At 39.7% G+C, this 72089-nt stretch overlaps 2 protein-coding genes across 2 annotated transcripts; one reads left to right on the top strand and one right to left on the bottom strand.

Moving 5' to 3' along the window:
* Window positions 1-8774: 8774 nt before the first annotated feature.
* Window positions 8775-20837, top strand: LOC117408839 (transcription factor atoh8-like). Its single transcript, XM_034014184.3, has 3 exons — window positions 8775-9472; window positions 13529-13720; window positions 20035-20837. Exons 1-3 carry the CDS (start codon window positions 8882-8884, stop codon window positions 20038-20040), a joined length of 789 nt encoding a protein of 262 aa, XP_033870075.3. The 5' UTR covers window positions 8775-8881; the 3' UTR covers window positions 20041-20837.
* Window positions 20838-47939: 27102 nt separating this feature from the next.
* LOC117408868 (lactosylceramide alpha-2,3-sialyltransferase-like) lies at window positions 47940-71339 on the bottom strand. Its single transcript, XM_034014247.3, has 7 exons — window positions 71059-71339; window positions 57801-57920; window positions 54671-54791; window positions 50430-50770; window positions 49237-49423; window positions 48723-48881; window positions 47940-48332 (listed from the first exon to the last, which is right to left on the bottom strand). The coding sequence occupies exons 2-7, from the start codon at window positions 57836-57838 to the stop codon at window positions 48075-48077; spliced, it is 1104 nt and encodes a 367-aa protein (XP_033870138.3). The 5' UTR covers window positions 57839-57920; window positions 71059-71339; the 3' UTR covers window positions 47940-48074.
* Window positions 71340-72089: the final 750 nt, after the last annotated feature.

The following is a 72089-nucleotide window of genomic DNA, read 5'->3' as shown; positions in this document are numbered from 1 at the left end:
GAAGAAGAAGGAAAAAAACACATAATTTACATAGTGAGACCTTTTAAGGGGAACTATGAATCGTCTCTTCAGGAAAATAAGGCAGGAGTGCCAGCTGGCAGTGTTTACTTTGGGGGTCCAGGAGAAGGTTGGCGTCAGTCGGGGCAAAGGACAAGCCAATGGAATGTAATATCTGGAGGAAGCAGCAGGGTCACTGGGGGGCTGGCACTTTGCCCAGGAACAACTGGATGCCTTTCTGTTTAAAAATAAATAAATCTCTACAGCCTTCCTTTTTATTTAAAATAGAAATAACCTGAATGAAAAAAAAAAACAGACTCCTGTCTAGTGGAGCGGGGTCTATGTCTGTTAACCCTTTGGAATCTTTTTTTCTCTCACAGCCCTGCACCTCCAGCAGAGAGCACTTATGACCCGAGCCAGATTTAAACCCAAGACAATTAGCATTTTCATGTGCGTGTTTGTGAATTTACTACTTGTTTAAGCTATAAGGGCTAAAAACCGTGATGTGAGCTTCCTGCACAAAGCTGTGGCGAAGCACCTGAATAATCCTACATTAATACGACCTCTGCTACTTCTCAAGGTAATAATAATACTGGCTGTTGCACAGTACTGGTGTCAGATAATTTGTTCCCCCAAGAATGAATATTCGTCCCTCCCTAGGAACTAATATTCTGGAATATTTGTACCCCCTTATTTGTGGGTACGAATTTTCTCAGCTGTGTTTTACCTCATTTTTTTTTTTAAATGCCATTAGTATTTTATAAATTAAAATGTGGTTCCGGTGTAGTGTTATTTTCAGCTACGCGAATGAAAAGTGGTACACTTAGAAAGCATGGAACTGCCCATTCAAATCTGGTACGTGGGGGTACAATGTAGTGTACGTCTCAGCAGCATACATTTCTCACACTTGGTTGCGGTTTGTGTGGACACTTCAATGTGAAATAGTCATGTAAAAAGTCACTATCTACTCTAAGTGCCATTCTTTTGTAAACAGTATTCATATTCATATACTATAAAGTGCTCGAATGGTAAACTTTTAGCAAGGGGAGCTGCACAGATATAATACATTTTGTGACCCCCTGCATTGACATTTTCATCAGGACAACGGGTAGTTTGATTGAATCAGTATTTTAACAACTGTATATTGTCATAGTAAGTTTGAATCTAGTATACTGCTAGGGTTACCATCTGGTTGTTTTATTTACTGTTTTGCCTGTTTCCGGTGAAAAGATTTAATGTGCCGTTTTTTTTATAAGCATCGTGAGATCGTACTGGGATGGGTGGGCCTGCACTTTTTTTTTTGCCTGTGTATCTTTTAGATGTAAAGCTTTTAAAGCAGTCATGAAGTGTATTCCGTTCCCTATTTAACATAGTTATGTATATCAATAGCGGAAGGAGTTCATGTCGGGATGCTGTAAAAACTGGAACAAGACGAAACGGCCTGGAGTAGTGTTATGAAGCGGTACATCGTCACTGATGTTAGCCGTTATGGGGGAGGGGGGGGGGGGAAGGCCTTCTCGGCTCGGATGTGCCAGTGGAAAAGGGGTAGTAGCGGGGGTAATTTTAAAAAATCATATTTTCAAAATCAAAATGTGACATCCTTCATTTAACAAAAAAAATTTCTGTATGTTTTATAAAATGTTTATACAAACATTAAAAACTCACACTGATGAAGCAACTTGTTTAAAAGGGTTTGAGGGCAGGTGCTTCTAAAACCTGTGCTCATTTTTATGGATTGTGCCCTTGGAAGTTTATTTTACTGTAAGGATTCATAAAATAAACCTTGTATTTTTCTAGTTTTGTAGTATTACACCTTCAGAAAGACGTCCTTTTATCTCATCTACATTTCCCCAGTATTTAGTTTCTTACCTGTTAATTGTACTATTATTCATATTCTGTAAATCTATATACACCTCTATTATTATTCCTTCTTAGATCATTATTTGGCATGCCTAGTAACTATTCTACCAAAGAGTGCTTCTGATTAAACAAGTGAAGGCTGATTATTGTGGAGATGTGAGGTGGCAGCTAAGTACAACTATGTTTTTAACAATAACATTGTATTTCCCTTATCTGAAATAAATACACTGGAGCAAATCTTTCCCAAACATGCCACTTACTCTGTTTATTATTACAGGAGCTGTTCTATATCTGTACATTACAGCTACTTGCTGACCAGAAGCTCACTCCCAACGTGTCATCTGTGGAATGTGGGGTGTATTTGAATGACAGGAAGGAAAGTGTTCTTTCTATGGAGTGACGAAAGCTGCAGTCAAGAGTTTCATATTTTCTCAGCTGTAGCATCCGTTCCAGTCACATGGTGCGTAATGTGCACCTGTGTAACTCCAGCCTTAATCCCCTCGAATTACACGGGACAGAGCCATGATGTCAAATGACTATCATCTCAGTTAGCATAATTATATATCACCACTGAACGATATAGCATGGGGGTACAATGCATATACATTCAGGACAGCATCAGGGTCAACATGTGGCGACGTGTGCACGCAAGCAAGAGCCAAAATCGTCTACTGTATTACCCTCTGGTTGTAGTACCAGATTTTATTTTTCATTTTTGTTTAATGCGCCATACCATCTGTGTGTCAACAGCATATAATACAGTAAGTGTAAACTGACAACCTCTCTGTCCTCAAGCAAGCACAAACCAGCAGGTAGAGGTTAAGAGGGTGAGATTATGTGCTCTTCATGGAGTGCTGTCACAATGTGGCACTCTTGGAAACAAGTTAGCGTGACCAATGACCTACATCAGTCCATGCAGTATTTATGTGGTTAATGGCAGGAACTGTGTCTCTACACTGCCAAAGCTACCTTCTTTCCCCCCTGTATGGTGCTTGTTAAAGGGACAGAGAGCCCTAGTGCTATGTCACTTCCCTTAGGGTATAAATTCCTAGTATTCCAGTCAGCCACCAGTCATGAAATTGTTTTCTACTTAATAGCTGTGTTTTGTCTTCATCATTTCTTCATATCAGGAGCTGTTCTTCAGTTCCAGTTGTCCGCCACAGACATGTTACATAGGCTAGATCGGCCATATTTATTAGATTAGAGCCGTTGCCACCTAGTGATAGGCCACTTTTCTAGCATTACGCTGGTGCTGGCACTACTATGAAGACAATGAATGCTTGTTTGTGGAATAAGGTTTTTATTCGCTGCAGGAGGGTTCTGTTTCTACCGCATGTATATTTTAATTCAGGGATTATTTTACCTGGCGGATCTTTACTTTCATTTTCAACAGGTTGTGCTTCGACGCAGATAATTCCAAACCCTGTTTATGGCCTCTTCACAACCTTCATTTTTAGAGATAAAACCTAAGATCACTCTGTCAATTTCAGAAGTACACCACTGGATTGGAATGTAAGCAAAGACACATTCAAAGCTAGTGCTGATAAGCATGTTATTCCCCTTAAGTAGAATAACCAAAATGTACCCCACATTTGATGCTTGTGGTATAAATATGTCTACGACAGGCAACTAAAACTGAGGAGCAGCTCATTAACGCACAGTCAAAGCAATACAGTATTTCACTGATTGTAATAAAAACCATGAAGAATACATGCAAACATCATAAAAAGGGAACAGAAAGAGAAAAGAAAATACTGTTTGAGGTTGCTAACACTTCAGATGGGCCACCTTAACGGTGTCTTAACATTCTTGCACAATTCTAATGCCAGAGACAGAAATAAGTGAGTTCAAATACTTACAGCCTGGAGATCACGTCAGTAGCAGCTGGTGGCCCCAAAAATTGGGGAGGCATAAAATATTGACAACGGGTCTGACTTTTTCACTACAGTTTTTACAGCTGAAACGATGCTATTCAATAAAAATGCTGCAATTTACCTGAACACTTCTGTTTGCTTACTGTACGATACACCAACAAAGCAAAGTGCTAATAACTGAACATGCAGTAGTGAAACCAGACAATAGTACCATAATATTATAATAATAATAATAATAATAATAATAATAATAATAATAATAATAATAATAATAATAATAATAATAATAAGCAGACAATACAAAATTGTTTTTTAAATCAGCAAAGCCTTTCTTGGTCCAGGGATTGTTAGCACTGTCCTTTTTTTGGGGCAGGCCGACCGTCACTTGTTATTTTTAACTGGAGCTCAAAAGACAATTTACAAAAACCTTGCTGCAGTAAAAAAAATCTAAATCGCTGTGAGATGTAATGTAACTACATTATTTGATTAAGCTGTTTTTTTTTGTTTTTCTTTAAGTTATTACCAAAAAATGGGAATAAGGGTTACCGGTATCATCATTCCTCTCTCTCTCTCTCTCTCTCTCTCTCTCTCTCTCTCTCTCTCTCTCTCTCTCTCTCTCTCTCTCTCTCTCTCTCTCTCTCTCTCTCTCCCCTGCCGCCTTCCACACACTCGTTAGAGTTCACGAAGAGGTTAAGACTAATGATTGGCCTAATGATAAACAGCTAGGGCGGATACGTGACGGGCAGATATAAGATGGATTTCTGTAGGTTTTTTTTTTCATGTGACGTCACTGAGAGGGGCATTTAGTGTCTAAAAGGCAGAGAATGTTTTGGCAGCGTGGAGAGAAAAGACATCACAGCCTGCTTCAGAGAAACGTTTAAGAAAGGTAAGAAAGACATGGAAAAACACTGTAAATCCAATGTATTTGACATAGTTATATTAGAATATGTATTCTGTCTCATTCGTTTTAATATCTATCTATCTATCTATCTATCTATCTATCTATCTATCTATCTATCTATCTATATATGTGTGTGTGTGTGTGTGTGTTTACAACATTTATAAATATCCCATTTTTTTTCTTTATTACTGATAGTAATGGAATGAATAACTAATATTTTATGTATAAATATTTGTTTTGAGAAAATAACTGAGAGTAGTATCCATTATTGCTTATCATTTTAAAGACCCTGAAAATAAATGTGTATTATGTCATTGCAATCATGTATTGTAGGGTTCCTCGGGTCATAGAATAACACGTTTTTATACATCTCTAAGCAGAATACATAGTAAAAAATACTTAACTTCTGAAAAAAGGACACCATTTCCAAGATGCTACTGTAAAAAATAGATTTTTATAGGAAGAGAGTCAAATACAGCGGAAAAAAACACCTGGTCCTGGGGGAGCATCCCACTGAAAAATGCTTGGTCCTGAAAGGGTTAATGGCTTGCACCGTGCTCCAGGATGCTGGGACTTGGTGCTGGATCAGACAGTCTACATGGGGGTCAGCAGGTGCTGTTCACATGAACCCCATGCAGCTGTACAGGTCTCTGATTGGGTGAGGACCGTTATAATCTTTTACTTGTTGTTTGTTAAAGGTCAGTGGGTGCTAATTGGCCGAGCTACACATAACTTGTAACTTTGTTATGTTTCATACCACGTTGTTGTGCTTTTTTTCCTGTATGTAGTTAAAACATTATGTATACTTTGTTTTTATTTACAGGGGCATATCTAGGAATAGATTATTACTGAGGCATATCCTATTTATGTTATGAAGGTGATAGTTATCATCTTATAAGGCCTGGAGACGACTAATGCAAACTTTGCGTTTGGTTCACTGCTACTGAAGTTAATGCTGAGACTGATGACACTGATGCTACAGCTGCAACTGGTAAAACTAGTGCTGCCACTGCTGGGACTGGTAAGACTGGTACTGACACTGTTGGACTGGTAAGAGTGGTACTGACACTGCTGGGACTGGTAATACTGGCATTGGTGCTGACACTGCTGGGACTGGTACTGATGCTGCTGGGACTGGTACTGATGCTGCTGGGACTGGTAAGACTGGTAGTGACACTGCTGGGACTGGTAAGACTGCTACTGACACTGCTGGGACTGGTAAGACTGGTGCTGACACTGCTGGGACTGGTAAGACTGGTGCTGACACTGCTGGGACTGGTAAGATTGGTGCTCACACTGCTGGGACTGGTAAAACTGGTACTGACACTGCTGGGACTGGTAAGACTGGTGCTGACACTGCTGGGACTGGTAAGACTGGTACTGACACTTCTGGAACTGGTAAGACTGGTGTTGACACTGCTGGGACTGGTAAGACTGGTGCTGACACTGTTGGACTGGTAAGAGTGGTACTGACACTGCTGGGACTGGTAATACTGGCATTGGTGCTGACACTGCTGGGACTGGTACTGATGCTGCTGGGACTGGTACTGATGCTGCTGGGACTGATAAGACTGGTAGTGACACTGCTGGGACTGGTAAGACTGCTACTGACACTGCTGGGACTGGTAAGACTGGTGCTGACACTGCTGGGACTGGTAAGACTGGTGCTGACACTGCTGGGACTGGTAAGATTGGTGCTCACACTGCTGGGACTGGTAAAACTGGTACTAACACTGCTGGGACTGGTAAGACTGGTGCTGACACTGCTGGGACTGGTGCTGACTCTGCTGGACTGGTAAGACTGGTGCTGACACTGCTGGACTGGTAAGACTGGTGCTGACACTGCTGGGACTGGTAAGACTGCTGACATTAGTGTTTAGACTGATCAGACTGCTGAGACTGTATGATGCCACGATTTGGAAGGCTTTACTTTAAATATAGAGTTTGCCAATCCTCCTATGATCTGATCTATTTAAATGCTTTAACACTTCCTCCCGGGACACATCCTTGTCTCTGTGGACATATAGCAGGGCAAGGCCATTCAGTCTATTTTCACCCATACTGCTGCAACACCAATCAAACATATCAAAAGGATGCACTCAGTTAAACTCTCTACGTCATGAACAGGGATCATAGGAATCCGTTTGCTATGGAAAAACATGAATTCTCAATGAAATTTTAGTTTTGCACAAAAATGCAAGGCTTTATTTTGTTTGTTTCACAACCAAATCAATACACTTTATCAGAAATAATCATCAACACAGACAACGTTGCTTTAAATTTACGTAAACATACTTGTTCAATAAAACTGCTTCTGATGTACAGAGGTCACATTCATGTTGAAACGTAGCTGCAGTTCAGTACTTCAGTATCCAGTGCGTCATTACTACTGAACAAACTGTTTAAAGATGCTGAAAATGATGGAAATCACCCCTAAAGATCGGGTCAATGAGTTTGGCAGTAGCCATTCAGGTGACAAAGACTAACTTGAGATAAACTAATATGAAAACTTTTTTTTTTTTTTTTTTTGGTTTTTATTATTACTACACAGACGTATTTGTAATGTTTAAAGTAAAATGGTAAGTTTGTTTATATTATTGATTGATGGCACTGGTGAGCTTGTAACTCCCTTAGAATTTAAAAGTGTACCAATAAATACTTCCTGTGTTGACTGTTATTCAATAGAACTGTTTGTATATCTTATAATTTTAGCCTTTTTATTTAAATTGCGGAATAACGCAGATTTTTATTTATTTTTTTATTGGAGAATTTTTTTTTTTTCATTGCTGAAAAGTAGCATCCCTGGTCATGAACAACAATATTAACCAAGATATGCCTGCAATGTAAGAAATCATGGAATCAGCGTCAAACCGAATGAAGCTGATATAAATAAAGCAAACTCAGCTGCCCGGTTTACACATTTTCTCAGTATTAACACGTCAGTATTAAAAACAGGACTTCCTTGATATTTTTTAAAAACTGCTGTCGCCAAAACAGTGAATTTATGGAAAACCTACAGCTATGAATCGTTATCGGGGGACGGGTAAGGCGTTGCCATTGCACAAGAAAAAACTTTATCAAAATGTATCGCAGCTAAACATCAGATTGCACAGGACTTTACTTACATCTATTTTAGTTATTTTATTCATGTGTATCTGTAATAAAACGAAATAAAACCACATTTTTAGTGGCTAAAACGAAATTTGTGAAGAATAAAACAAAAAATAAAAAATAAAAAGAATTTCACAGGGCTAGGGATCCCACACTGAAGTGCAAGTTGACATTCCAGTGATAGACCTCTGCTGGTGACAGTGGGTACTACAGCTGAGCTGTGCAGACTCGATGTTTCCTGGCACACATTCAGCTTCGTGGGCAGGAATTAGATGGGCATCGTTGTGGCCAGACAGGGTTGTCGTTTCGCTGGGGTTTGCAGAAGACTGTACAGAACATAAATGTCTTTCAATTCTTTGTGGACCAGAAAACCGATGTCTGCTTGAACCAAGTTTCATCCATTTTTGTCTATTTAATGTGTTATTATTATTATTATTATTATTATTATTATTATTATTGTTGTTGTTGTTGTTGTTGTTGTTGTTGTTGTTGTTGTTGTTGTTATACTGCACCCTACTTTAAAAAACCCTACCGATAGCAGCACAAGAATACGTGGTGTTAAAAATAATAACGTTTAAACTGCGTATGCAATTATAATATGATGCCTAGACGGTTTTTAAAAGTACCCGTGGTGCTTAAAGTGTGCCAAGAGAGCGCTGCACATTAATGCCTCACGAGATTTGTGTTCTCCGGTGTGCTGGCTGTGCACCCCTTTTGGCTGTATATGTGACGGCAGTCTCCTGTTGCAGTCGGCGTTCCCGACTAATCTCACCAACACGGGCTTCTGTGTAAGATGAAGCTAAATAAACACAGATGGATCTCCTTGAATTCACAAAAATGCTGGCAATGCGGCAGAGATTTCAAATTACACTGTGAATCCACTGGAACCACACACACACACACACACACACGCCCACTGCAGGCAAGGCAGAGGACTCTACAAGCTGCCGCCGCACAGTCTTAGAGAATAAAATTTTGATTAGAGCAACATTTTTTTTTTTTTTTTTTTTTTTTTTTTAGTTTGCTTTCAGTTTTACAAGGACTTAAAAAAAAAAAAAAAAAAACAAAGGACTCTCATATTATAAGTGAAGGGGAATGGAAACCCCTCTGTGCAACGGAGATACAAGGCATCAAGAAGATGAAAAGGAAAAGCAGAGATGCGTTGAAACATTCAAACAGCGGTAAAGGTTTTAGACAGGACCCACAAATGGATGAGCATGTGTTAAGTGGACTGACAGAAAGGACCGGGAGAAACTTGCATCACGAAACTGTACGGGAGAGAGCTGTTGCTGGCATAGATAATGTAATCGACCTCAGGAGAAACCCAAACACTATTACTAATATGAGGGCTGCAAATTTATCCGCTTTGACTGGACAGCTTGCTGCTGCCGCCGCCGCCGCTTCTGTATCAGCCGCGTCCACAACTAAAGAACAATTTCCCAGGTCGGTACAAGTCACCGAGTTTGAACATCAGCAGTCTTTGCAGTCGAGGATTGTGTTGTGTCAGCGTCCTCCAGAAATTCCGTACTCTTCAGTTTCACAGGTAGCGCACTCGTACATAAGTAATAGTAGCGACCCCACCGCATCGCCTAGGAAACGGCTGCTTGAAACTGCTGGCGTCGGCACTGAGATCAAAGCTATGCAGCAGACAAGAAGACTGCTGGCTAATGCCCGAGAGAGGACCAGAGTGCATACCATCAGTGCCGCATTTGAGGCCCTTAGGAAACAGGTATTAATATTCAGTGTGCAATGGGTATGTTACCCTTCTGTCACTCAGGGAGTTTAATTAAATTTCTGTTTGTTTTACATATTTGTGTAATTAAAATTATACAATGCAGATTAAATAGCCATTTGCTTACTATACCCCATCGCTGAAAACATAATTCTACTCCCCTATTCGTGCAGATATCATAAGTGTGTGACATCATACATCAGCTACAGTTAAGGTGATTTAACGATTAGATGCACATTAATCCACAATGAGATGAATCTGTCATTTCAACACCAGTTTTTGTTAGTAACAGTAACAGCTGTCACTGTTTCTACTTCAACACAAGATTCAGGCATTCCTATTGAAATGTATGATCAGATCGTTTACAGTGCAGTTTAAGTAGGCAGTTGTTTCCAGTATTAAACAAGCTGACACAGTAAATACAGTACCCAGGAAACAGACCTGGACTGAGTGTTAATGTAATTGTAGGTGAACCTTGGCACACCTGCGTAATTTATATTGTAATTATACCATATAATTGATTCATTACAGTTCAGTTACTCATTTATTTGTCATTCGATCATTATTCTGGTATTTTCAACTACTTTTTGTCACCCCATTTGTTATATAAGTTACATAGTATGTTTCTGTATTTGTAGCTGTGATTATTGCTTAGTTATTTAGAATAACTCGAGTAAACATGTTAATTTGTGTAATTGTGTTACTTTTTAGTACAATTGTAATTATAATTGTAATTACTGTAACATCGTTGTAACTGTAATTGAACCAAATGGCATTGTAATTGTAATTTCAGTAAACAATTCTGCTGTAATTGTAATGATAATTACAATTGACCCAGGTCTGCTAGGAAATACCTAGTGTACTGCTCTTAAAGACACAGCATCTGCATTGTGGCTGCACTTGCTTCCCACCTAAAATAACAGATATCCTTCAGTGGGATAGTTCGAAAGAGCCATATAGTACTGCGGAGCTCAGGGAACCATACAGTACCGCGGAGCTCAGAACCGTACAGTAACGCGGAGCTCAGGGAGCCATACAGTACCGCGGAGCTCAGGGAACTGTACAGTACCGCGGAGCTCAGAGCACCGTACAGTACCGCGGTGCTCAGAGCCGTACAGTACCGCGGAGCTCAGAACCGTACAGTACCGCGGAGCTCAGGGAGACGTACAGTACCGCAGAGCTCAGAGCCGTACAGTACCGCGGAGCTCAGAGCCGTACAGTACCGTGGAGCTCGGAGCCGTACAGTACCGTGGAGCTCAGGGAGCCCTACAGTATCGCGGAGCTCAGAGCCGTGCAGTACCGTGGAGCTCAGGTAGCCGTACAGTACCGCAGAGCTCAGAGCCGTACAGTACCGGAGAGCTCAGGGAGCCGTACAGTACCGCAGAGCTCAGAGCCCTACAGTACCGCGGAGCTCAGAGCCGTACAGTACCGCAGAGCTCAGGGAGCCGTACAGTAAAGCAGAGCTCAGAGCCGTACAGTACCGCAGAGCTCAGAGCCGTACAGTACCATGGAGCTCAGGTAGCCGTACAGTACCGTGGAGCTCAGGGAGCCGTACAGTAAAGCAGAGCTCAGAGCCGTACAGTACCGCAGAGCTCAGAGCCGTACAGTACCATGGAGCTCAGGTAGCCGTACAGTACCGTGGAGCTCAGGGAGCCTTACAGTACCGTGGAGCTCAGGGAGCCGTACAGTACCGCAGAGCTCAGAGCCGTACAGTACCCCAGAGCTCAGGGAACCATACAGTACTGCGGAGCTCAGGGAGCCGTACAGTACTGGGAAGCTCTGGGAGCCGTACAGTATATGGCTCAAGAGGCATCACCTGGACAGTCCTTCTCTAGAAGGTACTGTATAATGTGTAGTTAGTAAAAGGCAACGGATAGTCATGTTATCTACTAAACTAAGAACACCTGAATTATCACTTCAGTGTAATAATGTCTCCACATTATTTAGTTTTCTTCTAACTTTCTCACTGATGCTGTTTACAGTGCAGGTCACGAAAGCCGTCCAGCCAGGGAACACTGCAGATCGCTGTATTCAATAAGCACCCATAGCCACAGCTGCCTATTCATCTGATGATGTAACTGAGATTACATGACCACTTCCTATTATCAGTTTACACATTTTGCCCTTTGTTACTGACTTTTATTGGCTTTTTGTGGCCTGATGTTTTATGTATTTGTAATTTAGATGGATGGCAGACAATAAAAAAGTGTCAATGGTGTTAACAGCTAATGATATTCATTGATTAAATGCTCTAAAAGCTGATGTAAAACAAAATGGAAGTTCTTGGAATCGAGCCACTCACATATATATATAATCCTTTTGGAAACTTTCTGGAAAAGTAATGAGATAGTGAAGATTCAATATGAATCCAAAGGGTTTATGCTGAGCCAACCTTCCACTGTCCCTGCGGGACACTGAAATATTTCAACTCCCAGTGCAAAAATAAGATCTGTAAATTACAAGATGAAACAATCTAACAAGACTTAATCTTTGGTGATTTATAAAAAAGAAAAAGAAAAATGTTATTGGTGGCAACCATTGAAAGGCTGAACTGTCTGTTAATGTCACTTTCCGAAAGTGTAATGGGTGTTTTTAGGATGCTCCACATTTTCCAAGCTTTTGCTAAAGTGACAGGTCAGCATTTGGTGATAGTGTTGTGGGTATATGAATTGACTCTCAGGTTGATTCTTACTGGTGACAGTATGCTTTTCAAAACTGACCTTCAACCAAGTTTCAGGTTGTTCTGTGAAAATGTTAAGTCATAGCAGTAAAGTGAAACCTGAGTTAACCAATGTAGAAATGTGCACTCTGTCTGCTTTTCAGTACGGTTCTGGACCTTGGTTCTATCTGTCTACCTACTAAGTTTCAAAACGTTTTGTAAAAATGTACGCAAGGTATTGCTGTAACGCCATCCATTTTTAGAAGACACAGGCTACCACATAGGCAGATGACACAGTGAAGTCTATAGGGATACTCATCGGTGACCTAATAGTGTCGTACCATATGTTAAAATAAAACAGGCCATTCTTTCATGCCATCAAATCTTTCAATTACCATTATTGTTTTCTTTTTTTTACCTTTTAAAGTTGATAAAAAATGTTCCAGTTTGCTGGGTGTGACGACAAAGGGCTCTTTGTGGCCTTGATCAGAGGAGAGGGATGGGAGGAAAGTTCTGTTTCAGTTCTTATTCAATTAGTGGCCTTTGAGAGAAACTACAGTACACTTGCAATGGTACATTTTTTTTTTGTTACTGGATTTCTGTCAACTAAGACCTGGGCTGAGGAATCCATCGTAACCTATATCGTCTTGGCTACCAAAGAGTTTATCAGCTGCCATTGATCAGGTCTTAACGGAACCTGCTATATAGAAGTGAAGGATTTCTTCATGCCTAAACCAACAGCCCGACACGTTCCATTACTCAGTCATTTTTATCAGAGTTTTGCAGGAAAAGGAGTGACATTTGGTCATAAGCTTCTTTTGAATGCTAGTGACAAGTATGTGCTTCATTTGATTACGAGATTTCCATGTTGTGGTGTTTGGCATTTCTTTTGTGTACAAAGGCTTGAATATAAGATGGATTGCTTGACGGAAACCCCTAAAGTAATACTTTAGATATTTCAATATTCAGGTTACTTTTGCTAGATTTGTTTTACTGTTTTCTGTACTTTTTTGTACACAAACTCAGTCACTATTGGTTTGTTGACCATCTGACTGGTTTTCTGGGACAATGTATCAATTTGACTTTTAACAGCCTAGAAGACCAACCTAAAAACACAACTGTTTTGTTTCAGCTCTAAAGCAGATAGCCACATTTTGTTACAGCATTCTCTTGGGGAGACAGATTGAAGGACATTTATTAAAAGTGAGCCAAACTCATAAAGCACTAGCAGTATGCAAAAGTAATGTACTTACTGTACAGCATATTTAGGCTTCTTTTATTGTGTTAGGGAGCCTAACATGTATTATTCTTCTAATGCATTTCCCCCTAGGTCTTCAAATATTAAACTAGGAAGATACCTTTCCAATTTTCTTTTTTATTTTTTTATTTTGCAGGTTCCTTGTTATTCCTATGGTCAGAAATTGTCCAAGCTGGCCATTCTGAGAATAGCCTGCAACTACATCCTCTCCTTAGCCCAGCTTGCTGATCTTGACTACACTTCAGATCACAGCAACACAAGCTTCTCAGAATGTGTGGAGCTGTGCACGAGAACCCTGCAGGCAGAGGGCAGGTCCAAGAAAAGAAAGGTATGGGTTTATACACATGATGATTCAGGGTGGCTCTAAAGAAAGGTATGGGTTTATACACATGATGATTCAGGGTGGCTCTAAAGAAAGGTATGGGTTTATACACATGATGATTCAGGGTGGCTCTATAGAAAGGTATGGGTTTATACACATGATGATTCAGGGTGGCTCTATAGAAAGGTATGGGTTTATACACATGATGATTCAGGGTGGATCTAAAGAAAGGTATGGGTTTATGCACATGATGATTCAGGGTGGCTCTAAAGAAAGGTATGGGTTTATACACATGATGATTCAGGGTGGCTCTAAAGAAAGGTATGGGTTTATACACATGATGATTCAGGGTGGCTCTAAAGAAAGGTATGGGTTTATACACATGATGATTCAGGGTGGCTCTATAGAAAGGTATGGGTTTATACACATGATGATTCAGGGTGGCTCTAAAGAAAGGTATGGGTTTATACACATGATGATTCAGGGTGGCTCTAAAGAAAGGTATGGGTTTATACACATGATGATTCAGGGTGGCTCTAAAGAAAGGTATGGGTTTATACACATGATGATTCAGGGTGGCTCTAAAGAAAGGTATGGGTTTATACACATGATGATTCAGGGTGGCTCTAAAGAAAGGTATGGGTTTATACACATGATGATTCAGGGTGGCTCTATAGAAAGGTATGGGTTTATACACATGATATGCCTTCTGACTAACTCTATAGAGAACTCTGAAGCCAGGCGGATAGACTGGGATGAGCTAATTAGACGGTGCTTCAGAGAATGCTAGGAAGGTCCCTTTTTAAAAGTACTTAGTGTTGATTGTTTTTGTGGGGTGGGGTGGGAGGGATTTGAGTCTTCAAACCGGGCCTGGAGCACCCTTGGCACGGCACTGCACACAGCTGCTTCCACTGCAGAGCAGGATGGCAGGTGGAGGCACAAAATGAAGCCCAGGCATGGGCAACTCTTGACCTGGAGGGCCAGTCTGCTTTAACAGGTATGAAATATTTAACTGCTTAATGAGGACCCGGATGGAGTTCAATTAAACAGTTAAAAACATGGTTGGATGGAACAAAGATCTGGTCAGGAAGGGCCAGAGTTGCTCATTTCTGTTCCAGGATATCACAGGGGCTTGGTCCCTTTAACTGAATTCTATGGTTGTTATGTGAACTGGCACCCAGAATAAATAGTGGTGCCCCCCCCCTCACACACACACATTAACTGCTCAACATGGGCACCATTCATCAGTTCTTGCGACAACGAATAGTTTAGTTTCAGTTTTGTTGCCCATCATATGCTGGATAACTTGCAAAGATTCACTGCTGTTTATGAATAGTTATTTTTTTTATTTTATTTAAGAGGTAACTATAAGGTCATTCTCCCACATAGACCAAGCTTCCAGTCTTTTTAAACTACACAATAAAACTTGCTTTGTAATAGTGTTTGATATGAAGTGGTAGAACATGGAAATTCTTTATATTGTGATTATACATGTATGTATTTTCAAATACTGTTCATGTCTATTTTGTGGCAATGTATCGGTAAAATGTACTATAGTAACAACCGTGTTTTATTTTATACAGGCAGTATTACCGAAAACAACTTTTAGTTGACAAACCTTCGACTGAAAATCTTTCTCAAGTTCTTTGGATAAAGTACCTGCAATCAAAACATGTCAACCTCACAGCTTAAACGCTGTATCCTTATCCATGAAGTGATATAGAGTAGCAGCTCCAAAGACATGACCGACTGCATTCTTTTGGGTTATTTAACAAAGATCCACTTAAGTGAAATCTTCATCGTCTTTAGAAAGGAAACTCGATGTTCAGCCAGTTTTCCGACAAAAAAATGCCACGACGAATAAAAGAGGAGATTAATGTCTTTGTGCAGTTTTATGACAATGGGAGTTCTATAAACTTGAACTGAACTTCCTGCAGCATTCTCCTAGATCCAGATGCCATGGCTTACAATCAGTCATTGGGATTTTTAATGGATGAATGAGATCCCGTCTAGAAGAAGGTTTCATGTTAACACTGACGCTTTAACTAATAACTATAAATTACTATTGTTATTTATTTATTTGGCAGACGCGTTTATCTTACAGGTGTTACAGGGCAGTACAGGGTTACGATGAGAAATCTCTATTTAAATACAGTATAGTTTACAGGAAGTGAAAATTATACTACAAAGATGCAACAAGTTAGGATTACAACCATTTATATCTACAATTACATAATAGTAGTGCAAGGATAGTGCATTAGCTGAGGATCCAGTAATGTGGTGCTGAGGTCAGGTAAATACAGGGAAGGCGTGATCATCATAACATCTGGTTACAGACACATGTACACAATGTAATCCCACTATTATTACGGGTATGCAGTAGTCATCGCTGTTGTTGAAAACACATTTCTAACACGTTTTAATATAATATCAGGGCGAAAGGGTAAAAGAAACCGCAATTGTCAGTTTATCCTTAGGAAAATGATGGTTTCGGCATTGCAGGGTACAAGGAAGTATAAATATGAAGGGTGGTAATGTTTGCAAGGTACCCTACATTCGCTGGTCTCAGTCAGACCTGGCTTCAGTTAGTGATGTGACTGTAAAGAGGAAAGAGTAACACAAGCAGTGGGTGAATGTCACTTTTTAGTAATAACTGTTTGTTTGTAAGCAGATGATGTCACTGCTGATATGTGATGTTACAGTAGCACTGAGTTTACAGCACTGTATATAATCCAGTAGGAAGCTCTTACTGAGTACAGATGTTTGATGCTGCCACTATTATTATTATTATTATTATTATTATGATTGTTATTACTAGTAGTTAGTAGTTAAAGCAGTTACATTTGTATATGGAAGATGTATAATTAATACCATTAAACGTTGTGTACTGTAAGTATGCTACTCTGTAGTAGTATTATTAGTAGTAGTCATAGCAGTAAGCGAAAAACAGCAAATAAATCCAACTATGATACAAAAAGTAAAGCTCAGCACATACAGTAAGATTGTGCTACATACAGTAATGAATAAACTTTTACATACAAATCACATTTTACAATGTAAAGTGGAATGTAATATTACTTTGTAAAACGAATGCTGAATCAGATCATTAATCTTTGTTAAACTTTAGAAAAACACATGACCTACAGAGCAGATGTTCCCAAACATAGTCCAGCTTTCCTAAATAGATAATGTTTCTTCAGCATATAGTTTAATATTGTGAATACCTTCCTGCATTTGGTAATTCCAGGATCCAGATGTTTATGTGACTTTGTAATAAAAAATGTGTTAAATATTTGTAGGAACAGTATTTGCTATTGTTTATTATATCCAGTGTCAGTTTTGATGTTAGTTATTTCAAAAGGAAGTTAGCCCATTGGATTCCTTTCTGGCACTCTCAGAATCCAGATGTTCAAAGTTCTAAATCTGGACTTTTTTTTTTACTCTCATTTAAAATAATAATTATATAGCAAAATTCATCCATAAAATTAGCCGACTGTTGTTGCCTGTTTTTTGTCAGCCACAGATTTTTAAATTACAGATTAATTTCTTTGAGAAATAAAGTTACCATACATCGAACTTAAGACATCTGGCCACCATCCAGGCGTTCTGCCAGCTGTGTATTTAATTAATCTGGCGTTCCATTGTCCTCCCTTTAAGAGACCATATTCCTGTTTTCTATAAATTCTCATTCAGATCTGCAATGCTGTTCCATTAGGTGTTGTTCTAAACACAGATTTTGTTGTTTTAATTAACTCCTTCGTACCCAAACTATGAAAAAGAAGTGATAAAAATGATCTGACCGTAATGTAGTTTTGCATATTAATAAAAATGCAATACATTTTAATTGATCTGAGCGTGTTTTTATGTATATCAATTTAAACAAATATATATATATATATATATATATATATATATATATATATATATATATATATATAACAATGAATCAAAAGATCACTGCACCTAGGTCAGGTGTTTTTTTTTGTTTTTTTTTAATAATAATATTTAAGTTAGAAGTGTAGATTTTAGATATTTTTTAGCATAATTATTAATGTAGTATAGTATTTGTAATACATTCTAATTAGAATATCAGTAACACAGTTATCTGGCTGTCTCACTTGACAGGTTATTTTATGAAGTGATTCATTGTTGTTGATGTTTTTAAATTCCGTTTTCTAGTGGGCCCAATTATGTCATCATAGTACAAAATAGGCCTTTTACTTTTCAACCACGCTTGGTACGAAGTTGTTCTTGCATTGCACAGTATTTTCAGCACTTAAACAAAAGAAAAACTTTACTTAGAGTATACTCTTTATTTCTGATATTGCATCTCAGGGCAAGATGCTAGGGAAAGCGAGCTGGTCTGTTTTCTTTGATATTTTGTCAAGGTTTTTTTTATTGATTTCAAAATGTGTAGATTAGTCAGCTGGTGTGTTATATTTTATTCTCAATATAAATATAATTTGTACGTGCAGTGTCTTTTACACCATTGAGGCATCCCGAAACTTGCCTGTATAATGGCCAGTGTGTTATCCCAGTGTAAGCTGATTCAGTAGTTTTTTTTGTCTCGCTCTGGCAGTCCCAGACTCCAGATGTTCAGAACTCTAGTTGGGAAGTCCTGCTGGCGCCACTTAGGGCAGAGGGCAGAGGAAAGGCACGCGAGCTGGAACTCAAAGCACTCACTCACTGCAGGACTTGGCACATTCCCCAGCTCGCGCTGGCACAATCCCCAGCTCTCCCCTGGCCATCTGTTACAAAAAAAAACCCCTCATCATCACACACGATACAACACCAAGAGCAGCTGTTACAGAGGCAGGAGGGGAGGGGCAAGAGCGACTGTATAGGGAGTCTGAGTCTTGCTGAAAAAAATGAAAAAGTAGTTGTAATCCATGGCTTATTAAAAATGTTTTGAATGACAGTCCTTGAAATGTACCCCCTTGATTATTTAAAATGAATGAGCTGTAGAGTTGAGCGCATTCCTCTATGTTATTCATTTACTATATAGTTTTATGTTTAAATGATGATTATTATTATTTTAATCTGTGTGTATTTATATGAATAAACAGTCCAGAACTGCAGCTGTTCAAAGTAGGTCAGATTATGAGATACACTAATAGTTTCTAGTGAGACAGAGGAACCAAATTGATTAAATGCCCATTTCTGCACTGTTAGGGCAATTTCTGCTTTAGCGGATAATGTTTCCTATCAATTACTAGATATTTCCTCCTTTCACATTTCTACCTGCTCAACTTTATAATGGGTCTGTTGCTTTTGATCATTCTTTTTATCACTCATTATTATTTTCTAAATGTGCTTCAACGCTATCACGACTCAGTTACATAAATGCTCATAACCAGAAGCAATTTAAAGATTTAAAGGTAAGAGCTCAGTCCATTCCTTCAGAAAAAAGCTCAAACAGACTATTGCTAATCCAAACCCTGAAAAACAACTTCAGTGTTGTAGATCTGTGATAATCAGTGAAACATTTACAGCTGTATTTTTTATCCAAATGGTTATCATTTTTTAACCAAATACTCAGTCCCCAAATTGTTATACTGAATGTTTTTGTTTTTTAAATTTCAGACCTTTGGTAAGTATATAGGCTGTACAATAAACTCATCTCATTTCTGATCCTTTTACTTGTCACTGTTGATTATCTTGCAGCCTCCGTAGCTCCCCTTAACTTGCAACTTACTCCTTAAACTAATGCATAACATCTTGTTGTAAAAGCTACTACTGTCATTCAAACTCTTAAACCAGCTCTTTGAACCGCTGGTGTCTGCTGCTGGTAATTTCATTTGAACGCAATGAAGGGAAAAGAAGTCGTGAGTGACGTGCATTTTGGACTCCAGAAAATTTGCACGTCCTCCCATAAAAACTGTTGTAATAAAATAGCCATCCTCAGTCGGCCCTCTTTAGAATTGGCAGTTGCACAGAAGCAAACAGCTACCAACAACAGTAATAGGGGGTTGATTAATAGTTTGTCAAAGTTCAGCATAGAGAATAGCTTTTTGTCAACGTCAGTCATGGGTAATGAGTGGGAGAGGATGAAATGGGTGGCATTAGAATGTTCATATTACTTTGTGGAGATTAATGTGAAGTAATTGCTGTTTTTGTAAAGGCAATTTCTGCTTTAGCGGATATATATATATATATATATATATATATATATATATATATATATATATATATATATATATATATATGTGTGTGTGTGTGTGTGTGTGTGTGTGTGTGTGTGTGTGTGTGTGTGTTTTCCTACTATTCCGTCAGTGTGTGTGTGTGATATTTCTAATGTAAATTATTTATTTTATTTATAGGAGTAGCACAGAGGAAGACAGCAAGTCTATGGAACTTCAAACAGAACTGGGTCCCGGACAGTCTTGGCAACAACTTTCTCTTTTTTAATGACTAAAGACTTCATTTAAATTTACACAAGACAGCACTATGCAGAGACCTTCTTCGCAAACTGTAAGAAGACTCGTTAATTCTGTAGAAAAGAAAGCTATACTTGGTAGACATTGGCAATGTTATTACAGCACTTTCCTTTTTCTTTTTTTTTTGCTAAGCTATAATAGGAGCTAAATGTTTGTGGTGGTATTTCTGAGACAATCATGTTTTTTTACACAGAGACATTGTTGTGTATACTCTTTCAATAGATCATACAACAACTTTTAATTAAGAGAAATATCCCACATAAAAGTATACAGAGATGTATGTAAGGACAGTTTGTTTTTTTTGTTTTTTTTTACAGCTGACAGTTTTGTCTAATTGTCCTTAGTCTACTGAATCTATGAATCTGTTGGAACATATGTTATTATCCCCTGCTTTTTAATCTATATGCTTTTAATAGCGTAGCAGGTTGTGTTAGATATTCCTTGAGTTAATTTCATTCACTTTGTTGAGAGATTCCCTGGAGGTAAAGCATCAACTGGGGGGAAGCACTTAGCTATGGATATCTGCAGATTGAAGCTCATATAGCATGTCCCACTGAATATGATGTGCAAATTCAAAAACTATTTGAGAGGTTTTTGTTTTACTCTTCTATTAGCATCGAAATAATAGTTATGGGGAACTGCAAAAGAAGTACTAGGGAAAATAAATATGAAGTGTTGAAAAACCACATGATGAAATAATTATTTCAATACAGCAGGCATGACAGTGATGTACTGTTGTGTTTGCATGCAATAACACCACCACATGCAAACTATTATTATGATTTATTTCTTAGCAGACACCCTTATCCAGGGCTACTTACAATTGTTACAAGATATTACATTATTTTTACATACAATTACCCATTTATACAGTTGGGTTTTTACTGGAGCAATCAAGGTAAAGTACCTTGCTCAAGGGTACAGCAGCAGTGTCCCCCACCTGGGATTGAACCCACGACCCTCCAGTCAAGAGTCCAGAGCCCTAACCACTACTCCACACTATTGAATTGTGATCAGAAACAACTTAAGGGCTAGTGGCATTGAGCGAAGCGCGTGAAAGGAATAATCCTGCTTATTTTGTTCACTAGACATTCGCTTTGCGAGGTATAGGTGTAATTTCAACAACAGAGAAATGTCCCCCTCACATTGCAGCAATTCTCAATAATGTATTTGTATAGGACAGTGGTTCCCAACCTTTTTCAATGTAGGGACCACCTTGGTGTTTGGATTTTTCCCATGGACCACTTGCCACATAGTTTTTCACAACAGCATTTCAAAACTACTTTTTATGTGTATAAGCATAAGTACGTCTGTAGAAAGTAAAGTATTTATATAACCTACCTAACTTAATGAGATGCCTGGGCTTGAATCATCACTGCCAGGTCAGCAAGGAATGTTGTCATTTTACACTGAAAGTTGCTGATGGCAAAGTTCCTGTTTCTTTTGTTTACATTTTTTTCACATTCTGAATGCTTTGTAGATAAATGGCGGCACAATTTTGCAGGTTTAAGAGTTTTGTTTGACAAAACCTCCTGACAACTGTGGTTTTAATGTTTTTTTTCTTTTTTTTTAATTTAGTCATTCCAAACAAGTTAGGTGTATTCAATGCAGTGTCCAGCGAAAAAGCTGGGACAGCCAGATTAGGGTTTTTTCCTGAACAGTGAAAGATGTGCATTTACGTGAATGCTAGATGTATGTATATATATATATATATTTTTAAATAATGCTGGCAAAAAAAAAGAAGTCTGTAATTTTGTCAAGACAAATGTGCATTCAAATGTGTAAGTTATTTAGTTAGTATTTCACATTAGAAAGCTGTTTCAGTTAATGGCGGCTTTGAAGGCGGAGCTTGGTAGTGCATCAAAAGGAGCTGTAATATATATATATATATATATATATATATATATATATATTCATTTATAAACACACCCGTAATAACATATAAAGGGGACAAATACAGACTACATACATATCTTTTTTTTATTATTTTTATTATTTTTTATTATTTTCTCCCAATTTAATATGTCCAATTATTTTTTAGGCTCAGCTCACCGCTACCGCCCCTGCGACTCAGGAGGGCGAAGACGAACACACGCTGTCCTCCGAAGCGTGTGCCGTCAGTCTTCCTGCTTCTTTTCACTCTGCAGGCCCACCACGCAGCCACCTCAGAGCTACAGCGTCTGAGGACAACGAAGCTCTGGGCAGCTTACAGGCAAGCCCGCAGGTACCCGGCCAGTCTACAGGGGTTGCTGGTGCGCGGTGAGCTGAGGACACTCTGGCCGTCCTAACTCCCACCCACCCCCCAGGTGAAACTCGGCCAATTGTGCACCAGCCCCTGGGGGCTCCCGTCCACAGTCGGCTGTGGAATGGCCTGGACTCGAACCGGCAATGTCCAGGCTAGGGCGCATGCTGCACTCCATGCGGAGCGCTTTTACTGGATGCGCCACTCGGGAGCCCCTACATACATATCTTATAATTATGTATCGCATGGTTAAAGCTGTTTGTTGTGTTGCTTAGTAATAGTAGTAGCACAACCTGTGATTGGAAATGGGTTTTTGCAAGAACTGCGTAACCGAATTTTGAGAGTTGTCTGCAGACCACCTGTTTACTCGCAGACCACAGGTTGTGAACCACTGGTATAGGCTAATCACTAGTCAATATAGTCTCTCCATTAGGACCCAGCGGAAACGCCTGTCTTCTGAGGTGCATTATGGGCGATCTCAAGCAGAGAGAAGAAAGCAGCCTGGTAGTAAAGAACTGTTTCTACAAGGTTTTTTTTTCTTCTTTTCATTGTGAAATTTCTCAACCGTGATACCATTTCCGGTGTCTACGGTCTCAATACTATAAAACATTTTCTATTTGAACATTTGTTGTAGACTGGCTGTGAAATACCCCTTTGAGTCCCCCGAAGAGGGAGTTCATGACCGCAGAGAGGTGCCAATCTGAATGAAATTAACGTTTATTTAAAACTGGATTACTATATGCCCCAGCTACAAAAAGGTACCCCTTCACTTTTGAAACCAAAGTTACACCACAGTTAAGAGGAACCTCTTGACTGCTCGGTGCCTGGCTAGGTGCTGTTGAAATGTTATCATCTCCTAGCCACCTGAATTTATTTGCTTCAATCACGCCTGGTGTTCTGAAGCCTCAAACAGTGAGTGCAGTGTTGTGAATTGGAGACATCAGTCAAGTTCATCACATCATCTGGATTAAGATTCAGTCTGTCGTGTGTGATTTCATTTCTGACGGCGATGTCTGGAAGAAGAGCGTGTAAACAGACGCATTCAGCACTTGTTATTGCTTTCAACCCTACAGAGTGAATTACTCTTTTAATGGCTCTCATTTTGTAACCAATGACAGAATCACTGGGTGGATTGCACTTTTCCAAACGACACCCTGTTCCTAAGTGGATGTGGAGCTTGATGTAAGGAAAGCTGTTCCCCAAATTAGCTGTTTAATTTAGGTTTAAACGTGCTGTACACGCATTGCATTATCTGACTTGGTAAGGCTTGGAACAACCCAACTGCCCCCTTCATTCAGGGGAAATACTACAGTACTCCCTTGAACATTCATAAAGTACCCTCTATATACACCTATGCTAACATGTAATAGAAATATTTCAACCCATTGAAAGATAAATTCACCAGTGTGTTTTATTGCTGCAAGATGGGCCAACAAGGCAATGCACAAGTAGTTTTTCAAGAGTGAGTTGTTGGAACATTCCTCCCGAAAGTTGATAGTTCAGGCTGCTTGTGGGGTGCCAAATATTCCTGCTTCTCCAAGCAGACACATTTCTATGGGGATCCAATTAAAATCAAAATCCTCAGTTCAGAACAGAAATGAATGCAAAAGTCACATTTCTACCACTGTAGAAGGATACACGGGGCACCCTGCATGACCTGCCTACTTGTTTGCCCTGCATGACCTGCCTACTTCTTTCACCTGCCTCTAAAGTCTTTGCCTTTTCAAGTGAGCAAGTGGTATTTCTCTTTGTGCAATGTACATTATTTGTAAGCGGTAACCAAAGATTCCATTTTTTTAATTGTAAATAAAATGAACTATTCACGTTATTGTATTGACTGTTGGTGGGCACGTGATTTGTTAAAAGGTTCTAGGCAGCTAGCAAAAGATTGTCTGCCTTTAGAAAATAAAAAAGAAAATATCTTTGCTTTCTCCTTCTTTTCATAGGCTTTTTAGACAAATGCTTGAATTTCTTGAATTTCTTTCTATCTGACTCTAGATGGTCATGGTTTGGTAAAAGTCCAGAAAGCAAGTACAGGTTGGAATGCCTTGGTAAAAGTCTACCAAGTGTAGTAATGTATAGATCAAGTATGGCAATGCACAGGTGTGATAAAAGAGTAGTAATAGGAAATCATAAGGATGGGTGAAACATGTAGTACTGCAAAATGACAAGCTGACCATGGTAAACGTGTAGAATAAATATATGCAAATGAAAAATGCTTATTCCTTCCACTTGCACTGAAGATGGTGTCTGGGATTGAAACTGATTAGGAAGTGTTGCTTTCACGAACAGCATCAATATCTTTTCTTCTCAGTGCCCTTCATTGCAGTTTAAACAAAGCCTACTCTGTGTTATTATTTTTTTTGCACCGCTTTGTTGATAAGAACAAAAAAGTGTTTTGTATTTTTTTTTATATTATGACAAACTGTGGTTTGTTTCTTGATGTCCTTCACTGTCTCTTGGCAAAGGGAGATAGTTTGGCCTAGCAGTTACCGTTGCAGAAAGCACAATGTATTCCTTTGTTGTTTGGTTGGTTTTCCTATGCAGTGTGTGTGTGTGTGTGTGTGTTTGTGTGTGTAATGAACTCCCTTCGGTTTAGCTGACTGAGTTGAGTATTCCAAAGTTATAAACACATCAGGAATGGAGAATGTTCAGAAGTCTGAAATCTCTGTAGCTCTTAAACTTGTACTACTTATCAGGCTTCATGTGCCTTTATTGTTCTTTTAAACTTGTGCCTTTATTGTTATTTTAAACTTGTTATATCTCTTATTTTTTATTTTACTTTTTCAATGTTAAGCTTTCCCTCCTTTTTTAAAACTAGACCATTCTCTCTATTGTGTGGTTGTGCCCTGCAATGCAGCTTTCTGATTGGTGAATGAAAGTGCTGAGGTTTCTAATCTCTTCTGGGTCTGCAGATACGCGTGTTCCTCTCCAATACTGGAGACTGGGATCCTATCCTCACGTTAGGAGCAATTTCATTATTGAACCAGAATGACAAACGGTAGTGTACAACCAACTACGAACAACCCAAACCCTGTCCTGTTTATTGGTTGAATCTCTTTTTACAGGTTTGCCCTTTTCTGTGTCAACCTCTGGGATCTGCCTCTAACTCCTAATTACGATGACGTTGGAAGTACTCTTAGCTTAAAATATTTTCCAGAGCACCAAAGCAATTGGCAGGGAATTGTATTTTGTTCGCTTCTGAATCCTGCTGCCGGAACACGTTGGTCCCAATAAAAATAGCCCTGAAGTTGTGCAAGCGAGCGGTAACCAGTGCATATAACTACAAACATTCCCCTGCTTCACTACGTGACACAGCTTCTGTTTGTAATTGCGCAGCTGGCACTAAGTGGCTTGGTCCAGTAGCTGACGCCTGGCCAATACAATAGCAGCTTGTTTTTGCAGAGGCCGGGAGACCCGCTGTAATAACACAGCAAGATAATTAGACTCTTCCTGAATAACTTCACCGGTGGCTTCAAAGGCCCCCAAAGGCACAAGGAGCAGAGCTGGAAAAAACATTAGTGAGCTAGGTGGTAATTTGATAATGACGAGGTCTTAAACAAACGGGCGGCAAAGTTTTTAAACAACCCTTTCATGTATTTGTAATGTATACACAGTGTTTATCATGGTGACGTCATAATGGTATGCTACATGTTTTTTTACTGAAGAAAAGATTCACTTGACTGCTCATAATCTAAAGAAACTTCAGCTGATCTAGCCTATGATACACATGTTTAGAGATGAAGGGCAGCTCCTGAACTTGTACAAACGCCTTAACACAGAAAAATTTAACTTCAATAGAAACAGCTAACACCTTTATATATATATATATATATATATATATATATATATATATATATATTGGGGGCAATCCCACTAAGTGTTAAATATTGTTATATGTTTAGGGACAGATGGCTTTTGCCACAGTGCAAACTGTGTCAAAGGAATTACAATAAATGAACAGTTTGCACAGAGCAAACAAGGTAAAGCATTAAGTCAGGCGTACATGTCAATTTTTTGGCAATTTCAGAGTGGTGGAGGTGAATTCAAAAGCACACCAGAGACTGCTTTGGGAGGTACAGTAGGTTTGAATTTCCTTGGCTTGATCGTTAGTGGTTGTAGATAAAGTGCTGGTTGGCAGGTAGTAGTAGTTTTTGGGAGTGGTGGTCTATGGAAAGCCACATTTTGGCCATTTTGAGATGTCTTAAAATAATTGAGATATCTCTAAATTAATCTTTAAATTAATTTGAGATATTTGTAAATAAACCATTTTGAAGATATTGTAGCGATCTCGGTTAACAGAGGAAGGCGCATCATGCATCTTGCAAGCATAGCACCAATACCGCTGTACAAAAGAGTCGGCTCCGTTGAAAGCAGCATATATTGGTCTCATGTCTTCATGTGTGATTACGTCACCTACCAGCCCTACTGCTGCCTTCCCCCGTGCATGCTACAATATCTTAATTTCATTTTGAGATATCTAAAAATTAAATAGAGATATCTCAAATTAATGTACAGAGACCTTTAAATAATGTCTTGCTAGCCTGGTATGCCAAACTGTCATTTAGAGATATCTCAAAATTAAGAAATCTCTAAATGACTTCCTGTGAAAATTCTCTGGGGTAGATGTACTAAAGTGTTGCGACTGTTGCAAACGAGTTGCAAACGAGTCGGAAGTCTAAGGTGAAATGTAGTAAACATGCGCAATGCTTTTAGCGGCTTTTTAGGGAATGCTTTGCGGCAGCAGTTTTTCTTTGCGGTTAAAGCTTATATGAATATGTAATGATGGGCGTTCCTGCATAAAGGCCCATCTTAATACATCTACCCCTCTGTTTTAAATGGACTTTCTGTCATCTCTAAATGAACAGGAAGTTATTTCTAGATATCTTAAAATGATTTAGAGATACCTCTAAATGAACTGAAATTAATTTTGAAATATTTTAAATTGAATTTCAGGTATTTTTTTAATTATTTAAATATATCTTTAAATTATTTTTAAATATCGTAAAATGATTTAAAGCTATCTGAAAATGCATTTTATACTGTATATCTCAGTTAAAGCTCCATTTAAAGATATCAGGAAATATTTAGAGATTTGGCTTCCCATAGTTGTCATTATCAGGCATGTAATGCATAATGCATCTCTTCAATGTTACAATGTACATGTTTATCCATCACAGCTCAGGGTTTTTTGTTTTTTTTTCTTGCATGTCAAATCAGTCTGTCTGTTCTGCAGTTACACAGCTCTTCCTCCAATTTCACATGACAAAAATGCAGCAAAAACAAAGCAAACGAGACAAGCTACGGTAATGTAAAAGTTAATCATTAAACAGTTTTAGATACTGTGATGCATTTTATTTTAAAAATCTGTGATCTTTAGTTGCTTTTCTGCATTTTCATTTACAAGTGAACTGTGACATTAGGGCCTTATCGTGCACTATATTCTGCAATTTTGAATACTGACTTTCAATATTGTTTTAATTCTGGAAACTGGTGTTGTTTTTTTAATCTTTTGCTAAATTGCATTGCCTTTTACGTTTTACACAGTTTTGTGCATGGGTAACATTTTGATGTTGGGTCATTAATGGGGAATTTTACATATTGCTACAATATGTACTGGATTTAAAAGTATGTACTGTATTACAGCCCACGTGTCCACAGTTGTCTCTTTTGGCAAGTGATATTTTCAGAATCATATCGTTCTGAATTAAAATACTTCTTCTGTTGAAAATAAAGTACTGTACCAACAAAACCAACAACAGTACATCTACATGGAAGCCTACTTATTTTAAAGCACAGTCCTTTCAGCTATGTATTTTTGACATTATATCTTTTTTGTGTTCCCTGAAAAAACGGACAAGTGTTGGAACAGGGCAAAATGAAATAATCAGATATGCATCACACTTGTTTAACTGTCACTGAAGTCAGAATTTTATAGGGTCGGATATGTAAGTGATGACTGTAAACATATTATAAATCTAAATAAAAAACAGACACAAAGCTGTAGGAAACTATTTTTGGAAGGTACTATATTATTTGGTTTTTATATGGAGTAAATATAATTAAAAAGGGGCTATTCCAGTCACAAACAATGTTGGCAAAAAACAGAAGTTGGATATGGGTGTTCCAGCAAAGAGTTTTCCTTTGTTAAAAGAGCAGATATGAGTGGATTTTACAGTCTTGATTTAATGAATAAGTCCTCAAATGGCATCACTCCCCCATACCTATATCAATATGTCCCAGATCTCACCTTAGTTTTTGCAAGATAGCAGCCTCAGAATGGTCATATTGTAGTCAAAGAGTGGAAGGGCATACATTTTAGCTCTGCAAATTCTCCTTTTTTATAAAGTAGATTACATAGCAAAAGTTTTTTTTTTTTTTTTTTTTTAGTTAGGTTATTTTAAAAAAAATTTCCAGTCATGAACACAGTTTAAGCGGTACATAAATGACTACTAGAGCAAAAAGCAAAAACATGCAAAACCGAGCTCAGACGCCAGACTTTGAAACATCAGAAGATGAAGGAAACCCCAGCTCCGCCATGATGGAAAGTGACCACTCGCTGAATGAAAAACAGGATCATTCAACAGAATTTGAGTATTGAGGAGAGGCACTCACAACATATGAAAGACATTAGACAGGAGGTAAAAGAAATCTGTGAAGACGTCAAGCAAATCAAGAAGCGAGTGGCCGAGGTAGAAAGCAGGGTTGCAGAAATAGACGAGAGAGAAGTGCGTACATCGAAAATACTTGTTAATTTACTTCAGAAAGGAAAAAAAGCTGGCAAATAAATGTGAAGACCTGGAAAAAAGAGCACGCAGAAATAATGTCAGAATTTAAGGAATTCCAGAAGGAAGTGAGGGGAGAGACTGGGGTTTGTTGAAAAACTGCTAATGGAAGAACTGGAATTACCAAAAAGGTCCCTAAACATTGTCAGGACTCAGCGCTCTCATTCCTAAACCAACAGACCCTGGTGCCCGACCGAGATCGATAATAGCACCGTTCTGAACTACAATACAAGACAACTGGTTCTGCAAGCAGCCTGAGTGAAGAAGGGAATTATTTACAGCAGTGCTCAGATATACCTCAACCAGGACGTTTCTGCTAAAGTACAAAAGGAACGGAGTCTGTACAGGCTAATGAGAAAACAGCTCAGGGACAAATAAATAAAGTCTCATATTCTCTACCCAGCCAGACTCAAGGTCTTTGCAAAGGACGGAATAAAAATGTATGAAAACCCCAGCTTGGCAGCAAAAGGCCTGGAGGATTTTGGAATATGAATAGACGTACGTGAACACCCTGACTGGGATCACCAATTGACAACGATAGTCCCAAAATAACAACACTTTAAAACATTTCATATCAGATGTATACAGAATACTTGAAAATGGAAGTAAAAAACAAGAAGTTAGGGGGAAATATAAATGGGAGAAGGAGGTGGGTATCCCTATCACAGCTGAAGACTGGGAAGACATGTGTTTAAACCTACATAAAACTACTAACTCAGTATCATGGAGAGAATATGCATGGAAAGTTCACATTTTATTTTTTAAGACCCCTTGTTACAAACTAAATATACTAGATCTTTCAGCCCAAGCTGTTGGAGAAGTTGGGGAGAATCTCTGGTGCACCATACACATATCTTCTGGTCATGTAAAGTTATACAAACTTTTTGGAAAAAGATTCTTGAAGAAATATCCCAATCTTTTATAGTAAAATTAAAGCTAGACCCAAGATTTCTGTTACTGGGACAAACACCATTAGAACTAAAAACAGAAGCAGAGACATATATATATATATATATATATATATATATATATATGTTTAGGGTTGTAAGAATTGCAGCCATAAAACAAATTACTAGAAAGTGGTTAAGGCCTGACAGAGCAAGTGTTCAACGATGGAAGGGGTTGATAAATGAAATATATCTCATGGAGAAAATTACTTATAGAATTAGATATCAACAACATAAACTGGAAAATAGATGGTTAAAATGGGAAAGATAAGTAGGAACATTGTCCTTGTAAATTATAATGTGAGTGAGAGATGCAGCAGATGTTTATAATTTTGTATTATTATTGTTATTTTATTTTTTAATTGTTTTTATTTTTTTATTTTTTTTATATTATACTTAAGCAAAAAAAAAGGAAAAAATTGTAATCTTTTAATAGATTGTCATTGTTTAATGTCTGAACATGAACACAATAAACAAGGATATATAAAAAAAATCTGTATTTGAAGATACCAAGATAATAGGGCTGGTTGGTTTAAACGATTCAAAAATGCACCACCAGCAGACATTCACCATTTTTTTTATCTGTATGTGTGTGTGTGTGTGTGTGTGTGTGTATGTATACTGAGCATCAAAAGAAACGTATCACTTATATTTGAGCATAAAACGAAACATCACTTATATTTGGATAAATTCACTAGATGTGATTGAAAAATGACAAACTCTGTTTTAGAGCAGGTGCAGTGACTTTTTAATGTGCTGATTAACAATTGACATCACAAAGATGCTGCAAAATGATCTGTCGATCTTGGGCAGGTGTTGCGACGCTTGGTCTCCCAGTTCGTGGCCTGTCATTGACAAAGTCTGGTTATACCGTCTCGCCAGGTTTGAAATTGCGGGCTGTGAGCACCCAAGACAACGAACCACAGTACGCTGCCCAAGTCCAGCCTCCAACATTCCGATTGCACGAAGGCGCTGTTCTCTTGACAGACGTGGCATATTGTTTTTTTTTCTGTGATTTTCTTTATTGCTTTTATTCAAGCTTGCAATTCAACAGCTGAAATCACTCCATATCCAGTGTCCAATCAACTGTCTCACTAATTAGGTGATTAAGTGCATATGCTTCAGTCATAGTCACTCAAGCGTGTCATGGTCAAGGATGAATGTCTATCATTTATATACCTTCTTTTTTTCTAAAACATAATATGTTATAATAGTGCTAAGTTTCTTTTGTTGATATATATATATTCCAAAACCTAAAATTAGATAAAAGGGACCCTGAGTGAACAAATAACACAAAAATTGATACATATTTCATTTATTTATTAAAGAAAGTTATGCAACACCCAATGCCCCCGTGTGAAAAAGTAATCGCCCCCTTAGACTCATTAATAACTGCAACCAAACGCTTCCTGTAGTTATTGATTAGTCTCTCACAGCGCCGTGGAGGAGTTTCGGCCCACTCCTCCATGCAGAACTGCTTCAACTCAGTGACATTTGTGGGTTTTCGAGCATGAACTGCTCGTTTCAGGTCCTGCCACAACATCTCAATGGGGTTTAGGTCAGGACTTTGACTAGGCCATTCCAAAACTTTAAATTTCTTGTTCTTCAACCATTCTCATGTAGACTTGCTTGTGTGTTTCGGATCATTGTCTTGCTGCATGACCCAGCTGCGCTTCAGCTTCAGCTCACGGACGGATGGCCTGACATTCTCCTGTAGAATTCTCTGATACAGAGCAGAATTCATGGTTCCTTCAATGATGGCAAGGCGGCCAGGTCCTGATGCAGCAAAGCATCCCCAAACCATGACACTACCACTACCATGCTTGACCGTTGGTATGAGGTTCTTACTGTGGAATGCAGTGTTTGGTTTTCGCCAGACATAATGGGGCCCATGTCGGCCAAAAAGTACCACTTTTGACTCATCTGTCCATAGAACATTGTTCCAGAACTCTTGAGGATCATCCAGGTGCTTTTTGGCAAACTTGAGACGAGCATTCATGTTCTTCTTAGTGAGCAATGGTTTCCGCCTTGCTACTCTGCCATGAATCCCATTTTTGCCCAGTGTCATTCTGATGGTGGAGTCATGAACACTGACCTTAGCCGAGGCGAGAGAGGCCTGCAGATCCCTGGATGTTGTTCTAGGGTTCTTTGTGACTTCCTGGACGATTTTATGCCTTGCTCTTGGAGAAATTTTGGCAGGACGGCCACTCCTGGGAAGATTCACTACTGTCCCAAACTTTCTCCATTTGGACAATATGGCTCTGACTGTGGTTCGGTGGAGACCCAGAGCCTTAGAAATGGCTTTGTAACCCTTTCCAGACTGATAGGCATCAACAACTTTTTTCTGGAGGTCTTCAGGAATTTCTTTTGTTCGTGGCATGATGTGCCTCTAGAACCTGTGTGCTGACAACTTCACTCTGATGGTAAGGGCCAAAGTTAGTCAGATTTATATTGGGCAGGTTGTTAACCAAAGTACTCAAACAGCTGACCCTAATTATCCCTTTAATTGGGTTGAGTTAACTGGGGGGGGGGGGGCAATAACTTTTTCACACCTGAAGATTCCATGTTTGATTACCTTGTACACCAAACAAATGAAAGAAGCACCAAACTTTGGTGTCATTTTTTTTCTCAGACTCCCTCTATATACTACTACAACCCACAAAAAAATCTGACCAAATACAATGTGAAAAAATGTGCAAAAATGCAGAAAATCAGACAGGGGGCAAATACTTGTTCACGGCACTGTATATACATATATATATATATATATATATATATATTTTATTGACCAGTTTCATCCAGCTCTAAAGTATACATGGAACATTTCTAAATAAATATCTTTCTTGGACATTACCATCACGGTTTCTAACCATAAATACTACAATTTTCTACAAAGAAACAGATTCTCATTCATATCTAAGATACGACTCCTCACATCCCAAAGCTTGTCGCAACTCCATTCCATACTCCCAATTACTAAGACTGAGACGCATTTGCAGTGATGATAGTGATTTTTTGAATAAAACAAATGATGTGTGCATTTTTCAGAAACTGTGGTTTTCCAGACACTATACTTGAAGAAGCTCAGTTAAGAGTATCGACAATAAACAGAAAGGATACCTTGTACAAAACCAAAACACAGAATACCAACAATCGTATTCCCCTCGTTCTTACATATCATCCTATGACCAAAAAAGTACAACACATCATACAAAGAAATTTTAGCATTCTTCAAGATGATCCTTCTACAGCTCCTATTTTCAATAACCCTCCTCTAATGTCATACAGAAGAGACAAAAATCTAAGAGATCATCTGGCCCACAGTAACATTCGACCCAATCTGGACAGTCTTAAGGGTACGTTTCCATGCAATAGGTCACGCTGTGCAACTTGTAAATACATTCACAGCAACACAGTAGTTAAGGGAGCAAAATCCTCATTTACTAGCCATGATACTTTTACTTGCATTAGTAAAGGAATAGTATATTGCATTGGCTGCATCAAATGCATCAATAGATAAATAGATACAGTTGTAGTCAAAAGTTTCCATACCCCAATGGAACAAAAGTTTTGCTTTTGTGGTCGAGGAAAAAAATTACAAGAAATGGATGTCTACAATTATTTATTTCAGCAATATTTTTGCAAAACTCCAAAAATGCTAATTAAATGAAATTGAAAATAAAATTAATAACTAGTTGAGGCACTTTTAGCAATAATATCCTTTATCAAACAATTAGGATATTTGTCAATGAGCTTTTGCCATGATTCTTTAGTGATTTTTTACCATTCTTTAATGCTGAATGGTTCCAGATCATTCAAATTCTAAGGACTTCTCTTGTGCACAGCCTTCTTCAACTCATACCAAAGTTTCTCAATCGGATTTAGAGCGGGACTTTTTGGCCAGCACAGTCTCCAGACTTAAACCCCATCGAACTGGTTTGGGATGAACTGGACAGAAGGGTGAAAGCAAAGCAACCTACAAGTGCAACACATTTCTGGGAAATTCTGCAACAGTGTTGGGAAGAACTTTCTGAACAATATTTGATTTCCATTGTAGAAAGAATTCCACGAGTGTGTTCGGCTGTTATATCTGCAAAAGGTGGCTACTTTGATGAGTCAAAAATGTAGATTAAATTTTGTTAAACAAAACCATTCCATGATTTATTTTTTATCTCCAATTGTTTATTTGTTATATGCTTTAATTTCAGAGTACATTGAGACATTAAACTGCGTAAATTTCAATAAAAACTGGAAAAATTGAGGTGTTCTAAAACTTTTGACCGGTAGTGTATATGTCTTGTATATATTGTGTGTAGAATTTGGAGGATTTAGGACCGTGGGGTTAGGGTAGGACTCTCCATGTTACTGTGACTGAAGGTAATAGGAGGCCATCTTGGTAAAGACCTTCTAAATTGAATAATGCACTGACTGATTAAAGATAAGGGGAAATGCCGATCAGCTGCGTCTGATCTTGGGGAGACATAAATGAACCTCAGGTGGGTTATTGGGTGTGGGAGCTTAGAGAAAGACAGGAAGCCGATTGTGAGTTGAAACAGAGAGTAAATAAAGTATTTTGATTACCGGTAAACGGACTAGCCGACCGGTTATAGTTAGATTCTTGCAGTACTCCGAAGGGAGTTAGGTTTTTGTTTTGTGTGTTTGTTTTGTGAAGAGTAGTGGTTAGGGATCTGGACTCTTGACCGGAGTGTCGTGGGTTCAATCCCCGGTGGGGACACTGCTGCTGTACCCTTGAGCAAGGTACTTTACCTAGATTGCTCCAATAAAAACCCAACTGTATAAATGGGTAATTGTATGTAAAAAATAATGTGATATCTTGTAAGTCGCCCTGGATAAGGGCGTCTGCTAAGAAATAAATAATAATAATAATAATAATGATAATAATAATAATTAAATAAATATACAGGCACCATCCTGTTTTCATTTCAAAAGTTGTTGGAGTACTTTTCACATATGACGGGATTGGTGAATCGTCTGCATAAAACATTGCAGACCACTGCCCACTTCATTACTATATATATATATATATATATATATATATATATATATATATATATATATATATATATATATATATATAAAATTTGTTTATTTAGCAGATGCCTTTATCCAAGGTGACTTACAGAGACTAGGGTGAGTGAACTATGCATCAGCTGCAGAGTCACTTACAATTACGTCTCACCCGAAAGACGGAGCACAAGGAGTTTAAGTGACTTGCTCAGGGTCACACAATGAGTCAGTGGCTGAGGAGGGATTTGAACCGGGGACCTCCTGGTTACAAGCCCATTTCTTTAACCACTGGACCACAGGAAAAAGAAGCTGTTGAAACATTTTTTTTGCAAACAATCATCTTACAGACAGCTCATTTTTAAAGAGGAGGGGATGCCAAAAAAACAGCAGGCTTGTGCTTATTTTTCTTTTTGAGTTTGGGTTCTCTCTCTATCTCTCTCTCTCTCTGGCGGCAGCTGTCACCAGGCATCAGTTCAAAACTTCTTAATAGACTACACATGGTCCCATTCTTCAGCGATAAAATCAAGGACATGTGTCAAGAGATGGATAGGTGGAAAAGAAACGAAGTACGCATATGAGGAGTCAGTTTGCAATGGCTCCAGTGAAAAAATATACACTCAAAAGAAGTGGAAAAGAAATGTCATACCCTTTCAAAAAAGTTCAATCAGGCAGTAAAGACTAGAGACCATGTCATATTTCATTATATAAGCCAGGGTGGCCAAAGCTGGCCCTTCCACTCCTGGTCTTTGTTCCAACCCTATTTTAAATTGTTTAATAGAGAATTAAGCCTCCATTCAGACCCCAAAGTAGTTGATTATATCATTTTACCTGTTAAACCTGGAGTACAATGACCCTCCAGGACTGTGATTAAACACCACAGATATAAGCTATTTTGCATTTATTTGTTAAGTGGCCAGGCTATGCAGTGTTTTGACATTGTAGTAGTTATGAAACTTTGTAGTCTGTTGCCCCGACAGACACCATGGAAACGTAACTCAAAAGTGGGCAACAACAACTTTTTAAAATAACAAAAGCAAGCACAGTGCTGAGCATGCCATTCCATGACAATGACCCAGAAGACAATTCTGTATTTTGCTCGCCACAGACATTTCACAGAAGCATGTAAATGGTTCTCTAATATTAAACAACAGCTGGCGTGTCTTCTAAGTATAGAAAGTTCTGCTTTTTGGTTTAAAACCTACTCTGTTCTACTAAGTTTATGTTTCCTACCAAACATTATACATGGCCTCACATTGATAAGCAAACATTCCAGAGTATATAAGTCTTGTAATTATCCTGAATAAGCACATCCTCTTGAAACATATGCAAAATATAATAATGAGCAATCTAAAGGGTTGTCACTATTTGGGGGGAATGTGAAGAACTGCATTGTTAGTAAATGGATAGTATTTTGGTAGGGATTTAGCCCTATGTTGCATATGTAACATAGCATATTTATATTATTTATATTATATTATATTATATATATTATATATATTTTTTTTTTTTTTGCAGGCAAATGTTCAATTTCAAAACAGAAATAAATCCTTTAATATAAATGATACAGACATCAAAATAAATGTTTTCCTGTGACAGAAATACAATGAGTTTTGGTTGTAAATCTCCTTCCCAACCTGTGAGGGCGCTAAGCAGCGAGAAGCAGCGAGTTCTTTGGACGGGCTGGTCTGACAGTTCTTTCCCCGGGTCGGGAAGTCAGCCAGTCTGGATGAAGGCAAGAACGCATTGACCCGGAAGGGAACCGACGTGGCAGCCGCAGATTGGAGAGGCGGTTGCACTCGTTTACCAAGGGGTCATGTGTGACAGCATAAAAGCGGGCGGAGAATCGCAATCTGTTCCTTTCGCTTTGTTTGTATTTTTAAACCTAGAAGGACTGTGGAGAAGGACGTAACAGTATCGTGAGCGTTTTTTTGTTTGTTTGTTCTGTCTGTTAGTAATTGTCTTGTTTCTGAATCTCCAAACAGCTAACACGATTCCAGAGCTGTCGCCTTGAGCCAGCACAAAGCTGGAACAGCACTTCACCACTGTCACAAAATAAACTGTATCACCCACCACGAGCACTACAGCACGCACCCAGGACTGGTGACCATGTTTGTACATTGTTGAAAAGATACGTATATTTATTATTTGGGACTGTAACCTGTTGATTTATTTCCAGTGCATTACACATTGTTGTGTATTGCCTGGAGTTATTGTTTGGTCACCAGACCAGGATTATAATCAATAAAACCCGTTTCCAACTGGATTACAATTCTCTGTTTGTTCATTGCGCACTGCATCACTCCTGCACCTGTACACAATCAGCCACTTTGCCACAATTCCCTAGTATATTTTTAATTATTGAGATTTAAATTCAGATGTCCTGTAATATACATATGCGTGGATAAAAGTGCCTGAGGTCTGCAAAAATCAGCAAAAAAAAACGGAGAAAAAGGAGAAGGACATTTTTACCTTACTTCGGCAACTTATTTCTCTTTACTGTATGACAGGTTGTAATAGGACGAGGAGCCCTGTACATTTATTTGTTTATTTATTTTTAGAACGGGGTCTACCCCTCCGCCCCTGTGCAGGTTATTGTTTTGTATGTGTTTGTTTTATGATTTATGTATAGATAGCACCACGTGTTTTGTTATTGTTTTGTTTTTATTAAAAATGTGTTCTGGCAGAGGCAAGGTTGGGTACTGGTCGTCTGCCAGGAATAATTAAAAACCTTGTGCAGATTGTGGCCGAGGGGTAATAAGATAATTGATAGTTAACCCCTTGGCCACAGTAAATAAAAGACTGCAGCTCTCTGCACTCGGGGTGGGAATTCGGAGGAGGAATGTAGGAGAACAAGAGCAGAACGAGAGCAACCAAAACAAAACTAAACTTACCTCATAGGGTCCGTGAAGGCGATTGCCCAGCCAGACCGGGTTATTTTGTGATTGTGACTGTTTTGTTAACCTTTTGTTTTGCTCTGTGAGCGTAGTTTATTTTTGTTAAAATATTTAATTTATTTTTGTGTTTGACAATAAAACGACGCAGTCGGGTCTTGCACCACAGTAACTGGTCTTTTGTTTGTTTCCTGCATCTGGCCTGACGTCACCCCTCAGTGAGTGTTGGGGACTAAGAGTGTTGGGAACTACAAATTAAAAGTGAAATGGCGTTTTTGGCTGATTTACTTTTGCTATGCCAATACCCTGAAAACACGTAAACTATCCTTGCTATATAGTCTCCGGCACTTCTCGCTGACTACCATTCCTCTCAAAACCGTTCCTCTCAAGTACAGCTTTCATTTTCAATACAGACTAAAAAACTTTTGCACTGGTACTTTTATAATGGTATTGTATATATCGGACACCCAATAATGCCACGTTATCATTTTAGCAGACAAATTACCTCTAGCAATCTAATCCTCAGTGTTTTGATTGCATTGCCATTTAATGAGGATTTTGACCTTTATACACACTAAATCCACTGAGATTTAATGCTCTTCGAGTGCAGGACAATCCTGTAGTACTTACAAGTCCTGCAGAAACCCCTGAGCTAATCTTGGACTGTCCAACGTTGCTTTAGGCAAGTGCTAATCTGTGAAACCGTCGTGAAGAGTAGGTGCAGTATCATAGAAAAATGGGGAATGGGAGTGAGAAAGCAAAGGAAAAATAGCAATCCTGCTTGCTACTAACTGTTAACAATGCTCTATTTTTTTTTTCTTGGCAATGGCAGTGAAGCACTAACAGGATGAATGAAGGCCCTCTAGGATCACAGTGAGTAAGTACAGGAGGACATTTACTAAGCTAGCTGGTAAACTTTTAGAATTTAGCATTTCAGGGCATTACTTTGTCTATAAAAAGGGAAAGCAAAAAACGAAAAGGTAAGTAAACCTGTCATTTAAAGATTTGAAATGTTTAAAATAATAATAAAGGCCTGTTCAAAACACTTCTGAAAAGACTTGTCAAGAGTGATTGCAGAGAATTGGGGTGAGGAGGCATTGTTAATGAGCAAAGGCAATATTTATTGAAAAGCATGTCAGTTACATTCCCCTGCCATGCTTTTAAATTAAAAATGAGAGCCACGAGTAATATGAAAATATTTACAGCCTCCATATACCCTCATATTCTGTTACACTCAATACATTGTGCTGAAGAATGGAGGCAGTGTGGTCCAGTGGTTAAAGTCCAGAAGGGCACTGGTTTAAATCCCACCTCTACCACTGACTGACTCACTGTGTGTGACCCTGAGCAAGTCACTTAACCTCCTTGTGCTCCATCCTGCAGATGAGCTGTAAATCAATGTCCTATTGTCACTGCATAATAATGCACAGTTCACAGCCTACCTCTGTAAAGCGCTTTGTGATGGTGGTCCACTATGAAAGGCACTATATAAAGATAAATATATTATATTATATTATTAAAGTCCTTGGCAAGTTTCATCAGAATTTGACAAGTGGTTCCCTAGATATAGCCTATACCACTCAATAACATGTGCTGAAGAAGAATGCACTTCATAATGTGATCATTACTTATCACCTGTGCAATAAATAGGTTCTGTTGCCTTTATTTATTTATTTATTTATTTAAATTTTTAAAATCCCTGTCTTCAAAGTAATCATAAAGGGAGTGTAGAAAGTCATCCCAGCCTTTACAGTTCTTCACATTTTTAGTATGATATTCATGTCTACGTTTGTAGTAAGAAATGCCTAAATCTTTCCAGCCCAGCTGTCAATGGTTATTTTATACATTTCAGAACCTGACGCTCACAATTTTGATTTTGAGAATTATGAATGATGCAGCAGGTAGTAATGCAATGATAAGACATAATGGTTCGTCTTAACCATTTTGGAAAGTGAAAACAAATGAAAAAGCTGCCCTGCTCGTGGAACTCTTGCCAGTTACCACAAACACTATGTCAGTCAATGTGGGCTGTTTTTGTCAGCTCCATGCAAGAAACCAAACACAAGCCATCCAAAACTGGAACCACTTCAGCCTTTTACAATCCTTCAAATTGGAGCTGGAGCCAGAGAGGAAATACTAGTATCCTGTATATACAACTTCTGTCTGTTGGAAAAAAAGCAGCACAAATTAAAAGCATGCACAGCCAGGGATCAATCTGCATTTCATATACAATCGAGTTACTGCGTTCTGTTGAAAAAAAAAAAAAAAAAAAAAACTACAGAAGATTGAGACAACCATAGACACGGAACTCTGTGGCTATGAGAATAACACCCGACTTGGACAGACCCTTAGACTCTGCGGCTGTCAGCAAATTCAAGTGGAGGTTTTAAAAATACCTTTTTAAAAGCTTAAGGGTCTAATTTCAGTTGTTAGAAACTATATTTATTGTTGGGAGGTGAACTGCTATTACATTTGGTCCTATTTTCCATTGTGCTGCAATGGTAAGATGTGACTTATTTAATGTAATAATGCTGTAATCACACTATCTACATGTTTCTATAAATAACATTTATTCTGCATGTCTCTTAAACTGGGATATTTAACTAAAAAGAAGGGGCATTTTCAACACTTAAGACGGGGTAATGGGAAATCCAGATCATTGTTACATGATAATATGGTAATACTAGCCTCCGTTCTGACTGTACATAATGATTAGTGGTTTGCGATGTGAGGATTGGATTTTTTTACATTGTGGTTTTTAGTTGTTTTGAAAATTGTGTAATTGAACGGTACACTCTTTTTACACCATAAGTCCAAATAAATAAAACTGAAACTTAGTACAGTGTGGTGTAACTAACATGTACCTATACTTTCAAGTCATCTTCTGCATTGTTGAAATTGTAAACAGAGAATAATCATATGCGCTGCTTGAATATAACGAGACCCAGAAGATATGATTGTGTGTTTCAGCCATTCTGTTTTATATATAGTATTTATGTTTCTGAAGTTCAGGTCAAACCTGTCACACGTGAGTTGAAGAGGGAAGTGTTACATTGTACAATCCCCCATGAGCACAGTTCCATCGGCTGGCAAAAGGAGGTACTGCAGAAGTAAGACCAGCACACTCTGTTTGACACAGGTTGTATCTGCAATGCATGCGGCTGACCCCAGTAATTATGACTGGGCAGTAGTTTCTTGGTACCTTTATACCATTACAATGTGTATTTGCTTCATAGCAGGGTCCCACATGTGCAGTAAGTGTTTGACATGGATATTAATAAAGGGTTGATTCAATCAACCAATATCCCGGCGGGTAAAGCTACAGCTGCATCTTTTCAGAGCATTTTAAAGCACCCCCTGGATCAGTCGCACATTTTTATTGGCAATCCTAGGCTAATCGGTTAACTGTTATTTAGTAAAATGGTTGTACTGGACAGTAATGGGTAAAAAGGATTGTGACATCTGAAAAGCATAAACCAATAACTCGCAGTAACAACATACAGCTCTGACTGCAGGTCAGACACACTGAATGCAGGCTGTAAGCACATTGTATCAACCAATAGCAGAACTTTAATTCCCAAGGAAAAGTTGGCTCTTTATGAGTTATATATATATATATATAAAGCCTACAGTCTTTCAGGATTACCTTGTTCCTTTCCAGGGTGGTTTGATATAAGACTGACCCAAATTGTATCTGAGCTATATTAGAAAAGACAGGAGTATGTGAAATCAATGTTGTGCTAATTCCCTCTAAGAATATATCTGGCTGTTGTCAATTAATGTTTTTGTTGTATACAGGTCCACAGCCCTTTGGTGAATTAGTTATCTTCAAAAACAAATCCATACCGGGCCATTTACTGCACTGTATTATTTATTTTACAGTCCTTCAGATCAGCCTTCTTCAAAAGCATTATGAAACACTGCTCATTTTGAGCATTATGAGAAAGTAAATGTCCGTGTTGCTGTAAAAGCCAAAAGTCTGTCCACGGAGGAATTATTTAATTTTGTATGAAACACAGATACCCACCAACCACATCACAACCTCAAAGCACACATCAAATGGATGTATTTGCCACAAGGCCTTCTAAAGGGTATGAAAGACCAAAATGTATTGCAATAAATAATTTCCTAAACAATACCAATACATTTACATTATAAGTCACGTCCCTATTGAAACTTATAAGCAGCAACTACTTATCACTGAGAGTATAGATCTTGCACTCAAAAGTGTCAATGACAAAGCATTTTAAATGTTTCAGTCACAACAGGTTCTATATACACAGATTAATTACATTACTTAGCATAAAGTTCCACATTAAAAAGGGGGGGGGGGGGGGGGGATCTGTTTATGTAGATTTAATGACTTATAAAGTATGTTTAGAAGTGTTTGGTGACTACCTCTAATAAAGTACATAGTGCAAGAGAAAATACACTCTGAAGGTCTAGGTACAAACAATTATTAACATGCATTAGTCATTGATAGGTTGAGTTTAGTCATGTGGAGTCATGTTGAAATCTAGGTTTAAAATGCAGATGCTGCGGGGTACAACAATCTACATGTTTTTAGCACTCTGCTTAAGAAAACATTGATGAAGAAGTCAATTTAATTGGTTACCTGTATATATTTTTGAAGTGATTTGAGAAGTCTAGCAGGTTCTTTTTTTCTAAAGGCAGTTCCCAGTCAGGACTGGGGTCAGAAACACAAAAGGTTAGTTCAGTAAAAGGTCTTGATCATGTTCCTGGAACACTGGGATATTTATTACATCACATTCCTGGCACACTGTGGAATTTGAAGCTGTTTTGCAAACCTATAATGTATTAAAAATGCTGTATAAACATTATGAATCAGACATTTTGAACAGCTTTGAATTTATCTTGGTTTTCTGTGGCAGGGTGTCACTGTCCCGAGTGTTTGTTTGTTTTTTGTGAAATGCTGTCAGTAGTTTCACCTTGGACTGTTCAACTTGTTTTATTTTCTTAACAACGTTTACTGTCAGTTCAGGTTTTTATGTCATGAACCAAATAACTGAGCATGTCCCTGCTGTGTGTGGGGTTGTTTTTAATACTATAAAGTATATTTGCTCCGCAGTGGTGGAATGACCTTCCTACAGATGTCAGGACTGCCCAGTCCCTGACCACATTCCGGCGCCTCCTTAAGACTCTTCAAACAGCACCCGTAGAACTCCTCTGTTTGTATCCTGGGACACTATCACCCTTCATGTAAATGTGCTTTATTTTGCTCTTATCTCCCTCTATTTTACTGCATTTAATCCTGAACTTCAGAATAATGTAATCTGCCAAGTGTTTAACCTGTAGTACTTTGTATTTAATCATATCCTGATGTAACTATCACTATTATCTGCTGTATTATTGAATTGTGGTTTGTCGCACTTGTACTTTGCTTGAACAAAAGTTATTGTATTTCTTGCTCTTATTGTATTACTTGTATTGTAACACTTGAAATGTATTTGCTTACGATTGTAAGTCGCCCTGGATAAGGGTGTCTGCTAAGAAATAAATAATAATAATAATAATAATTTGTGTTGATTTGAAGATATCTCTTTAAGTAACCTATTCATACTCATTTCGAATCAAGCAATGTTGTTATAGGAACATGAGAAAAGTTACAAACGAAACGTTAGGTTATTATCATAACCCTGGTTCCCTGAAATAGAAATGTAACCATTACCGTATGGGTATTTACCTCCTAAAGACCCGAAACCTGAATATTGTATACCAAAGCTGCTCCGCGAGCCTGTGACGCAGTCATGCCCACCCCCGAGGGCACAAAGGCACTGCGTTCACAGATCTCCTCGTCATTTTTCCTGCAAGCCTGCTGCAATCATGGACGCAGCGACCTTGAAGGTTAATGGTTACATTTCTATTTCAGGGAATCAGGGTTATGATAATAACCCAACGTTCCCTTTCAAGTAAAGCTAGATAGGCTGTCTGAGAAGGCGTGAGCTGGCTCTTTGTATGATTCACCGTAATGCCCAACCGTTGAAGGTGGCCGGTGACAAATTCTGTGTGGGCGTCTGCTTGGGCCGGAGACTGGGCACAAATGAGCAAGTCGTCCAGATAATTGAGCACTCTCGTGCCTCTGAGTCTCAGTGGGGCCGGGATATTTTCCATCCCGCTATGGCAGTAACTGGAGTAGAACCCCTCCTCCCAGTGGAGGGGGTCTATCATACGAATAGACTTTTTTTGTAGCAGAGCTGCTACCTCCTGAGACACCACAACGGCATCTTGAATGATGTTTTAGTCACGCCCCAAAAGGGAGGGGGACCGTGCTTCAATTGTAGAGTAGCCGGTCTGAACAGTAGAAAGTACCTAGATGTCCGTGATGTATTGACACCAATACACCAGGTGGCTCCCTGAAAAGGAGCCTTGGGCCTGTGGCAGCAAACCGCTAGGGCTGCTGCTCAGCCTGTGGCTCGGCCTGCGGCTTCTGTCTCTGCACAGGGTAGCAGAATCTATTAAAGCCTCCGAGGCAAGCAGCCGCATTGCCCGTTCTAAACATCACCTCTGACAGCGGGCCCAGCTGGCTGTGCTGGTCTTTGATGCTGCTGGGGCCTAGGGTTTACGCACTGGAGGTGGTCACTTGGGAAGCAGGCAAACCAGTTCCTTCATGGATTCTAGCGCGCAGTGAGAGCGCTGCTGCATCTCAATGCTGATGCTCATGTAAAAATTCTGGTAAAGAACAAAAGACCCCTTAATTTTCTCTCTTGGTGTGCCATGTAACATAGATTTGGTGGTTGAATAGTAATTACCAAGCAGTCATATAAATACTGACAGCTATAGCTTGAAACCCAAGTTTGGTAGAATGTCAGGTCTGGTTACGACGCTGGTGCCTCTTAGAAAGGGACCTCAGCAAATGGCACTGGTAGGCTACAAGGATGCGAACATACTGGCTGAATAGGTGCGCTTGAGGATCATGTCAGAGACCCGGCACTGCTTGTTGGGGCAGGTAGTGTCCTTGGACAGGAGTGCCTTCTGCAGGCCAGGGCTCTTGCAATATTGCAGTGGCCCTCCTGATCAGCGGCAGAAGCTCTGCCGACAAGGTGAGCTAAACTGCAGGGGATGCACAATCAAACTCCACATCCTCAGACAGGAATGCCAGCTCCTGTTCACCCACCTCCTCAGAGGCGGCGATGGAGAGTATGTCCTCCTGTGGCCAATCTGTGCTCATAGCCCGCTGGGGCCCCAAGGGGACAGGGCGGGGCTGAACATTCCTGCAGTAATTCTACGAGAACAGTTCTTTGGTGGGAAACAGCTGCCCACAGCTTTTCCATATGCTCCAAGTCTGCCGATTGCTTGTAACGGTGACTCTTCTTCTTCCGTGGCTATTTTCCTGTAGAGCTGCAGGATCATGCGCTTGGAGAAAGGTGAACAAAACTCACTGGAAGCTGCTGTTAGCCAGTGCTTCCTTGGCGTGCTCTGGCTCCAGGCAGGAAGAGTATCTGCCGTGCTTGTCACTGGGACAGTACTGGTGCGGTAACCTCGGTCCCGATTCGGTGCCGGTATGGTACTGGGTCAGGAATGGAGCGGGTCGGTGACCTCGGGAACCGGTACGGTACGGGTCCACTGGTTTGCAGTCATCACAAGTGGCAACGCACAGGGATGCCCACCTGTACAAGCCACTGGCAAAACCACTCGGTCAGTAGCATACACGAGACTGAGGGAAGTCTGCGGGTGGCAACATACAAGGATGCCCACCTGTACAAGCCACTGGCAAAACCACTCAGTCAGTACCACACACGAGACTGAGTAGAATGCAACTAACAGCCTTCGTAACGGTGATGCTAAAACCAAAACTGCATCAACATACTGTGGAAAAGATTGCAAGCAACCACAACCGAAGCAAGTATCTTGGTCCTGCGCAGTGTTGTAGCTGCTCTTGCTACATGTGTGCTGTAGCACCACGTTGCAGACAGGCCTGCGTGTAGTCTCTGTAAAAAAAACAGAAAAACACACGAGAAAAATCTCTTTCAACAAAACACAGTAATATAACCATTACATAAACAATATAAAACGTCTCACATTTTAGCAAAAAGCCAAAACGAGAAATAAAATTACTCCAGTCGGAGCTAGGTCAGTCTTGAAAAGAAAAATGAAACAGAGATCTGTGAGCACAGTCCTTTTATACCCTCGGGGGCAGGGCATGACTGCGTCACAGGTTGTGAGAAAACTGTAAAGTATTGCATGCAGGCAATAAAAATGTGCATTATAAATATCATATGGGAGATACTGAAATTGAAGAAGGAATCTATGAAAAAGACCTAGGAGTTTATGTTGACTCAGAAATGTCTTCATCTAGACAATGTGAGGAAGCTATAAAAAAGGCCAACAAGATGCTTGGATATATTGTGAAAAGTGTTGAATTTAAATCAAGGGAAGTAATGTTAAAACTTTACAATGCATTAGTAAGACCTCATCTAGAATATTGTGTTCAGTTCTGGTCACCTTGTTACAAAAAGGATATTGCTGCTCTAGAAAGAGTGCAAAGAAGAGTGACCAGAATTATCCCGGGTTTAAAAGGCATGTCGTATTGAATCTATTCAGTCTTGAACAAAGAAGACTACACGGTGATCTGATTCAACATTCAAAATCCTAAAAGGTATAGACAATGTCGACCCAGGGGACTTTTTTGACCTGAAAAAAGAAACAAGGACCAGGGGTCACAAATGGAGATTAGATAAAGGGGCATTCAGAACAGAAAATAGGAAGCACTTTTTTACAGAGAATTGTGAGGGTTTCGAACCAACTCCCCAGTAATGTTGTTGAAGCTGACACCCTGGGATCCTTCAAGAAGCTGCTTGATGAGATTCTGGGATCAATAAGCTACTAACAACCAAACAAGCAAGATGGGCTGAATGGCCTCCTCTCGTTTTTAAACTTTCTTATGTTCAAAGAGCAGCTTTGGTATACAATATTCAGGTTTCCGGTCTTTAGGTGGTAAAAATACCCATTCGGTAATGGTTACATTTCGTACTTGAAAGGGAAGCAGCAATAACAAACGCATCCCCTCCTAGCCTCTGTCCTGAATCTTCACTTTTGATAGCTCATTGTAATCTCCTTTTTCTTGTAGTTCTAATGCTGTAGTTTTGTAGTTTTTATAACAGATTTGTGCAGAGATAAAACGTGTTGTCATTTGGCTTAACCGATCATAACCTATTAGTACAATGTGCCTTTAGACTGCCACGTCCTACAGGTCAAGTTATGATTCAACACATCAGTGGCGGCTGGTGACCTCTGAGTCAGGGGAGGCACAAGTAGCGTGGCAAATTGAGTCTTAATCAGCCGATCAACTGCGTTATGCTGCATTTCACATTTGACTCCTTCACAAGACAAGCACCAAAATTAAACAATAACAACATATAGTGTGTTTCATACCACCGATGCGATCCAGAACAAAACAAAGCAATTTCAGTCCTCACTCCTACATTAACAGCACATACAACTGCTTACAGCAGCACTTTAGAAGCGGGCGGGAGGATGTGGGTCGCTGCTCCAATTAAAACCTGTGCTCAGATTGCCCAATATACTAGTGTTTCAGATCTGCTGTGTTTCAGACAGACAGGAGTATAATTGTATTTTATTTTATTGAAAATTATTATATTATAATGCTATTAATGCTATTAAAAAAACAAACAAATAAACATATATATATATATATATATATATATATATATATATATATATATATATATATATATGTTTGGTCTCCCTTCATTTCAGCTTCACCGCGTACTTCACTACGCACCAAGACGTCCGTATATCTTAGCACAACAGGATACCGGATAGTACTGGGCTTGTAAGGGTTGAGTAGGATGTGTTATTGTACACATCCTACTCAACCCTTACAAGCCCAGTACTTATTATTTTCAATTAACAATTTTACAAACACATTCTAAGTTTATTCAAACATTATATGACAAATGGAACCATTCATTTTTGCTGGGTTACAGTATTTTGGATAACCCTCACACAGGTTTCCATTGATTCACAGCAATGCAACTAATGCTAGATTTTAGTTTTCACAGAAGCTGCAGTGTACTCCTCCTGTGAGGTCAGTGATTGCTCCGGCTTTAACCAGTTTTTCTAGGAATTGCTTCTCGGTATCCACGTTGTGCATGGTTTGCTCCTTCATGGCGTCCATGCGTCTGTCTTCATAGTAATGCAGTGGAGCCTCGGGCTGTTTGAGATCATATCCAAACCCGGCCAGGCTGACCTCGTCACACAGGTATGTGGCCAGGACTATGGCAGTGACCCCCAGCGTAGGCACATTCTAGATGCAAACAAGAGGAGAGGGTTACTGAGAACAGAGTTCAACGGAAGATGTAGCCTCTTTCTGAAAGCGGTCATAAAATACTATGTCAGGCATCATTGGTAAAATAAAATTGGTAGTCTATTTTTTTCAGGTGTGAAATGTCTTTAAGCCAAGAGGAATGCGCCTAGATCATTTTGATGCAGACAGTCAACGGGGTGTGATCGCCCGATTTAACAGAGATCATCCTAATTGGCACTACAGTATATCCTACATTTCCAGTATACACAATAAAGAAAGGTTCTTGTAACAGATGTCCATTCATCAAACTCGTGAGCAGATATGGTGACAATCAGAAGTCAGTGCTGTGACCTTACAGGACACAACACCTTAAATCAATAGATACTGTACCTGGTCCCACCCCCAAAATGTCCTCCGTGGTTCTGAAAACTGGAGAAGGTCCACCGCTGTTTGACCAATGATCTCAGGGTTCAGGATTCGAAACTGGGATGTTCCTATGGGGATTTCCTTTGGCACCTCCTGCCAAAAAAACAACCTATCCCATAGAGACTAAATAAAAAAATAAAATAAATAAAAGCAGACATGAACTCTATGTAGAAACAATAACAATAAAACAAAAATTAAACATTACTGCAAACTAAGGTTCCTCTTTTTTTTGTGTCCATTTCTTCACAGAAAAAGAAAAGTCTCAAATGACATGCTTAGGGTGTGCACTTTCAATTTTACTCGCACCCCTTCCCCCCGCCTTTGCAATGACCCTTTCCTAAGGTCAGTGGATTTTCACAGTCCTGTCCCTTGAACTGAAACCTTATGGTCCAGAGATCATATTACAATTTTCCGCCTCAGTGAAACAGGATGTGGCAGAGATGCTGCAGATAAGTACTGCATTTTACGAACTACTCACCACTTTTTCCCTTTTAATCATGGCTTTCAACCAGTTAATGTCAACTGTTTTGTAAATGACAGTCACAAACAGGGTCTTAGGATTGACGTCATCCCAAAATTTGGGGCTTCCCTCTGGATAACTCATCCTGATAGTGGTTTTGTTGCCTACATCTTTAATAAAGTTACGAACTGGAGCATTGTTCAATCTGAAAAAAAAAAAATTCAGCCAATACACTTCTTTTTTTTTTTTTTCACTTAAAGTCTGCTCATAAAATATAACAATATATACGGTATATCATACACCATCTTATCTTAATGTCTTTCATGTTCTAACTTTTGAAAATGCAAAATAAAAGTATGTAATTAGCCATAAAAAAAGCAGTTTTAATGAACTGGCCCAAAATTCTGCTGATCCTTTGGAGTAAGGGTTTAAGAATGATCTGCAGGCCTCACTCCACCCTTCAAAGCTAAACTTCTGGAAAACACAAAGTGTAAACAGCAGTGGGACCTGTGAGGCTGTAGTTATGCTGATACAATATAACAATGCTCCATGGGAACAACTGCAATACATAGTGGAAAAATACAGATGGCCACGAGATGGGGTGAGTGGTTCCTTGACTCCTATTACATTGGTTTAGGCTTGTGGTGCTATAGACAACAGCACTGTGCATCTGTGCTACAGGCAGTAGCAATGTGTGTCTGGCAGGACAACACTACCCCTGCTCGTAAACAGATTGACACAGATAGGGGGAAGTCTATGCAGAGCTACCCGCTCCTCTCAGTCCCTTATTAAAATCCAACATTTTTATAAATACCAATAGATTTCAATAGGACATTTTATGTTTCTTGTATTACAACCACCAGTAACTGAGATGCAGTCAACTACATTTAGTATCCCTCTTCTGCAAACTTCCCTTATCCTTTTTCGAAAAAAAAGTTTTCCAGACTTTATTTTTCCCTTTTTGTATGAGGTGAAACCAATTTGTTCTGCTATCACTTCCTGTGCCACAGGTATGACACCTGTATACAGTCCCAGAGGGTAAGCAGCTCCAGCCATTTACCAGCAGCACAGAATATAAACTTATAGTGTTGCAGAAGAATAGACTCGAGTAAATATGATATAAATTGTAACTTTAGCAAAATAATAAGGGTCATGTGAGAATGCTGTTATACCAATTCAAATGACTTTTTATAGCCAACTGCATTCCTTACCTGATAACAACATCAAACTGATCCAAAAGCTGGCCCATCTCCAGCCCACGCATGATACCACCACTTCCCACCACCACACAGCGGCTGCAGGACTTCACACTCCTCTCCTCCCGTGGAGCCTTGGGGAAAAGGTCCAGAACTTCCTTTAGTTTCCTGTCCATGCTTTGAAAACCAAATGGCGGTGGGTATTTGAACACTTCTTTGCCCATAACGTGGTTTTTCCTTAGGAAAGGGGGGATATCTTGCTTGTATCGGCCAGGGAAGAGAGCGGACATATTTTTTCTGGTGGAAGACCGCTTGCATTTCCTCTGCAAGACTTCAGTTACAAAGGTTTGTACACGCTGCAACACAAAGGAAATAATAATAGGGATTTCACTTTCCTGACAGGAGTGGACAAGGGTCTCTAAGATGTAAATGTGCCTACATATGACAAGTGGAAGTTGTTTCACCTTGGAATTACTATAGAGTATATGTGCAGAAAATAATGTATTTTCCCAGGTTTATCAAATCTTACGTATACCCACTTTAAAAAAATAATATCATGATCTAAATGCTAAAGTCGTTTGAATATATTGCTCACATAAAAACACATTAATGTAAATTAGGAAAAATCTGCAACATTTCATAAGTGGGCCTATGTATGATTTGATAACATGTCGGAAAAAGAAGAATGTGGCAATAAACAAGTACATTTATCTCAAACCCCAGGATTAAATTATCCACAGTTCAAAGTTCCAAGCCCAAAGGTGGTTTAGCAACCCCTGGCTTTTTAAAATACTGTACTGCTTTCCAACTACAAAATTTAGCAAAACGGCTGGATTCTCAAGATGGCGCTTCCCTAGCTTGGGTAGATCTGGAAGATTCAGAATGTGGTTCATTACATGCCAGTGACCTACCTTGTGTAAGTGTATACCAGGCCTGCATCTGCTAGTACAGCTATGGCCAAAAGTTTAGCATCAACCTATATAATTAATTCATTTAGCTTCATAAATACAAAATAAACCTGCTGAATAATATTACGTTACCATACTGAATTACACCCCCCTTTGTAGGACTAATTTCCACTGAAATAATCAGTTCTTGCTGTTGGGATTGTTAGAACAGCTGGATGTACATAATGTATATATAGTTTCACACTTCTTGAAATTTACAGTTGCAAAGGATTTACAGTTTTGTTATGGTGCATTGTTAGACACTTGATTCAGGAAAAAAAGGTATGCTGTTTTAAAGCATACACATTCTAGCCCCTTCGTGAAAGCACACGTTTTACTAGTTATAAAGCAGAACTGCGTAAGATAGTGAGAAGGTATTACACAAAAAAGAATGAAAACAAAAATCGATCCACTTCTCTATCATATTTTGTTCACTATTATGTTATCTCCTACTCGGTTCATAACACAGAGAGTTGCTACTTGAACCATGTCATACATAGTTACTTTTTCTGTGTGTTTATTTTTTTGATGTAAGGATTTGAGCAAAACCAACAATTATCTACCTATTTGTGTGTTCATTTTTAGCGTTTTGGGGGGAATAACACCGAATTACAAAACAGCAACGGTCATTGAAATGTCTATGTAAATTACCAACAAATATACATTGAAGACATGGAATATGTATTGCACCGTTGCATTTTAAAGTATTGCAAGTATTACAAAAGCTGTAAATGAAAAAAAAACATTAGGTAAATCATAGAACACTTCGCTACCACTTTAGACAGCTCTTCTTCCTTCTTTCTTTTTAAACGTTTTTGAGTTAGCATGGAGCTCACAGACAGAAAAATCACACAGTGACACTGCCAGTGAACACGTGTGATTAAAAATTCCTGGCGGCGCGGTCATATTGAGCTCAGTCTAACAGCGTCCCTCCCTTTGTTTGCCCGTCATTAACCAATGATGCAGTACAACAATAATACATTTTTCTCACAGGACGAGATTAGAAATTATATTTTATTAAAACCTGAAATTGCCTAAATAAAACATAACTTTCACTGAGCAACGGTTATATTCTCTATAATTGTAAATAATATCATTTCAAATAAATGTGATTTTTTTCCACTTATCTACACACCATACTCCACACTGTTAAGGGGAAAAAAGTTTTTATTGAGAAAAAAATTATATATTAAAAATACAAAACTGAAAGATCATAATTGGATAAGTCTCCACTCCCCTGAATTAATACTTGGTGGAAGCACCTTTGGCAGCAATTATAGCTGTGAGTCTGTTGGGATAGGTCTCTCCCAACTTTGCACACCTAGATTTGGCAATATTTGACCATTCTTCTTTACAAAACTGTTCAAGCTCTGTCAAGTTCCTTGGGGAGCATTGATGGACAGCAATCTTCAAGTCATGCCACACATTTTCGATTGGATTTAGGTCGGGGCTCTGACTGGGCCACTCAAGGACATTTACCTTTTTGTTCCTTAGCCACTCCAGTGTAGCTTTGGCTGTGTGCTTTGGGTCATTGTCATGCTGAAAGGTGAACTTCCATCCAAGTTTCAGCTTTCTTGCAGAGGGCAGCAGGTTTTCCTCAAGGACTTCTCTGTACTTTGCTCCATTCATTTTCCCTTCTATCCTGACAAGTGCCCCAGTCCCTGCCGATGAGAAACATCCCAATAACATGATGCTGCCACCACCATGCTTCACAGTAGGGATGGTGTTCTTTGGGTGATGCGCTGTGTTGGGTTTGCGCCAAACCTAACGCTTTGCATATAGTCCAATAAGTTCAATTTTAGTTTCGTCAGACCACAAAACTTTTTGCCACATGGCTACAGAATCTCCTGAGTGTTTTTTGCATACTTGAAATGGGATTCAAGGTGGGCTTTCTTGAGTAATGGCTTCCTTCTTGCCACCCTACCATACAGGCCAGATGTGTGGAGTGCTTGGGATATTGTTGTCACATGCACACTTTGACCAGTCTTGGCCATAAAAGACTGTAGCTCTTGCAAAGTTGCCATTGGCCTCTTGGTAGCCTCTCTGATCTCCTTCTTGCTCGGTCATCCAGTTTGGAGAGGCGGCCTGATCTAGGCAGGGTCTTGGTGGTGCCATACACCTTCCACTTCTTAATAATCGTCTTGACCATGCTCCAAGGGATATTCAAGGCCTTTGATATTTTTTTATACCCATCCCCTGATCTGTGCCTTGGTGCTCATGGTTGAGTCTTTGCTTTGAAATGCACTACCCAGCAGAGGGAACCTACAGGAACTGCTGAATTTATCCTAAAATCATGTGACTCACTACAATTTAACACAGGTGGAGGCCACTTAACTTGGTGTGTGATTTTGAAGGCGATTGGTTACATCTGAGCTAATTTAGGATTGCTATTACAAGGGGGGTGGACACTTATCCAACCAAGCTATTTCAGTTTTTATTTTTAATTAATTTTCTACAAATTTCTAGAATATTTTTTTCATTTGGAAGTTGTGGGGTAGGATGTGTAGATAAATGAAAAAAAAACTAACAAAAGGTGAAAATGGTGAAATGGGGAGTAGACTTTCTATAGGCACTGTATATGTATCTGTGTGTATATGTCTGCATGAACACACACACACCTATATATATATATATATATATATATATATATATATATATATATATATGGATAGATGGATAGATAGATGTATATCTATAGATATGTATGTGTGTGCATACGTATACACTTATGTTCATGCATTTCTGTGTATACGTAGAACCCTAAGGTTTGTTTTCCCTTATTCTCAATTTTGTTGCTCTTGTTTTTTGTTTAATAATATAAAAAAATAAATGTATCTCATGTTTGCTTACTTACTTGGTTTGGCTTAAGTTTTAAATACAATTTTCTTGTGGTTTGTCTGTAGATATATAATCTCACGAAATGGCTTTGTTCTTCTCCCAACAACACCCTAGGGTTTATTTCTTTGCAACTAAGCACAGATTTAAGCTTTTACAAGTATCATTTAGAAAAGAGGTTTCACACAATGTAGTTGTCAAGGGAGGCAAAATATCAGCATGGTTAGACACCTTCCTAGCAACTGTGCTTTAATACAATTGTTATTGTTTTTGCAAGAGCAGACGCATTCATACTGTAATACTTTATACATGACTCAGGTGGGTGTGGTACCTTCCATCCAGCCATAATCAGAAAACAATAAAATGACGCAGACAAGAGGATTACACAGCCATGCAAATATAAAGTCTGTTTTTCAAATTGTTCAAGATATGAACTAGCCAAATACAATAAGCAATAGAAGAAAATATTCAAACCTTCACACGGTTGGGATCGACATTATACCCATCCCACACGCTTGGCTTCTGCTTGGTCTTTGATACAGTAATGCTTATGTATGCTAAGAAAAGTAATACAACTGAAATCAAAGCAGTAAACCTAAAGGAGAAGAAACAAAAAAAACAAACACAATTAATCACAGAATATTGGAAAGATCAAAGATTTAGATAAACACAGATATATATATATCTGGGGCAAGTCGTGACATGTCGTGTGATGCAGTGGAATTATATGAGCTGTTTGAGAGTTGTGCACAATAAATCAGCAACAATCATAGGAAAGCAGAAGGATCTCAGTGACTTCATAAGGAGCACTAGAAGTCATGTCCCTATTGGAACCTATTAGCAGCAGCTACGCTTATAACTTTGCTGAGAGTGTAGAACGTTAGGTTATTATCATAACCCTGGTTCCCTGAAATAGAAATGTAACCATTACCGAATGGGTATTTACCTCTTAAAAGACCCGAAACCTGAATAAGATATAACAAAGTCATGCCCACAGTCATGCCTGCCCCAGAGGGTATAAAGGACTGTGTGCACAGATTTCAGCGTCATTTTTGCTTCAGGCCTGCTGCAATCATGGACGCAGCGACCTTGAAGGTTAATGGTTAAATTTCTATTTCAGGGAACCAGGGTTATGATATTAACCTAACATTGCCTTTCAAGTACGAAATGTAACCATTACCAAATGGGTCAGTATATCCAAGCCATCACAAGGGCAAAGATTGCTGCACTCTAAGCCAAGAGGCTGCCTTGTGCATTACCATTCGGAACCCCAGTAACAAGTAGCTAGGGCTAAAAAACTGAGGGAGAAACTCACCTCTATGCCTGTGCTGCAAGGGTCAATTGAGAAGCCGTCCTTAACACTAGTTACAAAACAAGGGTTTTGAGGATCCACAACATTAAGTCTGTAGAACTTAGTAAAGGTATGGGGAGTTGGCCACACTGCAGCATTGCAAATGTCCTTGACAGATGCATGCTGGAATAAAGCCCACGAAGTTGCCATGCCCCTGGTGGAATGGGCAGTGAGTTTTTTTGGAAGGGGCAAGTTGGCTCGCTCATAGGCAGTCTTGAGATTGTTCGGACTGACTCCAACTTTTCATCCTGTCACCAGACTGAAAAGGAGGTGGATGGAAAGCCTCCAATTTCACTGACTGGTTGACATGAAATGCCAGCAAAAAAGCAGGATTGGTATTGAGCGTAACTTTGTCCTGGCTTCTGCAAAAATTAAGCAAGCTTTCGCAATTGAGAATGCATCTCACCCGCTTTGCAGAGGTGATTGCAAGCAAGAAAGCCGCTTTGAGTGACAACATTTTTAGCTCAGCTAAATGCAAGGGCTCAAATGCAGGCTTCATGAGTGCATCAAGCACCATCTTAAGCTTGCAGCGATGAACAGCATCCAACATCAGGCATGGGAAAGCCAAAGCTGCCTGTGTGCAGCTACCAGCGCAGCCTGTTTAGACAGATGGAGTAGGTTTTTATTAACCAGGCACAGCTCATCCATTTGTGGTAGTGAGGGCCTGTGGCTATCAGAGAAGGACCTCAGCAAATAGGACTGGTTGGCTACCAAAATACTATTAAAAGTTGGCCAACCGTGCAGCGAATGCTTTGGCTGAATAGGCACAAAGTCAGCCGACTTACGTTGCTTGATCCCTGAAAAGGAGCAGCTCAAGCCTCTGGCTTCAGGCGGGGCACAAGGCCGCAGTGGGACGCAATACTGCGATTATTTTTAATATCACATATAGTTTGCGTAAAAACACAATAAATGCGAAAATCTATAGCAGAAAAAGTAACAAGTAGTTATCTGAATAGGCACTCCTGTCAGGTCAGTTCTTGAAAGGAAAAATGGCACTGAGATCTGTGCGGGCAGTCCTTTTTACCCTCGGGGGCGGGCATGACTCTGTCACAGGCTCGACTGAACAGCTTTGTTATATCTTATTCACGTTTCTGCTCTTTAGGAGGTAAATACCCATTCGGTAATGGTTACATTTCATACTTGAAAAGGGAACCACAACACGTTGTATATTAACAGATTAAGTGCATTAACATCAGGTTTTCGTCTGTTTTATTGGCTACTTTTAAGTGTTTGCTGGCTACTTTTAAATCAAGTTCATAGTGTATTTTCTCTTGTACTCTTTCTATTATAGACCCAGCAAAGAATGTGTGAGAAATACACTAGACACATTAGAGGTAGCCACCGAACATACATGACCAAGGATACCCATGTAACAGGCATGTCCCTAGTGGCTGTGGCGGCTTTGATTGATGTTTCCATTAAGACAGTATTCTGGGGTCCCTGGAATGGCAACAATTAGAGAAAACCACAACTGGAAACCACAGCTTGTAAGAAATGTATTGTAACAAGCAACAGACATGCTACATAGCACAAAAAACTTTGACACTGATGTTTATATGGTCATTCACGGATTGGTGTGTCATTTTCTTCAAGCGCTGCATTAAAAAATAAAAAATAAATCATTCAATAAATAGAACAGGAAAAAAAGGTGTGAGAAACATATTTAAAGCATAAATATATTGAAATATATTGAATTTTCTTAAGTCAATATAGTGACATGATGCATTACGCAGTACACTGGGGTACAATTATCCACATTGGGCCGGGGCTCATGGAAATCTATTGCAAGCTTGTTGATAGGGGAAGTACTGGATCCGATCAGAAAGATGGAGAGACAGCACAGTGGTTATGCCTTTTGCATTCTGTAATTCTTTCTGTATTCCTTGCAAAGTAAAATTATTGATCACAAATGAACCAAGCAATGTTCATCGTCTACGGTTAAATACACTAATTTTAAACAATGCTGTGAGACATGTGCAGACAGTGAAATATTACACGCCATACGACCCCAATAACAGGCATACTAGAACCAACGGTCGCTCAGAATCAACACACTGTGGTTACCACCAAAACAATTAAAGACATTAAAAAAAGAATTAAAATGGCAGACTTTTTTTTTTGGTACACCAGTGTAGCACGTAATGTATCACATACTGAACTGTAAACAATGAATCATCTGTTTGCGGTTTAATAAGTTCAGTTCATGTCACTTACAGCAGTGCCAGAGCATTTTCCTGTGTAGGAAACTCTTACCTACAAGCACCTCTAGAGAGAAACACACTGCTCCTCATGTTTTCATGTGGTGGTTTGTGTTATTCCATGTCAGAACACACACTCAAGGGCTGCTGGTGTCTCATTCATGTCAGCTATCCGCTGCAGGAGAGAACAAACACATATTCGATTCACTAGACCAGCTTTTCAAGGTCAATTTGCATGATTTTGTTGTAAAAGGAATAGTAACAAACAACTTCTGATTCCCTTCACTAACATCCCGAGTGATTTCCGTGCTTTTTAACTAGAACAGTTTTGTTTCATTTCACAAAAAAGTCCACATGTCTATGTTGAATGCTTTATGAATACATAAAGTCCAGTGAAATATATTGCCAAGGCGACCATCTTCTAAGCAACTGTCACTTTTATTAGTTTAGCACCCCACTGTGCCACCTATGGTTTGGAAATGGAATTATTCTGCAGCATTTTTTTTTTTTTAATTTTTGAATACCATCACAGAATAAACAATTTACACCACCATTACCATCCAAACTTGAATTCTTGGTAATGCTGTGTGTGTCAGGACTCATTGCTTAAATATAACATAACTTGAACCAGGAGATGCACTGAATGTTAGGTTATTATCATAACCCTGGTTCCCTGAAACATAAATGTAACACTTACTGAATGGGTATTTACCTCCTAAAGACCCAAATCCTGAATACTTTATACCAAATCTGCTCTTTGAGCCTGTGACACAGTCGTGACCATGCCCCTGAGGGATCAAAAGTACTGCGGTCACAGATCTTAGCATCATTTTTCCTTCAAGCCTGCTGTGAATAATGGTTATATTTCTATTTCAGGAAACCAGGGTTATGATAATAACCTTCAAGTACGAAATGTAGCTATTACTGAATGGGCGAGTATACCCAAGCCGTCGCAAGGGCATGATTCCAGAACGACTGGAATGCTACAAGGCTGCCTTGTGCGTCACCATTCAGTACACCAGTAACAAGTAGCTAGGGTGAAAAAATTGAGGGAGAAACTCACCTCTATGTCTGTGTTGTAAGGGTCAACTGGGAAGCCGCCCTTAACACTCTAGTTCCAAAAACCAGGGTTAACCCTTTAAGGACAAGGATCATGTTAACACGATCATACTGAAGTGGGCTTCTAGGATCGCGACCGTGTAAACACGATAAAAAAAGCACTTTGTTTTGATGACTTACAGGGCCACCGTACTTTGCAGTACAGGCTTGAAACACACATCAATGGGAGGGACTGACGTTCACTTCCTAACAGTTTTTTTTTTTTCTTTTGTGTAACGTCACTGAGAGGGGCATTTAGTGTCTAAAAGGGCAGAGACAGTTTACAGCAGCCCACAGAGACAAAAGCAAAAACAAAACATCACAGGAACTTGTTTAGATCTAATAAAAAAAGGGGAAACATTGTAAATCTGATGTATTTGACATAATTATATTAGCACATTTATTCTGTCTCGTGTTTTAATATATATGTTTTTACAACATTTATAAATATCAAGAAATTAGTGTATATAAGCATATACTATTTCATGAACTAAATGTATCAGGTACTTTTTTTTCCTTATTACTGTTAATAATGGAATGAATAACTATTATTTTATTTTGAGAAAATAAAAAAATCAAGAGTAGTGTCCATTATTGCTTATAAAGACCCTGAGAAAAAATGTGTATTATGTCATTGCAATCCCACTGAAAAATGCTTGGTCCTGAAAGTGTTAATTCACAGAATCGGTGTTCAGCCATTTTCTCTTGTTGTGAGGAGTGAAGATGAAAGGTGTTCCTTTGAAAAGTGGCGGGACTGACAGTGATGTGAACCAATCACATGACAGATGGAGACTATTGCCCGGTGGTGTAAGGATGTTAGGACAATAGTTTAATCTATTTTTCCTCCTATGACGAGGTTGTAACCAATCACAGGCCATCATTTCCAACCAGTGATTCATATATATATATATATATATATACATTGCTCCATCGCTATAACGCGGGTCTCGGGGGCACACAATATGAGCGTTGTAAACGGGAGAAGGGTTTGGGGGCGCCGCGGGACACATAGCAACACACATCTGACAAATACAAAATAACTCCCTCTCTATAATGCACATATAGGTGACACACGGCTAACTGAGTGGTGACGTCAGAACCAGGAAATGAATACACAGAGAACAGATGAGGCGAAATGATGAAAGCGCTGTTGCGCAGTTTATTATAAATAAAAGGTTTAAACAAACAGAAGACAGGACACGGCACTTTACTCCAAAATAAATAGACAAACAAAACGGACTAACACTTAACAAACGGTGCACGGACAGACACACAAACAAACACGGTGAGTCTATAAGCAATCAAGTATTGTGCCTCTTGCACGCAATAGCAATTGTTAATATTTCTCCTTCTCTATCTCCCGTTCTCCACTCACCGAACACACAACCCCGAGTGAGTCAAACGTGCATCTATATATACTGTTGTGCTGGGATTCAATTACTAATTAATTATTCACTTGAATCCCAGCACGTGAATTAATTATGTGCAACCTCGTGCTCACATATTAAATACTTTAAATGCACGTGAAGTGATGTGCAATCCCGTGCCTAAATACAATGATATATTTTTAAACACACGTGAAACACAGACCCGTATATATCCCGTGTACTAATGCCTATACACCAACATTAACACAGCACACGCAACATACAACATAGAAACGCACACAGGGGCGGAGCACATTGCCACTTATACCCCTCCTTGTGCGCAGCACACATGGCCTCAACGGCCACCTCCCCCCTTAAAAGCCCAAAAGTCCAGCACAAAGTCCTGGGCCAGAACCAGAGGCTTCAAGGGGCCCACAGGTGGCAATGTTGCCAGTAGCCAGGCTGCTACTGGCCATGCTGTCAGCAGACATGCTGACAGCTCCCAGACTGACTCCTTCAGCCTGGGGCAGTCCTGGCAGCGGAAAGGCTGCTTGGGGGGTGGTCTCCTGACATCCCCCCTTCTTTGTAGCCGGCAGCTCCCTCTTCCGGGGCTCCAGCCACAGTATCTCCTGCAGCGCAAGTACTGCAGTGGGAGCAGGTCTCCTGACCTCCCCTAAGATCTCCGGCAGCGAAACTGCTGCTGGGCTTGGTGGTCTCCAGACCTCCTCCCCCTTCTTCGTGGCCGGCAGCTCCTCTTGGTTGGGTTCCGGCGACAGTACTTCCTGCTGCGATGCGGAGCAACAGGCAGCCCCAGGCGATGCGAAGCAACAGTCAGCCCCAGGCGATGCGGAGCAACAGGCAGCCCCAGGCGATGTGGAGCAACAGGCAGCCCCAGGCGATGCGGAGCACCAGGCAGCCCCAGGCGATGCAAGGCTGGCAACCTTGGGCGAAGCGAGGCTGGCATCCTTGGGCGAAGCGAGGCTGGCATCCTTGGGCGAAGCTGGAGTCGGGACCAGTCGTGGTGCTGTGGTTGGCCACTGTGGCAGTGGCTGCGGCGGTGCTGGCCCTCTTCGTAGCCGCTGCGGCCGGGCTGTTTTCCGCTGTGCTCCCCTCAGCAGACTATGTAGTGGTTGCTGAGGGATGCCAGCATCAAGTCCTGGTACTTTTTCTTGTGAAGGGAGAGGCAGCTCCTGCACCTCTTCCCCTGGTGGTGATGGAGGCAGAGGTAACTCCTGCTTCTCTCCTGAGGGGGTGAAGATGGCGGTCGGGGAAGTGATACCAGCAGGCATTGACCCTCTGCTGGTGGCAGTGGACCCAGCAGGCATTGACCCTCTGCTGGTGGAAGTGGACCCAGCAGGCATTGACCCTCTGCTGGTGGAAATGGACCCAGCAGGCATTGACCCTCTGCTGGTGGAAGTGGACCCAGCAGGCATTGACCCTCTGCTGGTGGAAGTGGACCCAGCAGGCATTGACCCTCTGCTGGTGGCAGTGGACCCAGCAGGCATTGACCCGCTGCTGGTGGAAGTGGACCCAGCAGGCATTGACCCTCTGCTGGTGGAAATGGACCCAGCAGGCATTGACCCTCTGCTGGTGGAAGTGGACCCAGCAGGCATTCACCCTCTGCTGGTGGAAGTGGACCCAGCAGGCACTGACCCTCTGCTGGTGGAAGTGGACCCAGCAGGCATTGACCCTCTGCTGGTGGAAGTGGACCCAGCAGGCATTCACCCTCTGCCGGTGAAGGTGGCGGAGGCAGAGGCGGCTCCGGCTGCTCTGCTCCTGCCAGTGAAGGTGGGAGCAGCGTGTAGTCTCCTGGCGACGGAGGTGGGAGCAGCATGTAGTCTCCTGGCGACGGAGGTGGGAGCAGCGTGTAGTCTCCCCCTTTTGCAGGGGACTGGTGCTGCTCTGCCTCTCTTGCAGGGGACTGGTGCAGCTCTGCCTCTCTTGCAGGGGACTGGTGCAGCTCTGCCTTTCTTGCAGGGGACTGGTGCGGCTCTGCCTCTGAAGGGGAAACCAGCAGGCATTCTTCCTCTGCTGGTGGAGATGGGGACAGCAGGCATTTTCCCTCTGCTGGTGGAGATGGGGACAGCAGGCATTTTCCCTCTGCTGGTGGAGATGGGGACAGCAGGCGTTTTCCCTCTGCTGGTGGAGATGGGGACAGCAGGCATTTTCCCTCTGCTGGTGGAGATGGGGACAGCAGGCATTTTCCCTCTGCTGGTGGAGATGGGGACAGCAGGCATTTTCCCTCGAGCCCAGTGAGGGTGCAGGTAGGTGTGGCTCCTCCTACTTGGAAGTCAACCTGCTGGGGCAGTCCCATATCGGCAGCCAAGTAGTTGATCACCACGGCTGCCGGGTTCACAAAGGGCACTGGGAAGTAGTGCTGTTCCCAGCGTTCCCAATGTTCCCCATCTCTGGCCCACAGCAGGTCAACAACCTTAGGGAGGTCCTCCCAGTTCCACTCCTGGTCCGACACCCAGTCCAGCATCTCCTCAGAGGATGGGAAGGGCTCTGTCTCCTCCCTCCTGGGCTGTGGATGCTCTAGGACCCCTCTCCATTCCTGCTCCTCATCATACCGAAAAGGACAGTCTGCAAACAGATGCTTCTGTTCGCAGAGGGGGCACATCGGCGATGGCTGGTCATATCGCCCTGGGTTCCTGGCCTTCAGGCGGACTTCCTCGGTGTCCTTCACCTCCTCCTGCTGTTGCTGAGGTTGCTGCTGCAGCTTCTTGGGGCCCTTTCTTCCCATTTTTCTCTTTTTTTTTTAACACAAAAACAACTCTCCTGGTCTGACGCTTGGAGGCGCTGTTATCCCACGCAGGACACCATATGTCACACGGCTAACTGAGTGGTGACGTCAGAACCAGGAAATGAATACACAGAGAACAGATGAGGTGAAATGATGAAAGCGCTGTTGCGCGGTTTATTATAAATAAAAGGTTTAAACAAACAGAAGACAGGACACGGCACTTTACGCCAAAATAAATAGACAAACAAAACGGACTAACACTTAACAAACGGTGCACGGACAGACACACAAACAAACACGGTGAGTCTATAAACAAACAAGTATCGTGCCTCTTGCACGCAATAGCAATTGTTAATATTTCTCCTTCTCTATCTCCCGTTCTCCACTCACCGAACACACAACCCCGAGTGAGTCAAATGTGCATCTATATATACTGTTGTGCTGGGATTCAATTACTAATTAATTATTCACTTGAATCCCAGCACGTGAATTAATTATGTGCAACCTCGTGCTCACATATTAAATACTTTAAATGCACGTGAAGTGATGTGCAATCCCGTGCCTAAATACAATGATATATTTTTAAACACACGTGAAACACAGACCCGTATATATCCCGTGTACTAATGCCTATACACCAACATTAACACAGCACACGCAACATACAACATAGAAACGCACACAGGGGCGGAGCACATTGCCACAATAGGTCATGCAAAAAAAGCACCATGTAATCAACCCTATATTTTTTACAAAAAATAAATAAATAAAAAGGTAACATTCCCACTCGTGGATCATTTTAATTAGCAGTTTTTAAACTATAAATAGCCTGGCTAAACAGAGGGCGGGAGTTCAGTTCGAATCGACAAGCAAACCAAGTGCGAGAAGGAGAGCGGGTCGGCTGCTGGAGCGGGGCTGAAGCGAAGCTGAAGCGTCTAATCTCCCGGAGAAAGCCGCAGCTCCTCTCGCAGCAAAAAAGTAAATACATTAGGAAAGATAACCACGTAATAGGCCTAATATTTATTTAGTTATAAAACGAATGCTGAATTGTATCAAAAGGGAGAAACAAAAACAGAAGTTAGACTGATAAGTTGTTTATATTTTGAACAACACTGGTACTGTATTTACTGTAGAAATACACAACACTGGTACTGTATTTACTGTAGAAATATTGCACGAATCACTAGTATAGGGAATTGGGGGACATGCTGTAGGAGTGTTCTATCCGAGGCGTGTTATAACCAAGAACCTTATAGCGAGGGTATGTGAGCTTGTATCAGCACTTCCTGCCAGGCTGCCTCCTGCTTCTGGCTGCCTTCTGCTTCTCTTATCTACCGAGAAATTCCCGGTTAGTCTGAACTACCTGTGTTTTAACCCTTTGCGGTCCATTGTTGGACTGGGTCCGACATTGCAATTATTCCTCACAGGTCCTTTGTCGGACTGGGTCCGACATCATTATAGCAACGCAATAAACGGGTGTTTAGTCGTTTTTTCTCCGGAAAAAGCCGAGAAAACCATTCAATTGCCGAGTGGTAGCGACAGGAGCCGAGACAAGTCGGGAAAAAAAAAAAAAAAAAAAAAAGGCGTATTTCATGAATAGTCATACATGGTATCAGGTATCAGATAATGGGCATTCATAGTAAACAAGCTGGCTAAGTGCGTCAGCGCACTGAGACTATCATGGACATTTGCAGAGCTTTTTTCAGATGTTATAGTAATAAAATAATGACTTGGATCGCATTATTGAGGAGTTTGGTGATAAAACGAGTGATCTGGAGATGATCGATCGGTATGTACGACTATTATTATTATTATTATTTATTTCTTACATAGCTGAACGCTATAGCAAACAAAAGGGTGGGGCTGGGCTGGAGATGCCTAGTGTGTGCTTTGTTGATATGCAGGGCCATTTAAACCCGTTTGACTGTGAAAAAAAATACTTTTAAACAGCGCGTATAAAATTAACTGCGCGTGTGAAAATGAATTAGACCTGGCGTGCCTGACGCGCGATTAATAAATGGACCGCAAAGGGTTAAAGGTGTTCTGAGTCAACTCAATTGGAATGTCAGCTGGGAGCTGACCAATCAGCATTGGTCCTAGCTGACATACTGCACATGGAAATTAACATTTGCAGAGCTTTTTTCAGATGTTATAGTAATAAAATAATGACTTGGATCTCATTATTGAGGCGTTTGGTGATAAAACAAGTGATCAGGAGATGATTGATCGGTATGTACGACTATTATTGTTATTATTATTTATTTCTTAGCATATGTGAAAGCTATAGCGAACAAAAGCGTGGGGCGGGGCTGGAGATGCCTAGTGAGTGCTTTGTTGATATGCATTGTGAGTGCTTTGTGAGTGCTTTGTTAAACCTGTTTTACTGTGAAAAAAATATACTTTTAAACAGCGCGTGTAAAATTAACCGCGCGTGTGAAAATAAACTGGTCCTGACGCGCCTGACACGCACTTAATAAATTGACTGCAAAGGGTTAACCCAGGTAAAGTAGCATGTCCCAGCTACTTTACCTGCAAGACCACATATACAGCTCTTTAGCATCTACACCACTTACAGTACATATCTGAACTCTTCTAATAAATGACCTGCAGACAATCCAACATGGAAAGTACCTTCTCTTCACTAAATGCGTCTCCATGTGAAAGAAACAAGTGCATAATTGATTGTTCAACTTTATTTAATATAAAATCAAAAATGCTGCAAATTCTCGTCATGCTCTAAAGTGTATCTGATCTGAGCTGATCTCAAAACTCTGTCAGGTCATGTCTTAATCAATCCCAATGATTCGGCATCAAAAACATAGTTGAGTAAGGTATTTCATTCCATACTCTCGCCACTCTCTGTGGAAAGAAGTGTCTCTTTCCCTCTGTCCTAAGTCTGTCTCCAATTAATTTCCAACTCTCTCCTTGGCTGCACTTAAAGTATTGGCTGGAGTTAATTTTATCAACTAATTTAGGATTATTAAGACTTAAATTAAGTCCCCCTCATCCTTATTTGTTCTAGGCCAGCCAGTTTCAATTCCCTCCATTTATCTTACAATAACTCATTCCTTTCAGCCCTGGGATTAGTGTGGTTACTGTTCACTAGACTCAATAGAGACCACAATGTCCTTCTTTGTATTGTGGGGACCAGCAATGAACACAGTATTCTTCATTATACAACCTCATCATAACCTTTGATTTGTACTCTACACTTATCAACGACACATATCGCTCTAGATCAGTACAGGAGTGAATCTATAATTTATATTAAATCCAATGAGAACCATATTTCAGTATGCAACACATTAAAATCACACTAGTATCAGCTTTACTAAAGTTGTTATTAAAACATTTTTAACAACAGCACCAAAATTACCAGTACTGTAGGCCAACATAGCAATTCGAACAATCAAAAAACAAAAACAAAGGCTTTTAAGCTTATACTGTAAAAAATAAACTGAAGAGTTTTACTACCCTCATTTCTTATAAATTCCTACATAAAAAAATCCCAAAGATAATTTATTGCAAATACTTCCTCTTCTTTCATTATACTGTACATGTCACTAATAGTCTGAATTAGTCACTTCTTTTAAATTGTAAAGAATGTTCCTGTATGAAAAATAGTTGAGTGTTCACAATCAAACGCGTAAGCATGAATTTCAACTTTGCATGCAAAGCTGCCAAGATGTTGCAACCCCCAACCCCCATGTGCTGGATTTCATAAAATTACACAATAAAATCTGAATCTATCACAGCTGCCTTCAAACTCTCCTAAACAAAGCTTGTACTGTAACTAGTAAACAAAAAGTTATATTTGAAACTTTATTATAATTCATGGAAACTGACAATATTCGAAAAAACAGTTGCCTACAGTAAAAGAAAAAACACAGTCTCAATTGATATAATTCATTTGATAGTGGCACATCCAGTAAAGGCACTCACGTAGAGTGCAGGATGCGTCGTCGGTTCGAGTCTAGGCTATTCCTTTTCCGACAGAGGATGGGAGCTCCAAGGGGGCGGTGCACAATTGGCCAAGCGCCGCCCGGGGGGAGGGAGGGTTAGGTCGGCCACGGTGTCCTCGGCTCACCGGGCACCAGCGACCCCTGTAGTCTGGCCGGGCGCCTGCGGGCTTGCCTGTAAGCTGCCCAGAGCTGCGTTGTCCGACGCTGTAGCTCTTGGGTGGCTGCATGGTGTGTCCGCAGTGTGAAAAAAAGCGGTCGGCTGACGGCACACGCTTCGGAGGACAGCGTGTGTTCGTCTTCGCCCCTCCCGAGTCAGCGCAGGGGTGGTAGCGGTGAGCTGAGCTAAACAAAAAGTCATTTTCGTAACAAAGCAGTTTCAAAATGTATGGGTCAAAGTAGTAATAGGTAGTTCGAAAATCCGGCAGTTCTAGTGTTAAGTCTGATATCAGCTAATACCTGCTGTGTTGCTGCTACTATTTCATGCATTATGCACTTTCCACTGTATTTAATGTATTATGCATCTATCTGTATTTAAAGTATTATGGATTTTCTTGTTGTTACTGCATCTTGTAAAGCACTTTGTGATGGTGGTCCACTATGAAAGGCGCTATAAAAAATAAAGACTGATTCATAGCTGGGTGGATGGGGTTAATTCCCCGTCCGTATATAAAGCTCATGGGAATGTGGCTGGAGCCTTAATAAGGTCATTGTTTAATGGGTATTTAAGGCTCCAGCCACAACATATAAAAGACCCACTCCGGGCTCATTAGAGGAGAAGAGTGAGAGGAGATAATAGCGAGAGCGAATGCTACCAGACAGCAAACAAAGGTGATCGTTTTCTGAGAAAGTATTATTATTGTTAGTGATTATTTTGTTTGACCAATGTGTCAGTTTATTTTGTGTTTTGTTTAAACTGTTTGTTTTTGTTTAACTAAGTAAAATATGAGCGCAGCCGCACCGTTTTGCCCCGTACTATCCTGTGTTTCTGTTTCATTTCCTGGTCTGACTTCACCACTGCAGCCCTCACTGTCACAGAGTTAAAAGAAAGATAACTGGAATAAAGCAGACAGTGACAGACAAAATGTTTTCTATTGAAGACAGCAGCAGTGAAGATTCTGAAGGAGAGCAAATATCACGTGTGCAGAAAGAAGTGATGCAGTATCTTTCAGAAAAGTCTAGCAGCAGAGACAATGACCTTTTAACATGATGGAAGGCAAGAGCTTATCTAACAATATCAGCAACATCAACTCCCTTTGAGCGTTTGTTTTCAGTAGCAAGCTCTATAGTCTCAAGGAAGAGGGAAAGCCTAACCTCAGAACATGTTTATATGGTGTGTGGTTTTATACAGCTCTTAATTACTTGCTTCTACAGTGGTTTGTACCTATTCAGAGGAGGTGCAATGTTTTTGGAGGGTCAGTGTGACGGGGTATGACCAGCCCTGTATTTAGTTGTATTATTTTTTAATTATTATTATTTAAATGTATTGTTTTGTGGGTTTTTTTTTAAAGAAAGTTGTTATTGTTGTTTTGCAGCATGGATGGGGATAAAATTCTCCATCCAGCTAAACACGTGCATAATGTGGCCAAATTAATTAAGTGATTACCAATTTGGAGACAGCCACGTATATATAACAAGCACATCAGCCAAAATATACACTCACGCACGCACGCACGCACATATATATATCCAAACAAGTATCATGCTGGTTTATCCCCTGCACGAGTAGTAATTGTTTACCCTTAATTTATTCTCCCTCCAACCCTCTCTTCCCCTGTGAGCGGCTGATTATATATATATATATATATATATATATATATATATGGCCATCTCCAAATTGGTAATCACTTAATTAATTTGTAGATGGCCACATAACGTACCGGTTTAGCTGGATGGGGAATTTTAACCCCATCCATACAGCAAAACAAAAATAATAATCACTTTCTTTAAATAAACACAAAACAATACATTTAAATCATAATAATACCAAAATAATACAACTAAATACAGGGACGGGCGTACCCCGTCACAGTAAGCAATTGCCCAGTGCAAGACAAAATCCTTCCATCTCATTATAATATTTACACCTGCTTAGTATTCCAGATCCCCTCCCAATGCCATGCTCTTTTCTTCATTTGAATACATTTCAATATAATTTAAATGGATTAATGATGGCAAAGTGCTAATTTGACAGCGGGTGCAGAACAGCAGATGAAAAACATTCTTTACATACGCCACATTTTTAGTGACCGCTAAAGTCCCACTTTACACCAGCTAAACACGGTTTCTGGCAGCAATATGGGTGTTTTGCAGCCGCAAAAATCACTTTTCACATATCCTTACATCGGCCCCACAGTGCCTTCCTTAATTTGTTTGGAAACAAACAGTTGGGGTATCTGAAGTTTTTTGATGGCATGGGGGTAGATTAAATCTGACTCCTATGCACCACTTAACATCTTTTCACACCAAGTGGGGTGTCAAACTCCAGTCCTCGAGAGCCGTAGGGGCTTCTGGTTTTCATTCCAACGTAAGCTCTCAATTAACATAAATGACCTAATTATTTGTTCAATTTGACATATTTAATATTTTTCAAGGTCTTTTACAATTGATGATTTTAAAAATGCACTCGATTCAAGGTACACTAACTATGAAACATTTTGAGGCCTGAAGAGAAGTGTTAAATGTGTCCAGTTAATCAAATAATTAATCATTTAATAATATTACACAAAATGTAAAACAAGAAATAGTAATTTGAAACATTTTTGTTTATTATTAAACAAAATGTAATTTCTTTACCTGCCTCGCTGACTAAATTAAAATGAGAAACTGAGTCAACAATAACAGACACAAATGAACAAATGAAAGTCCCGGTAAAATAATACAATAACTTTGGGTAGGTCAAGTATAATATATATATTTATATCAACATCCATTTACCATTGCTTCAGTTTCGAGGGTGATTGATCTGACATGGATTGACCCTATATACTGTCTGTGTGTGTGTGTGTGTGTGTGTGTGTGTGTGTGTGTGTGTGTGTGTGTGTGTGTGTGTGTGTGTGTGTGTGTGTGTGTGTGTGTGTGTGTGTGTGTGTGTGTGTGTGTGTGTGTGTGTGTGTGTGTGTGTGTGTGTGTGTGTGTGTGTGTGTGTGTGTGTGTATATATATAGCAGTGCGGAGTGCGGACAGCAGTGTGGAGTAGTGGTTAGGGCTCTGGACTCTTGACCAGAGGGTCATGGGTTCAATCCCTGGTCGGGGACCCTGCTGTTGTACCCTTGGGCAAGGTACTTTACCTAGATTGCTCCAGTAAAAAACCAACTGTATAAATGGGTAATTGTATGTAAAAATAATGTGATATCTTGTAACAATTGTAAGTCGCCCTGGATAAGGGCGTCTGCTAAGAAATAAATAATAATAATAATATACATACTGACATTTGAATATTTGTACAGGTTAGGTTTGTTGTAACTTCTCTAACTCGTGGTTCCAACACAGCTAATGGTGTTAGTTTTTTATGTTTACGTCATTCTTTTTTTTATAAGTCTTATTTTTGTTTTAAAATGTGTCTTCTTTCTTTCTTATTGTGTTTGGGCTTTTGTTAGGGTTGCCACCTTATTACGTATTTTGGGAAAAACATAAAACCATGAAAAAGTGTTTTTTTTTTTTTTTTTTTTAAACACTGAATATCTTTCCTCGCCAAAAACTTTATTTTTTATTTTTTGAGAATGATCATGAACTTTGCACTTGCAAATGTAACAAAATAAAAAAAATTAAAATTTAGCTACAAAAGACAGAAGTCACCAACTCAACCAAGGAGTAGGCTCGTTACTAACGAGAAGAATTATTGTTTTTGCTACAACAGAATACATTAATGTGAACAGTAGAGACTGCAGGGTTTTAGCATAATGTTAAAATACCACATAATGCAATAAAATAAACATTTTGTAGTACACTGCACCGTGTCTCTTGCGTACTAAGAGTACATAATCAAGGGTATAATTTAAGAAATGCATGCAACCATGAGATTTTATTTTAATCTTTTCGTTTCATTCCTCTTTAAATAAACTAAAGCCAGCTTGTTTGTAACGGTGTTCGCTAATTTTACAGTATCATTTTGGAATAGTAATAATAATAAAAATAATAAACATACCTTTCAGTGCTTCTATCCTCTGAGATAAAACGGTACATTGCTGTTACGAAAGTATGTATCGCAGGAACCTTGTTTTGATGTATTTCTTTTTTTTTTTAGAAAAGGGGACTGAATGTAGACAATGTCGGATTCTTTTGCCTTCTGTTTTCTGTATTTTTAGCAGGGATTTTTGTGCTTTATCTTATTCTGTCCTCTCTTCACGACCCTTGCTATTTTCTGGGCCGGTGTTGTAACCAATTCAATACCCCCTCAAAAATCTTGTATCCCCTGGCGCATTGCGCATGAGTGAAATGAGACTGTCCCACAGGCACGTCTAATTTTTGTTTTGCTCAAGTCTGAGGTAAAACACTAGTGATGTGCACGCGCAGCAGTTGTCGGCTGCATTTTGCAGTCATTTGCTAACTTTTTCGACATGACGGAATGATTTATTTGTGATGTGCATAATCAGTTATAGTTTGTTTTCATTACAAACGTCTTTGACATGCGGAGATAATACAATTTTTAAATAATTAATATAATTAATGCTTAATGTATTAACTATGCGACCTACTTGTTTATAAACGCTGGAGCCGATTTCAAAGTACACTTTTTTATATATATTTTGGATTTCAAAACTTGAAAGTTGAAAGTAAATTATCACGAATGTTGTTGCTCTGTGGCTTGTGCTGTTATATCTGGAATAAACACGAGTCGTGTAAATGATATTAAAAATCACAATGTATTACTTATAACGTTATTGGTTACAGATATTTGTTTATATATTTATCTTATATACAGTACACACATAATTTACCAATATTAGACAGTTGACAATATCTTAGTCTATGGCTGTAAATACACCCAATATAAACCCTTTGTGTGTAATAATGGGGCACAGGTAGACATATTGTGCACGTTTGACATTTCTAGGAGCCCCACTGCCTGAAATGCACAGGGGATACCAAATAATACAACCCTAGACTAAAATAGAGGCCAACAGTCCCTATATGGTCGGTACAGTCCCGTTTTCCTAGCAAATGTCCCGCGTCCCG

Source organism: Acipenser ruthenus, chromosome 2 (assembly GCF_902713425.1).
Source record: "Acipenser ruthenus chromosome 2, fAciRut3.2 maternal haplotype, whole genome shotgun sequence".
NCBI lineage: Eukaryota > Metazoa > Chordata > Actinopteri > Acipenseriformes > Acipenseridae > Acipenser > Acipenser ruthenus.
Note: the sequence above shows the minus strand (reverse complement) of the source record. Positions and strands in the feature narration are given on the sequence as shown.

Excerpts from the sequence above, each read along its gene's own strand:
- LOC117408839 (XM_034014184.3), top strand. The coding sequence starts at position 8,882 with ATGAAAAGGAAAAGCAGAGATGCGTTGAAACATTCAAACAGCGGTAAA. Across the intron at positions 9,473-13,528 it reads TTGAGGCCCTTAGGAAACAG|GTTCCTTGTTATTCCTATGG; the intron begins GTATTAATATTC and ends TTTATTTTGCAG.
- LOC117408868 (XM_034014247.3), bottom strand. The coding sequence starts at position 57,838 with ATGAGGAGCAGTGTGTTTCTCTCTAGAGGTGCTTGTAG. Across the intron at positions 49,424-50,429 it reads CAGTTTGATGTTGTTATCAG|ATTGAACAATGCTCCAGTTC; the intron begins GTAAGGAATGCA and ends TTTTTTTTTCAG. Across the intron at positions 48,333-48,722 it reads CATTTTGGGGGTGGGACCAG|AATGTGCCTACGCTGGGGGT; the intron begins GTACAGTATCTA and ends GTTTGCATCTAG.